Source organism: Muntiacus reevesi, chromosome 2 (genome assembly GCF_963930625.1).
Source record: "Muntiacus reevesi chromosome 2, mMunRee1.1, whole genome shotgun sequence".
NCBI classification, from domain to species: domain Eukaryota; kingdom Metazoa; phylum Chordata; class Mammalia; order Artiodactyla; family Cervidae; genus Muntiacus; species Muntiacus reevesi.
Genome location: NC_089250.1, coordinates 14,138,900 through 14,210,988, shown reverse-complemented (window position 1 = coordinate 14,210,988; position 72,089 = coordinate 14,138,900).

The following is a 72,089-nucleotide window of genomic DNA, read 5'->3' as shown; positions in this document are numbered from 1 at the left end:
GTCTTTTCCACTTTCTGATGCAGTCAGCAAAAGTTATCCTCAGCCTGAGAAACTGGAAGTATCCGTGTGGTCCTAAGAGACAGGCTTCCTCCAGAGTCACTTACGTGAAGCCAAGACTGTAGTTTCAGCATCCCCACAGTCTGATCATTATGTTTTATTTCCAGATATTTTTTCTTCTCCAATACGGTACACCAGAAGATGAAAGAGGGAGGCTAGATGAAATATATGGAAACGAGGTAAAAATTGACTCTCCTTTGACCAAATAAGCAACTCCATATTAAAATACTTTCATTTCAACATAATTTATATCCCTGTGTCAGATATTACCTTTCTCTTTTCACTCTTTTCTGTTTTCTACAAAGTACATATCATTGTCATTGTTTAGTCACTCAGTCGTGTCCAGTTCTTTTGCCAGCCCCTGGACTGTAGCCCGCCAGACTCCTCTGTCCATGGGATTTCCCAGGCAAGAATACTGGACTGGATTGCCATTTCCTTCTCCAGAGGATTTTCCCGACCCAGGGACCGAACCCATGTCCTACTTGACAGGAGGATTCTTTACCACTGAGCTACCTGGAAAGCCTGCATATCATCATAGCTGGAGTTAAATAGAGACTGATTTTCAAAAGCAAGATCTAAAGCTAATTTATTTGAGTGTGGTAGTAAATGTAAGTATTTAGCCATAAATTTGACCCTAAGGCTGGCCAAGGTTATCAGAAAAAGTATGAAATTTAAAAAAAAAACAAAAATTGGCGGGAAATGAGAAAGGAGATATAACCCACAAATTCCAAATTATGAGTAAGTATTACCCAAAGCTAGGTAGAATCTGGCAGAAGCAATGATGGGAAGTAGCCACTGGAGTGACAAGGAAGAAAGAGAATTACAGAAAATTTTCAGGCATAGCAGTGCTCAACAATTGTCATCAAATTTGTACTAGTACTGGGAAGAAAATGAACTGAGAAAGAACAGAAGTCCTGGCGTGAAAGTGGAATCCAGTGGCCACAAGTGACAAATCTAAAAAACTATCATACATTTGTTTTTGTTCAGTCACCAAATTGTGTCCAACTCTGCAACCCCATGGACTACAGCACACCAGGGTTCCTTATTCTTCCCCTTTTCCCAGAGTTTGCTCAAATTCATGTCCAGTGAGTCAGTGATGCTGTCCAATCATCTTATCCACTGTTGCCCCTTTCTCCTTCTGCCCTCCATCTTTCCCAGCATTAGTGTCTTTTCCAACAAGTCTGCTCTTCACATCAGGTGGCAAAAATACTGGTGTTTCGCCTTCAACATCAGTCCTTTGAAAGAATATTCAGGGCTGATTTTCTTTTTTTTTTTTTTTTTTCATTTATTTTTATTAGCTGGAGGCTAATTACTTTACAATATTGTAGTGGTTTTTGCCATACATTGACTTTAGGACTGACTGATTTGATCTTGCAGTCCAAGGGACTCTCAAGAGTCTTCTCCAGCACCACAATTCGAAAGCATCAATTTTTCGAAGCTCGTCAAACATTTGAACACCTTCAAAAAATAGGTTAATTGGGTCATTCACCTTGATGACTGCACCTGAAAAGAAACTAGGCAGAACTCGTGGGTGGTAGAAGGCATCCCTCAGGAGCAGGGTAGATTCTGAAAGGCAGATGTAGAGGGCTCTGCATACCCATATTAAGTGGACAGGAGGAAAACTTAGAGCTTGGAGGCATGGAAAGCCAATCTGGCTCACTTCCACCAGAAACCTCCTGAAAAAGAGCACATCCAGGAAAACTACACTCACTCAGAGACAGACTCTTTCATTGTGTTCTGTCTTATTTTCTTGGAGTCCTAATCCCCCTGTTTTGTGTCACTACCTTATGGCACATCATTTCTTCATGCAGCTTGCAATTGTTACTCTTGATTTTAAATAATTTTATTTATGTATTCATTTTTGGCTGTGCTGGGTCTTTGTTGCTGGGCAGGCATTTCTCTAGCAGCAGTGAATGGGGCTACTCTCTAGTTGCAGCGTGCAAGCTTCTTACTACAGTGGCCTCTCTTGTTATGGAACATGGACTGTAGGGCGTGTGGGCTTCAGTAGTTGCAGCTCCTGGGCTCTAGAGTTCTGGCTCAGTAGTTGGGGTACACGGGCTTAGTTGCTCCCCGACATGTGGGATCGTCCAGGATCAGGGTTGAAACTGGTTTTTCCTGCATTGGCAGGCAGATTCTTTACCACTGACCCACCTGGGAAGCCCTGAAATTAGTATTCTTGATTGAATCCTTAGTTCATTTTTTTCCTATGTAGGAGTTGTATTGTGAGAAGTCCTAAAGGAACAGTTCTGTTCCTACGTTCCCATTAGCTTCCTGCAGGGGGTTACCTGGTCTGGAACCAGTTTCTACACTAGTTTCTCAAGTTGAAATTCCCACGCCATTCAGTCGGTAGAGATGCAGGTGCCATGCTTGTGATTAGTACTCCCTTTGGTTCTTCTAATGGGAATTCTTTTTTTTTTCCATTTAGTAGTAGTAGTAGTTTAGTCACAAAGTCATGTCTGACTCTTGCGACCCCGTGGACTGTAGCCCGCCAGGCTCCTCCGTCCATGGGATTCTCCAGGCAAGAATACCAGAGCGGGCTGCCATTTCCTTCTCCATTTAGAGCCCTTGACAGAGAACGTCTCCTTTATCACATCACTGGATCAGTGGGCAGCGCTGTTTTCATCCTCTGCCAGGAAATGGCCAGTTCTTTCAAAACCCAGTCTGCTCGCCTATTCAGCCACTCAGTCATGTCCAACTCTTTGCAGCCCCATGGACTGCAGCCTGCCAGGCTCCCTGGCCCATGAGATTTCCCAAGAACACTGGATTGGGTTGCCATTCCCTCCTCCAGGCCAGTCTCCATGAGTTGGTCCCAAATCTATCTTATTGCCTCACAGTTGTTGAAAGCCACATTTTCTGTCCCTATAAAGCATTGAAATTTCATTCTTCTACAGACTAGGATGCAAATATTAGTCTTATAAATTACCCCAGCTTCAGCATTTACATTTAATGCTCAAGGCCTAAATTCTCTCTTTATTTCTGACATTTAATACCTTCCTCCACCCACGCATTTTACTTCATTCCATTAATCTCAGCTATATTTAAATAATGGTATTTTATACACATTTTTATAGGATTATATCAGGAGAATGATTCAGATTAGCTTGGTCAATAAACTTCAAATACATTTTTGAAAGTTAGAATCAGGAAAAAAAAAAACTTACAGAAACTCTATAAAGCAATAACTTCTTCAGAGTAGCTTTGGGATAATGGAAAGCTGTGATGATCAGTTAAAAACACAAATAAGACTACCCAGAGAGTGACATCATTGAAATGGGAGAATAGGACTTTTTGTTGGTTGGTTGGTTGATTTCTGCCATCTTTCTAAAACCACCATTTCGGCAATCACACATGGATGAGAATATCTAATTTGAAAGTACAGGCGTCCAGCAGAGAAATTCTAGCACACCATTATAGCAAAGAAAAAAAAAAAAAAAAAAAAATTGAGACTGTACATCCTGAAAAGGTTAATAACAATGCTTTCATTTAACCTTATCACCCGTCCCCCGGGACAGCCTAGTTCAGCAGCAAGAAAGCCCTGCTCAGCCTCAGATCCCCCTGCAAGGCAAAGAGAGAGCATGGGTGTGAGTGCTTGCTTTCTTCAGCTTTCAGGTTGCCTCTTTCTCTCAACTCGTCCAGAAGCCTGAGCCATGCGCTGTGCAACAGGAAGGCAGCCCACAGCCGGGGCTCAGGAGAGCAGAACAGCAGGATGGCGATTGTCAGGGGCTGGAGGAGAGGGAAATAGATGTTGGTCAAAGGGTAAAATCTTCCAATTTTAAAGTCAGTAAGTTCAGAGGATCTAATGAGCACCATGGTGACTGCAGTTAACAATACTATATTTTATACACCTGAAAGTTGCCAAGATAGTAGATCTTAAATGTTCTCAACACACTGTTGTTTACACTGTTGTTTTTCAGTCACTAAGTCGTGTCTGATTCTTTGCGACCCCATGGACTGCACCATGCCAGGCCTCCCTGTCCATCACCACCATCTCCCAGAGTTTAAGTACGTGTTCATTACATTGGTGACGCTATTCAACCATCTCATCTTCTGTCACTGTCTTCTCCTTTCGCCTTCAGTCTTTCCCAGCATCAGGGTCTTTTCCAATGAGTCGGCACTTTGCATCAGGTGGCCAAAGTATTGGAGCCGCATCAGGCCTTCCAATGAGTATTCAGGATTGATTTCTTTTTGGATTGACTACTTTGATCTCCTTGCTGTCCAAGGGACTCTCAAGAATCTTCTCCAGCACCACAATTCAAAAGCAACAATTCTTAAGGGCCTTCAGCCTTCTTTATGGTCCAAATCTCAATGTATACATAAACACAAATGGTGATTATGTGAAGGGATGAAGGTGTTAATTAACCCTATTTTGTTGATTAATTTTAAAACATTTTCCTCCTGTAAAATAACTGAGTGCATAGAAGACATCTGGATGTTTGTATGTATTGGGTCCCATCTATTTAGTCATAGGTGAGGTGGTTCTATGCCACTTGCTGATAGAACTACAGATAATGTTTTATGGGGAAATTATACACAATAACCATGATCATTAAATAAGCAAGCTTTCAAGCATTTGTCACATGAAAAGCATTCTTAGAACTGTTGTATATATCTTTGGAAATGTATCACATTATGTATACATTGAATGCTATTTTAAGTGCTATGTTCATTGACTATGCATGCTTTAGCAATCTAAGTCAAAAAAGCTGCACCATTTCCAAAGTAACTGTGAACATACTAGTTAAGAAAGGGATATAAATGTTCTGTGGTGTTTGCAACATTGCTTATTTATACTATCAATATGCATTGGATGCTGTTGAAAGATACTTTCAGCTGTACACACTTTTAAATTTAAGGGTATGGCATGTGAAAGTGAAAGCTAAAGTCACTCAGTTGTGTCCGACTCTTTGTGACCCCATGGACTGTACAGTCCAAGGGGATCGTATATTGGAATTCTCCAAGCCAGAATACTGGAGTGGGTAGCCTTTCCCATCTCCAGGGAATCATCCCAACCCAGGGATTGAACCCAGGTTTCTTACATTGCCAAAGAAGGCAATGGCACCCCACTCCAGTACTCTTGCCTGGAAAATCCCATGGACGGAGGAGTCTGGTAGGCTGCAGTCCATGGGGTCGCTAAAAGTCAGACACGGCTGAGCGACTTCACTTTCACTTTTCCCTTTCATGCATTGGAGAAGGAAATGGCAACCCACTCCAGCGTTCTTGCCTGGAGAATCCCGGGGACAGGGGAGCCTGGTGGGCTGCCGTCTATGGGGTCGCACAGAGTCGGACACGACTGACGCGACTTAGCAGCTCTCGCACTGCAGGTGGATTTTTTACCAGCTGAGCCACAAGGGAAGCCCAAGAATACTGAAGTGGGTAGCCTATCCCTTCTCCAGTGGATCTTCCTGACCCAGGAATTGAACCGGGGTCTTCTGCACTGCAGGCTGATTCTTTACCAACTGGGCTATAAGGGAAGCATGGAAAGTATTAAAACACTGTATACTTTCTCTTCAGTTATCAAGGACACTCCCCAGAGGGTCTTAGCAAATACAAAGAGTTTTAAGTCCTCGATCTGAAATGTCAAACCCGATTCTCTGTGTATGAGTGCATCTCGTACTTCTCTGAGAAACTTAGGAACATTAGGTCGGCACTCTGTTTTCGAACCCCACCTCTCATCCTGCTATGGCCCATGTCCACGTTCTCTAGTTATTTCCAGGGCAAACCATGTGTGTGTTCTTAAAACCACCATTCTCTCTGGTCCTCACTCCTCTGCCCTGACCTACTATCATCTCCGTGTCAAGCAACATCTCTGTGCTACTCCTATTGCACCATGCCCCATCATGCTCTCAAACTCTTGAATGCAACAAAATAGTGTTCATTTTAGGTCTCTACCCATGTTTTTCTTCCCAGCCTAGAATGTTCTCTCACCTACTTTCTACCTAATTGTTTCCTTCTTGAAAGTTCACATTTAGTTTCAATTAACAAAGGCGCAGAAGGGGCATATTTTGATAATTCATCCTAAGCAAATATCATACTCTTATTTTCTGATACTGAGTGCATTTTTAACAGCATTTATCATAATTTATAATTTTAGCCCAGTTTTGCACCTGATAGACTATATGCAGTTTGAGGACAGCTTATTCAACATATGTAGAAGGTCTTTAATATTTATCTGATGAATAAAGAGATGAGAATAGAGAATAGACACACCTCCCCGAACAGAATGTAAAATCAGAATTCATTTAGCAGAACTTGGCCTATATATTCTTCATAATTGTGTAGGTTGCAGGTGGTAAAACATCAAATCAAATTAACAATGAAAAAGACAAGTTACCTGTGGCTGATTTATGTTGATGTATGGCAAAAACCACCACAATTTTGTAAAGTAACTAGCCTTCAATTTAAATTAATTAATTAATTTAATTAAGTTAATTTATTGATTCTTTTAGCTGAAAAACCCAAAGATATATCTGACTATGGGTATAGCAAGATCCAGAGGGTCTCATGATACCATTATGGCTTTGGCTCACACTTGACTTGTCTTTGACCAGTTTTGTTCTATAATCAAGCCCTCCTCACATAAGCACAAACTTCCCATCTCAGATTCTCATTCTCGTTCAACCTTGGTTATATTTTTTAAAACAACTGTTTATTTATTATATCTTTAATGGTACTTGTTATGGGCAGACATTATTTAAAGTGCCTTACTGATGTAAACTCATTTGCCCCTTATGATCTGTGTCCTCATTTTATACTTAATTTGTAGGACCCCACCCTTGTTGAGCTACATTACATTCTAATGGGGGGAAGTAGCCTATAAAAAATTGGTATGATAGTTTGTTATATCATGTTAAAGGTTTTAAATGCCATAGAAAAAAAATAAAACTGGGAGAACTGGGCATATTAGGGGAGCAACGCAACCAGTCTAGCATCTGGTTGACTAGGTTGGAGTATTTTTTTTTTTTTTTTTTTGCATGTTCAGCTGAACGATTCTCAAGTTCTCTATCTACCCATGTTTTTCCCAACTCCATCAAAGGCTAATATCCAGGGAAAAATTATCCAGTGTCATAAGAAAATGTGTCATAGCCTCAGTAAGTAGCGAAGCCCTCCTAGGTGGTTCACTGGTCAAGAATCCACCTCAGTAAGTTGGCTTAAAGGTGTTAGATGTCCCAAGTCAGGGAAAAAAAAAAAAAAAACTCACACACAGAAATCAGTTTCCCAGTCAGTTTACATGGAGAGAAGATATTTAGTTCTGTCTAAAACATCCATAAGACATTTAGTCTATGCCAGAAGATCCTTGATGTTTGGTCATATTTGGCACTGTTCAAATTGTCCATGAGTGGATTTGGTCCATGCCAGATGGTTTTGTAGAGGACCAGACATCAAGGATCTTTTGATGTGGATCAAATGTCTTATGAACATTTTGGATGGGACCAAATATTAAAAGCATTTTGGTATGGACCCAATTTTTTCTGGACATTTTAGACAGGACTAAATATTCTGCAAAGGGTTATGTAGCATCTGAAATTCTATTATACATTCATTCAATTAGTAAGAATTAATAACTCCTCTTCCATGAATGACTTTCCTCGATGAATATCTTTAATGCATGTTTCAGTAGATTTCTCTCATGAGTGTCAAATTCTATATATTGACACTTCTGTACTGAATAACACATAAAATTAACCACTTTAAAGTGTTAATGGCTTACAGGGCTATTTCTTTCTTTGTTGGAGGTTTTACTGTGTCCTTCATCTCCTCTTTCATCCCCCCAACCAAAAAAAAAAAAAAAAAACCACATTTTTTTTTCTTCAAAATGTTTCTTCCTATAAGCCAGCTATGTAGATTACCAATGACATTTCCCCAAATACTGTCAATGAAAAAATTAGCAGACTTTGAATGTTCTGAGACAACTAAAGTTCATGGGGATGGAGCAAAACGTTGAGGTGAAAAATACCAGGAGTGATAACGTAAAGGTTATTTTTCTCTCAAAACCACTCATCTTTTAGCGTGCCATGAAAATGTTAACTGATTCTATGCATCTATATCTTCATTCTTTCTTGTTATTCAGTTGCTGAGTTGTGTCCGACTCCTTTGTGAACCCATGGACTGTAGCCTGCCAGGCTCCTCTGTCCATGGGATTCCCAAGCAAGAATACTGGAATGGGTTGTCACTTCCTTCTCCAGAGGATCTTCCCTCCTGACCCAGGGATTGAACCCACATCTCCTGTATTGGCAGGCAGATTCCTTACCATTGAGTTGCAGTAATAACACATTTAACTGTGATTTTATTAACTAGCCAATGTACTAAAATTGGATCAAATGGTTCATGATGTAGTTTTGTTAATCAGCTGCCAGTTAACATATGAAATACCTGCAGAGAATTTGTTTTACAATGTAAGGGAGAGTAAGCCACCAACAAAACATGTGTTATTGGCTTCAGTGACTGTCTTGTTTTCCTTTATCAACTAACAAATCAATAACCACACAAAAACGAGTTCAATAGAACAATGAGAAAAATGGTGAAAGGTTTGAGGATAAAGAAAGAAAATCTAAAAGCCACTGTGTACGAATTTGATGCAAAGAAATGAAATTTAAAAATAAAACATATCCACCACAATGTGACAGGTGTATGGGTAACACTATATGTTTGCCCTTTGGAGTGAGATCTTTGCCCTATTTCATGGTGTACCTTCTACCCTGGGGATTTTTCTAAGTGTACTGCTTCTGGGCAGTCTCATTTATCTCAGTGGTTACAAGTTTATGTCTCATTCAAGTCCAATTTTTGAGATTTAGACTAGAATATCTGACTCATTAAGGCTTCCCAGGTGGCGCTAGTGGTAAAGAACCCACTCGCCAATGCAGGAGACATGGGTTCAACCCCTGGGTGGGGAAGATCCCCTGGAGGAGGGCATGGCCACCCACTCCAGTATTTTTGTCTGGAGAGCCCCATGGACAGAGCAGTCTGGTGGTCACAGAGAGTTGGACACAAATTAAATGACTGAGCACACATGTATCTGACTCATTTGGGGCAAAATCACTTGATCTTCACACTTTCAGTAAAATCATCCATTGAGTCTGATCAGTTCCACCTCTAAACAACTCCTTGATCTGGTGGGTCTCCCCTTCTCTGCATCAGCCCCTGGGGCCTCATCTTTCCTAAGCTGGATTGCTCACCACCATGCTGAGTTCTCAGTAGGCTGTGGTCATGTCATGTAAAATCTCACCCCTGCGTTGCTAATCAAGTCCATTAATTTGTCAAATCTTAGATCAGCTGCCATTGCTTGCATGAAGCTTTTTCAGTCCCTGACATGAACTAAGTCTTTGCTATCTCTGAGACTCTAGAATGCTTATCTGTGACTTTAGTGTGGATGGCATTCTGTGTTCATGATGTTTATTTTTATATTATCTGTCTTTCCAACTAGGTCATATGCTTCTAAAGGGCAGAAATGCATTTCTTCTTTGTGTCCTTCAGAGTTCATAATACCCTGTGTTATCTATTACAAGCCAGACATAAGTGGTGTTGAATAGACAGATTGACCACTCAAGTAATACTCCAAAAGTTAGCGCCGTTCTTTCTGTAGACATGGCCCAGTGCTAAAGTCCTTCTAAAGACTCCACTTGACTCTCAGTTCTAATATATTTTGTGTAAAAAAGAACTACTTTGATTGTATATTATTTCTTCTTTTTGAGTCTCTCTGGCTTGTTTATCTCTTCTCAATAAGGGGAGGATTACTCAAGTCTCAGAAGCAAAGGAAGCATCATTCCAAGTCATTGATAATTCTTCACGGAAAATCTGGTCCAGTTTTTTTCATTTCATGAGGTCACTTAAGTCTTTCAATTCTAGAACATTTTTCTAAATGATAAAATTATAAAGGTACATATTGTTTTCACCAGGCCGAGAATCATTAGGGAAATCAAATAATTTAGAAAGTTACATCCAGAGATTACAGACTTATATGATATTTTCCAGTACCTTAAAATCACCTGTGATGCCAAGGTCAGTGGTAAAAAGACATTGAAAAACTGACCTGAACTTTTAGATACGTTTCTTTTCCCTCATTTCCTATAACCCTCAGTGCGCCTAACTTTCCTCCATTAAATAAAACAAAACTGTAAGCAGTATCTTTAAAGCACGTGGAAACAAAAGGAATTGGCTTCCCTGGGGCTGAGGTGGTAAAGACTCTGCCTGCAATGCGGGAGACCTGTGTCCGATCCCTGGGTGGGGAAGATCCCCTAGAGGAGGGCAAAGCAACCCACTCCAGTATTCTTGCCTAGAAAATCCCCACCGACAGAGGAGCCTGGCGGGCTACAATTCATGGTGTTACAAAGAGTCAGACACGACTGAGCGTCTCAGCGCAGCCCAGCACATGGCAAAAATTGAAGAATTAAGAATCAATGCGTATAAGGGTGTGAGGTGGGAGGAAAAGGTAAGATAATCTTCAGTGAACTTTTTAAATATTCTTAAAGGTTGCTTGTAATTTTTATTTTATTCTCTATTTCTAGATCAAACGCATGACACGAAAAAGCTATACTCATAACCATAAATGGGAGAGGCAATTAACTTTGTTGATGGCCCACAGACAAATGTGGGGTCACCAACTTTATTAACTACATGATTTTCTTTTGTCAATAAAAGAGCTTAGGATTTGAAAAAAATTCTTCTAAATATGTATTTATATATAGACATATACCACATATATAATTATCTGTATGTAGATATTTATACTTACGGGGGCTTCCCAGGTGGCACAGCGGTAAGGAATGTGCCTGCCAGTGCAGGAAATGCAAGAAACACGGGTTCAATCCCTGGGCTGGCAAGATCCCCTGGAGTAGGAAATGGCAACCCACTCCAGTATCCTGGCATGGAAAATTCCATGGACAGAGGAGCCTGGTGAACTACAGTCCAGGAGGTCACAAAGAGTTGGACATGACTGAGTGACTGAGCGTGCACAATCTTATACACGTGTGTATGTATACACACACACATGCATACATCACTCAGGCTGACATCTGAAACTAGGAGCACTAGCTTCAGGGACCACACCATGCCATCTGGCTTCTCCCATTTCTTTTAGCATTTCTAGTGCTCAGAACACAATGAAAGTGAAAGGAGAAGTCACTCAGTCGTGTCCGACTCTTTGCGATCCCATGGACTAGAGAGACCATGGAATTCTCCAGGCCAGAACACTGGAGTGGGTAGCCGTGTCCTTCTCCAGGGGAATCTTCCCAACCCAGGGGATCGAACCCAGGTCTCCTGCACTGCAGGTGGATTCTTTACCAGCTAAGCCACAAGGGAAGCCCCAGAACACTATAGATCTCCAAAAATATTTGTGAAGGGTTGGAGAAATGGAGGTGCAGAGGCACTATGGCACAAGATTTTAGAAATGAGAATTTGAATGTCACTCTATGAATCTTAAGTTGCCGTAAAAGATTGTATAACCGTATATAAACCAGTACCTTCTGCTGCCTTTCAATAGTACAAGGAATTTAAATCAACAATCTACCTGTTACTAACATAGTCATTCAAAATGAGAGTTTATTCAGTGATACATATAGAAGGAGCCAAATCAAAAGTATATTTGAAACCCCAGATCTGTGGCAAAGTGTGGAGAGTTAAGAAGTATGTAGAGGATAGCTGGAGAAGGAAATGGCAACCCACTCATGTATTCTTGCCTGGGAAATCCCACGGACAGAGGAACCTGGTGGGCTACAATCCACAGGGTTGCAAATAGTCAGATACAACTTGGCAACTGAACAACAGCAAAGAGGAACATCCAAAACTTTTTTTTCTTAATCTCAGAATCCAAGTTGGGTTATTTTTTTTTTAAAGTTTATGCCCAACTAGAATCTATTAATATGAAGAAATTACTCCTAAAAGCCCCCTTTTGGAAATATCCAAGATACAATTCCGACATAAATATCCAGTCTATAAAATTGATAGAGTACCAGTCTGTAATTCTCTCTTGCATATTTTTTTGGTATTTAATCATATTTGTCCATTGTTGATATAGAATTTCTGAATCAGCAAGTTTATATCCTCTTTTAATGCACTCAATATCCACACCTTTGTTGTTCAGGCTCTTCTGTATAATTAAAATACTTTTATATCTTGGCCCGTTTATCCATGTCAAAGCCATCTACTAGTTTGTATACAGTTATCAATTTTATGAATTCCTATTTCATGCATTTGTACTGTCTTTTACTACAAAATTTAGGACAGGACCAAGCAAAAACACTAGTATATATGTACTTATTGGTAGATATTAATTTATATCACATATACATTTTGGTTAGAGAATGTACAATTCAATGATTATTATTATATTATTATTATGTATTTTGAAGAAATGTAGAGGTTTCTTCTGTTCACTGAGGAAGGCTTTCTTATCTCTCCTTGCTATTCTTTGGAACTCTGCGTTCAGATGGGTATATCATTCCTCTTCTCCTTTGCCTTTCGCTTCTCTTCTTTTCTTAGCTATTTGTAAGGCCTCCTCAGACAATCATTTTGCCTTTTTGCATTTCTTTTTTTTGGGGATGGTTTTGATCACCATCTCCTGTACAATGTTATGAACCTCCGTCCGTAGTTCTTCACGCACTCTGCCTGTCAGATCTAATTCCTTGAATCTACTTGTCACTTCCACTGTATAATCTGTGGAATTCCACTGTATAAGTGATTTGATTTAGGTCGCACCTGGATGACCTAGAGTTTTCCCTACTTTCTTCAATTTAAGTCTGAATTTGGCTATAAGGAGCTCATGATCTGAGCCACAGTCAGCTCCCGGTCTTGTTTTTGTAGTCTCTTGTGTTGTTGGAAGAGGGTGTGTGCTGTGACCAGTGTGTTCATTTTGTAATGCAAGCCAAACTTGCCTGCTACTCCAGGTATCTCTTAACTTCCTACTTTTGCATTCCAGTCCCCTATGATGAAAAGGGCATCTTTCTTGGGTGTTAGATCTAGAAGGTCTTGTAGGTCTTCATAGAACCGTTCAGCTTCTTCAGCATTTCTAGTTGTGTGACATAGACTTGGATTACTGTGATATTGAATGGTTTGCCTTGGAACTGACAGAGATCATTCTGTCATTTTCTGGGATTTCACTCAAGTACTGCATTTTGGACTCCTTTCTTTACTGTGAGTGCTACTTCATTTCTTCTAAGTGATTCTTGCCCACAGTAATAGATGTAATTATCTGAATTATATAATAAATAATATAAAAATATAATATGTAATATATCATAACATATAATATAATTATAATCATATAATCATCTGAGTTAAATTTGCCAATTCTTGTCCATTTTAGTTCACTGATTCCAAAAATATCAAAGTTCGCTCTTGCCATCTCCTGTTTGACCACTTCCAATTTCCCTTGATTCACGGACCTGACATTCCAGGTTCCTCTGCAGTATTGTTCTTTACAGCATCGGACTGTACTTTCATCACCAGACTCAATAACAGCTGTGCATAATTTCTGCTTTGACTCAGCCTCTTCATTCCTTCTGGAGCTATTTCTCTGCTCTTCTTCAGTAGCATATTGGGTACCTACCAACCTGGGGAGTTCATCTTTTAGTGTCATATCTTTTTGCCTTTTCATACTATTCATGGGGTTCTCAAGGCCAAAATGCTGAAGTGGTTTGCCATCCCCTTCTCCACTGGACCACATTTTGTCAGAACTCTCCACCATGACCTGTCTGTCTTGGGTGGCCTGACATGGTATTGCCCATAGTTTCATTGAGTTAGACAAGGCTGTGATCCATGTGAAAAAATAAGCCTATATACCAGCTTTGGAAGGCAAGATACTATGTACTCATATACCTCCAGAGAAAGGTATTGATATTCTCCTCCAGCAAAGGTATTGCTGCTGCTGAAAAGCTAATCACTTATATCAAAGTTAAACCACAGTAAAAAAGCAGATCAATTTAATCTCCAAATGAGAGGCAAAGAATGAATTTGTGTTTATCTTTCAGTGTTTTGTGGGAATAAAATGATTGATGTTTTCTTATAAGAACTGGGTTGTATTTTCACAATTACTAACCCCTACCCGAGTGAAGAAAAACTTTACCAACTGTAGTACTATCTTGTATATTTCTTTTTTTTTTTAATCTTGTATATTTCTAAGTCATTTTTTCCAATTAAAATTTTTGCTTAAGATATAATCCTTCAAGATATGGTTGTCCAGTAAGTCATTATACCTGTTCTGTCTCTTAATCCTCAATTCAATCTTTGGGTTCCTAAGAAAACAAAGACTTCCTATCAAAGACTAAGATAATAATCAGCAGCTGTGGCTTAATTTAAAAATTATTTATAGGTAGTGAGATATGTCTTTTCCTAAAAATAAATTTCAAGGATCTAAGGAGGGTAAGCAGCTGAGATCTTTGGCTAAATGACATTTTGCTCAAGCAGAGAGACTCTTTGGATAAAATAGCTTTAGGATCATCTCTGCTGAAGAGATAATGGATAACACATTCATATGATATCCTGGCATCTCAGATATGGGATTCTGTTGATTGTCTTAAGATATATGGTAATTTTCCCATATAACTTAGGCAGTGGCAAATTATTTGCGGGATTAATTTGACATTCCTTTAAAAAGCAAGAGTTTATGCTCTCAGCCCAGGAAGGAATCAAGATGGGACTAAAAGAAAAAAAAGTGTAGTCTATATTTTTTTAGTAGCTGCAACCTAACACTTTTAAAATTATGGAAATTCACAAGCCAGGTAATTATATTATTTTAGATAGCTTCTCTCATCATGGCAGAATAACAATTGAGCAGATACAATTTTAGCTCACCAGCTGGCACTGTCACTAACATGCTGACAGATACCTGTTTTGAATGAATTGACAGATTGCTTAAATGTTGTTTTATGGGGTTATTTGTTAATTTAACTTTGAAAATGGATGTAAAATTCAGTGATAAAGAGTACTTTAAAAAAAACAGGAAAGAAACTTCTCTGCTGAAAAAAAAAAGATGTATGGTAATTAACCCTTTGTTGTAATCTATTTTTAGATACTACTGGTAACTTCAAATGGCACAGTTTGTTTCATATCCATCTTTGCTTCATAAAACGTTACCATATACTACACAGGTGCTTAAAAACCACTGAATTAAATGCATAATATTATAGCTGCAAATCTTTGAAGGTTTGATATGTGTACTTAACATAGAGAGATTCTGAAGGCCCTAAGTTCTTTAATGACTATTGGACTCTATGCAGATTTAGTTTGTTTTTAGAGATACTCATTTTTTTTTCTTCACTAACAATTGTTGGATATGCATACATGTTTCTAATACCTAATAGTACATTTTCTTGTATTCCACCTTTATTTCTTGATTCCTAGAAACATGCCAAGACCTGAAATTTTCCTCTTGAACTTAAAATCTTGAAAAGCACAAATTCCAGTATAGCAGGAAGTAAAGAACAATGAATGTCTTTACTGACAAGTACTCCTCAATCTGCATAGAGTCCAATAGTCATAGTAAAACTTGGGATCATCAGGAACCTTATATATGATTATATCTCCCAAACCTCTTAAACAATCCAGAGATTTGATTTAATTCAATTGTGCTTATATTCAGTTTGGGCATAAACACATGAGAATGGCTTTCTTGATATTTTTCACACTCTCATTTGATGGAATATGGTGCCCACACTTGCTTACTTACCTATGATCATTTCTGTTCCATAACATAATTTTTCAATCACAAGCATATTAGTTTTGTCTTTTCACTGCAGATAAATTGCCCTACTCAAATAGTAAGCAAAGCAAGTCCTCTTCAGATTTTACCTGTATGCTGACACTGAAATTTCTGGAGGTGTGGGATAAGACAAAAGAGAAGAGGGCAGAGAACCCAGAAAAAAGTTGAGATGGCAACTTTACCTAAAAATTATTCAGCGGCATATGCAGCTGAGAAGTTTGCTTTGTGTCTTATGCCATACTGTTGAGTTAGTGGTAAGCTCCAAGAAGTCACTAGCGATCCACAGTCTAGGAAATGACACATCTGTGCTAGCTTCTGACTAGCATTTATTAAAGCACTAACTGTGGAAAAGGCAACAAGGTATGACATTGAAAGAAAACTCCCCAGGTCGGTAGGTGCCCAATATGCTAATGGAGAAGAGTGGAGAAACAGCTCCAGAAAGAATGAAGAGACAGAGCCGAAGCAAAAACAACACCCAGCTGTGGATGTGACTAGTGATGGAAGCAAGGTCTGCTGCTGTAAAGAGCAATATTGCATAGGAACCTGGAATATTAGGCCCATGAATCAAGGTAAATTGGAAGTGGTCCAACAGGAGATGGCAAGAGTGAACATCGACATTTTAGGAATCAGTGAATGAAAATGAACTGGAATGGGTGAATTTAACTCAGATGACCATTATATCTACTACTGTGGGTAAGAATTCCTTAGAAGAAATAAAGTAGCCATCATACTTACCAAAAGAGTCCAAAATGCAGTACTTGAGTGCAATCTCAAAAATGACAGAATGATCTCTATTCATTTCCAAGGCTAGCCATTCAATATCACAGTAATCCAAGTCTATGCCCTGACCAGTAATGCTGAAGAAGCTGAAGTTGAACAGTTCTATGAAGATTTACAAGACCTTCTAGAACTAACACCCAAAAAAGATGTCCTCTTCATTACAGGGAACTGGAATGCAAAAGTAGGAAGTCAAGAGATACCTGGAGTAGCAGACAACTTTGTCCTTGGACTACAAAACAAAGCAGGTCAAAGGCTAACAGTTTTGCCAAGAGAACGCACTGGTTATAGCAAATACCCTCTTCCAACAACACAAGAGAAGACTCTACACATAGACATCACCAGATGGTCGATACCAAAATCAGATTGATTATATTCTTTGCAGCCAAAGATGGAGAAACTTTATATAGTCAGCATAAACAAGACTGGGAGCTGACTGTGGCTCAGATCATGAACTCCTTATTGCCAAATTCAGACCTAAATTGAAGAAAGTAGGGAAAACCACTAGACCATTCAGGTATGACCTAAATCAAATCCCTTATGATTATACAGTAGAAGTGACAAGTAGATTCAAGGAATTAGATCTGATAGGCAGAGTGCCTGAAGAACTATGGACAGAGGTTTGTGACATTGTACAGAAGGCAGTGATCAAGACCATCCCTAAGAAAAAGATGCAAAAAGGCAAAATGGTTGTCTGAGGAGGCCTTGCAAATAGCTTAAAAAAGAAGAGAAGCAAAAGGCAATGGAGAAAAGGAAAGATATACCCGTTTGAATGCAGAGTTCCAAAAAATAGCAAAGAGAGATAAGAAAGCCTTCCTCAGAAATCAATGCAAAGAAATAGAGGAAAACAATAGAATGGGAAAGACTAGAGATGTCTTCAAGAAAATTAGAGATACCAAGGGAACATATCATGCAAATATGGGCTCAATAAAGGACAGAAATTGTATGGACCTAACAGAAGCAGAAGATATTAAGAAGATGTGGCAAAAATACACAGAAGAACTATACAAAAAGGATCTTCATGACCCGGATAACCATGATGGTGTGATCACTCACCTAGAACCAGCCATCCTGGAATGCAAAGTCAAGTGGGCCTTAGGAAGCATCAGTACAAACATAGCTAGTAGAGATGATGGAATTCCAGTTGAGATATTTCAAATCCTAAAAGATGATGCTGTGAAAGTGCTGCTCTCAATTTGCCAGGAAAACTGGCAGCAAGGAAAACAGCCAGGAAATCTGGAAAACTCAGCAATGGCCGCAGGACTTGAAAAGGTCAGTTTTCATTTCAATCCCAAAGAAAGGTAATGCCAAAAAATGCACAAACTACCACACAGTTACACTCATCTCACACACTAGCAAAGTAATGCTCAAAATTCTCCAAGCCAGGCTTCAACAGTATGTGTACCATGAACTTCCAGATGTTCAAGCTGGATTTTGAAAAGGCAGAGGAACCAGAGATAAAATTGCCAACATCCGTTGAATCATCAAAAAGCAAGAAATGTTTCAGAAAAACATCTATTTCTGCTTTATTGACTATGACAAGGCCTTTGACTGTGTGGATCACAGCAAACTGTGGAAAATTCTGAAAGAGATGGGGATAGCAGACCACCTGACCTGCCTCCTGAGAAATCTGTATGCAGGTCAGGAAGCAATAGTTAGAACTGGACATGGAACAACAGACTGGTTGCAAATCAGGAAAGGAGTACATCTAGGCCGTATTAGATGTCACCCTGCTTATTTAACTTATATGCAGAGTACATCATGAGAAATGCTTGGCTGGAAGAAGCACAAGCTGGAATCAAGATTGCTGGGAAAAATATCAATAACCTCAGATATGCAGATGACACCACCCTTATGGCAGAAAGTGAAGAACTAAAGAGCCTCTTGATGAAAGTGAAAGAGGAAAGTGAAAAAGTTGCCTTAAAACTCAGTGTTCAGAAAACTAAGATCATAGCATCTGGTTGCAGTACTTCATGGCAAATAGATGGGAAAACAATGGAAACAGTAACAGACTTTATTCTTGGACTTCAAAATCACTGCAGATGGTGACTGCAGCCATAAAATTAAAAGACGCTTACTCCTTGGAAGAAAAGCTATGACCAACCTAGACAGCATATTAAGAAGCAGAGATGTTACTTTGCCAACAAAGGTCCATCTAGTCAAAGCTATGATTTTTCCAGTAGTCATGTATAGAGGTGAGAGTTGGACTATAAAGAAAGTTGAATGCCAAATAATTGATGGTTTTGAAGTGTGTTGATAGGGAAAACTCTTGAGCATTCTTCAGACTGCAAGGAGATCCAGCCAGTCTATCCTAAAAGAAATCAGTCCTGAATATTCATTGGAAGGACTGATGCTGAAGTTGAAACTCCAATACTTTGGCCACCTGATGAGAAGAACTGACTCACTGGAAAAGACCCTAATGCTGGGAAAGATTGAAGGCAGGAGGAGAATGGGATGACAGAGGATGGGATGGTTGGATGGCATTACAGATGCGATGGACATGAGTTTGAGTAGGTTCTTGGAGTTGGTGATGGACAGGGAAGCCTGGCATGCTGCAGTCTATGGAGTCACAAAGAGTCAGACACGAATGAGCGACTGAACTGAACTGAACTGTGGACCAGGTGATATTCCAAGTTCTTTGTATGCATAAGTTTAATTTTTATTGCAACCCTATAAGATAAATACTAGCATTATCTCCACTCTGCAGATGTGAAAGTGAAGGCATAAAGAGTTTATATAATCTACTCTCGAACACAACTGTGATATAGAGATGCCGGGATGATAGTGCCATTTACAGGTGATGCCACTGTGTTCTACTGCCTACAAAATGAGAAAGTCAGTATTGCAGCAAATTTCCCAAGATGTGTTCAACGTTCTGTCTGAAATATCCCATTTGCAACCTTAACATTTTGCTTTGATTGTATTCAACTTGTGTTGCTCTGAATTTCCCCTGATCCACCCAAACAAAGCTACTATTCATACTTTACCCTTTATGTTTATATTGAGCCAACCATATGTCCCCAGTATAAAATTTAAGGCTCTGTTCAGCAATTTTTATTTATAGGCTTAGCTTTTTTCTCACCTGACTTTAAGTTTTGAAGGTAGAGTACATATTTCATTTGGTTTCTAAAAACCAGTATCTTGCAAAGTTCCGCGTGAAACACTTTAATGAATGAATGGCAAGTGATCCCAGGCTGTCCAGTCTTTCCCTAAGAACAGGGGTGCCAGTGATTTTAGCAAACTCCTCTTAAAAAGTGTAGCTGCTATCTTGAATTTCACATATTCTGTTAAAGCTCAGAAGGAGCATTAACATTCTGAGGAAGTTTTGTAAATTTTGGCCAACAGCCTGTCTGGTTTATCTGATACTTCCAAAAGTAAAATAAAATGTTTAGTATGGATAAATGATTCTTTAGCTAAAGAAATTTTTCAGAGACCCTGGGGACCCACATTTGCTATCATACCACATGCTATAAGGTGGATGTTTCCCCTCAAGATGCACCTAGTACAAAAATATTATCAAATTTTCCATTTTAGTTAATTTATTTTTATTTAAAAAGCAGCGTATTGAGATATAATGCACGTACTGTAGCATTCATTCTATGACATACACAATTCAGTGTTTTTAATATATTTAGAGTTATGCAAATATCAGTATTATCTATTTTAGAAAAATTTTATTACCCTCCAAAAAAATTTCATACCTATAAGTAGTCACTCCTTCTTCCCTGAGCACTGGGAACCACTAATCTATTTTCTATCTCCTAGAACTGACCAGACTAACCACTTCATATAAATCAAATCCTAAAATATGCAGCTTTTTGTGATAGTATTTTTTCATTCAGCATAATATTTTCATTGTTCCTTTATGGTATAGAATGTAATTCATTCCTTTCTAATGTCAAATAATATTCTATTATACAGATATACTACATCTGACTTCTCCATCTATCATTGGTTAATTACTTGGGTTGTCCCCACTTTTAACCTATTACAAGTAATGCTGCTCTGAACATGCATGTGCAAGTTTCTCTGTGGCTTGCATATATATCTACAAGCATATCAAATGATAATTCTGTGTTTAACTTTTTGAGAGATTGTCAACTTTACATTATCTCCATATCTCTATCAACACTTGTTTTGTTTCATTTTATTTTAGCCATCTCAGTGGGTATGAAGTGTTACCTCATGGGAAACCTAACTTGTATTTCCCAGATGACTAGTGAGGTTGAGCATTTTGTGTTGTTTGTTAGCCATTTGTTAATTGTTTTTGGAGAAACATCTAGTCAAATCTTTGCCTGTTTTTAATTGGATTATTTGTCTTTATATGGTTGAGTTGTAATTCCTTTTTTTATATTCCAGATGCAAACACCTTATCAAACATGATTTGCAAAGACTTTCTCCTATTCTATGAGTTATAGCTCCACTTTTTTTTTTTTTTACTATATTGCTTTTTTGATAGCAGAAACTATTGCATAATTCAAGTTCATGAATATTTACCTCTATGAGTTTTTTCTAAGAAGTTTATAGTTATATATCTTACATTTAGGTCTCTGATACTTTTTAAATGGAATTTTTGTATATGATGTGAAGTACAGGTCCAGATTCATTCATATGCATGTGAATGCCCTGTTGTTTCAGGACGATTTGTTGAAAACACTATTCTCCCCACTGAATTTTTCGTTATCATTGTATAACTTACTTGAACATGAATGAATACATATATTTCTGGGCTCAAGTATGCTCCCTTGATTTATGGGTCTACATGTCATAATCACACTGTCTTGATTAGTGTAGCTTAGTAGTAACTTCTGAAATAAGAAAGTAGAAGACCTGTCATTTTTTTTCTCCTTTTTCAAAATCGTTTTAGGTTCAGAGTCCCATGCATTTCCATAAGAATGTTAGAAAGAACTAACCAATTTTTGAATAAGAGCTGGCTGAGATTTTGAGACAGATTGCAATGAATTCATAGATCAATTTTGAGAATGTTGTAGTCTTGTCAACAAACTTTCTGATTTATAAACATGGGATGTCTTTATTTCCTTTTAACAGTATTACATGGTATTCAGTAAATGTCTTGGTCTTCCTTTATTATTCTTTCAGCAATTTTGATATATCATCCCATTACTTCCTGACATCCATAATTTCTGATGAGATGCCAACTGTTAATCTTAAGATCACTTTTACACAGTGAATCACTTTTATTTCACGGCTTTCAATAATTTATGCTTGACTTTTGGCATTTTGACTACGATGTGCTCAGGTGTGGATCTCTTAGATTTAATTCTACTTGATGAGTGTTGAAATGCTTGGTTATATATGACAGGCTGTTGTTTTTTTATCAAATTGAAGTTAGACCATTATTTTCTCAAATAGTCTGACCTTTCTCTCTTTCCTAATTTCTAGATACTTCCCCTATGCTTATGTTCATACACTGTATTGTGTCTAGTAAATCTCCGAGGGTGAGTATTCATGGTTTAACTTTGTTCTTTTTTTTCTTCTTTTTGTTACTTACCCTGGATAATCTTAATGATTTTGCCACTCTAATGGTTTTGTAAAAATTGTATTTCATGTACTTTTGAACTCCAGTACTTTTATTTTTCTCTTTCTCACAGTTTCTCTGTCTTTATTGATATTTTCTACTTAGGAACACATCATTCTCATACTTTCCTTTGATTCTGTAAACATGAGTCCCTTAGTTATTTGAATATGTTTATAATGACTGTTTTAAAGTCTTTATTGAATAAATCCAATGCCTAAGCTTCCTTAAGAATGGCTTCTATTTACTGTTTGCTTTTTTTTGTTTCGCTTTTTGGTGTATGGGCTATAGCTGTTTGGTATGTCTTGTAGATTTGTTTTTTAATGAAACCTGGAAATTTAATAATATAGGCAACCCACTCCAGTATTCCTGCCTAGAGAATCCCATGGACAGAGCATGGGTTGGCAAAGCGTCAGACACAATTGAGGAGCTAACATTTTCCCTTTCATTTTCCTTAGATGCCGGGAAGCAGAAGTAAATACTTATAACTCATTTTCAACCTATTAGGAATATATTTGATTTTTTGTTAGCTATTGTTGGTTCTGGTGTTGAGTAATAAGAAAAGGAAGGAGGTAGGTCAGAGGTCCTGGGATTAAATAAATTTCTGACCATCCCCTAGTACCATGTAACTGTAGGTATTGCTTCTGGTGCGCAAGTAATCAGGTATTACTTTAATGAAATATTTTAATGTCTTTTGTTGAAGTTGCTTTCTGTTGTGTAAGAGAATGAAATTTTCAGAAGCATTCAGTGCAAAAATCCAGTTCAGATCCATAAGTAGCTTTTCAAGTATTCTGGTTAATATTCTCTCTGCCCCTCAGTAATACACATAAAAATGTACATAATGATAAATAATAGATAAAATTAATAAATGTGCTTAATAAAAAAAAGTGTAACCCAGCCAAAAGAGCAGCATCATACATTTAATCTCATAGATTTAAGAACTCAAAATTAGAATTTAAAAAAATTATGGTATTTTTATTTAATGTGCAAGATGTGTTAATTTCAGTATTTTTAAAGAATTTTATAGACAATTCCAGATAAATAGCTTGTATACACACAAGGGAGAATGCTTTTTAAATGACTTGAGAAATTTTTAAAGTGACTTTTTGATGCCTTTCCTGTCTCCTTTTGGAACACCTCTCTGAAATACATAATGCAGTCAGTGCAAATCTACAGGAAAGGGAAGTCAGCTATAATGATTTCCATTTTCTTTTTCATTTAATTGGAAAAGTCTTAGTCAAAAATATGTACATATTGTTATAATGCTAAGTCAGTAAGAAGAAACCTGGGAGTAGTCCTATTTGATCGTATCGTAGATGCTTCCTATAGTGAAGAATTTCCTATAGAGATAATGCATGCATTTTCAAAGGCCACGTGCTTCTCTTTGCTTTTTCGTATTTTATATGTAATTAATTTCAAACATGCAAATAGCCCTTTCATAACTCAATGTGCTACAATAAACTGGAGAACAATTTTTGGAGAAAGGAGGTGGTTTGGACTGAACAGATTCCATGGATTTCTGTGCTAATTTGGGTTGACAGCTCCATGATTGTTCTGTACACAAAGTTAAAACAGCAGAAACAAAGAGAGCTGGGCAGCCAGCACCAGGAGAAGTTCTCTGCTGCCCTCTGCTGGCTATTGTGGGATATGCACGCGTTCTGTAGGCTTTGATCCACGGGAAAGACGCGAAGGCTGGGGAAAATGTTTGCTTTCTACTCATAATTCCTATCTGTGTTTCAGCTGATGGAATGATACCAGGAATAAATTCATTTCATTACAGAACTTTTTTTAATGTGCACTGTGAATTATTTTTAGATTTCTGAGTTTCCAAAGACAATAATTTAAGAAATGCTCCCTATTTAGTGTGATGTTTTTGGGGAAATAGGAATAATTTCTTCCCTTTTATAATTTTACTTGCATGATATTTGAAAGTAAGTCCACTTTACTTATTTCTAAGCAGCTAGTAACATTTCTGGACTTGTATTCCTTTTCATTGTTTTTCATTAAACAACTAGAGGTTTACTGTTGGTCATCTTCATATGCTTTTGGAAACATTCCCAACAGGAGGAAAGAAAAAAGATAAAAAGAAGCGGGCTTGCCACAAAATTTGCTATGATTTGTTGGCAAGGTGAAACCAGAAATGTGAGCTCCATCAGTAAGAGAAAATCCAATCAAATCAATAAGTATTTAATGAATTCTCTCTAGATAAAGTTTCTTTAGTGTGAAATCAGAAGTTAGCATCTAAACATAGACGCAACAGAACCAGACATGGAACAACTGATCAAAGGAATACGGCAAGGCTGTATGTTGTCACCTTGCTTATGCAGACTACATCATGCGGAACGCAGGGTGGAATGAATCACAAACTGAAATCAAGATTGCTGGGAGAAATATCAATAACCTCAGATATGCAGATAATACCACTCTAATGGAAGAAAGTGAAGAGGAACTAAAGAGCCTAGTGATGACAGTGAAAGAGGAGAGTGAAAAAGCTGGCTTGAAACCCAGCATTCAAAAAACTAAGATCATGGCATCTGGTCCCATCACTTCATGGCAAATGAAAGGGGAAAAAGTAGAAACAGTGACAGGTTTTATTTTCTTGGGATCCAAAAGTCATTGTGGATGGTGACTGCAGCCATGAAATTAAAAGATGTTTGCCCCTAGGAAGGAAAACTATGATGAACCTAGACAGAATATTAAAGAGTAGAGACATTACTTTGTTGACAAAGTTTGTATAGTCAAAGCTGTGGTTTTTCCGTGTACAGATGGGAGAGTTGGTTTATAAGAACAGCTGAGTGCCAAAGAACAGTTGCTTTAAAATTGTGATGCTGGACTAGACTCTGGAGAGTCCCTTGAACCACAAGGAGATCAAACCAGTCAATCCTAAAGGAAATCAACCCTGAATATTCATTGGAAGGACTGATGCTGAAGCTCCAGTATTTTGGCCACCTGGTGTGAAGAGCTGGCTCATTGGAAAAGACCTTGATGCTGGGAAAAGTTGAAGGCAAAAGGAGAAGGGGGCAGCAGAAGATGAGATGGTTAGACAGCTTTACCAACTGAATGGACATGAATTTGAGCAAACTCCAGGAGAGAATAGACAAGAGAGGAGCCTGGCATGCTGCGGTCCATGGGATCGTGAAAAATGGGACACAACTCGGTGACAAACAACAAAGAATAGAAGAAAATGGTTTCTCTCTTTCTCTTGTTTGCGTTGTTTCTCTGTCTTCTCTCTTTTCCTCTTTCTCTTCCCATTTCCTAACAACAGAAAAGAGTAAGAATAAAAGTGTAGACCTAGTGTAGGAAAGGGACGAAATAGTGTAAAAAGTTGTAATGAGAATTATGTGTTTATTGTTTGACAGTTATAAAAGTTAAGCATACGTGGCCCAGAAAATAAACAGAATTCTGCTAGGTAGCGTTTTCAAGTCTCACCTTTTGGGAGGAGTCAGGTAATTAACTGCTACTAAGAAAGCCCTTAGAATGGAAACAAGCAGCCTTGGAATGCTATTCTGAATATGAGAAGATGATGTCATGAGAAATGAGAGGATACAAGGATGGAAGTGTTAAGTGTAGGTGGAATTAGTCTTCGTGTTTAGCAGAAAAAGACGGAAAGCTGAATGGAGGGTGGAATCTTCCAGCTGTCGTGTATGGGCATGGTACTCAGGTGTAAGGGAGTAGGATAAATATTAGCCCCAGTCTATCGTCAGAGGGATCTCATATCAGCCAGGTAAACAGAAGCTGCCTTTAGTAGTAGAAGGAAATAACTTGATGGAGAGAATTAAAGCCTTGCAAAACCATTAGAACTATGCAGCACAGATCTCTAAAGCCAAAACGTTCAGGAAACAAGAAAAGAACTGGGCTCACCGGACACTACTACTGGTGTTCTTAGCTGATTCCCCAAGTGAATCAGCAGTGCGGATCAGTGGGAAGCCAGCTCTTTACATATTATGTAGCCAGCACTTCTGCCTACAGATTTTCCGACTCCACAAAGTCTTTATTCCTGTAGAAGTTTCATGTTTTCATGGTGATGATGGTTTAGTTGCTAAGTCATGTCCTGTTCTTGTGACTCCATGGACTGTAGCTGACCAGGTTCCTCTGTCCATGCAATTTTCCAGGCAGGAATACTGGAGTGAGTTGCCATTTCCTTCTCCAGGGGATCTTTCTGACCCAGCGATCGAATCTGCATCTCCTGAAAATGTTTACAACTCTGTTAAACAGTTCCTGATAGGAGAATATATTTGCTTTACAATTTTTGTTTATACAAAAAGATGTTCTCTACTGTATGTGCTATTTTCTATATTATTTTTTCACTTAGCAAGAGATTTTGAACATGCTAAATATCTTTTGCATAATATGTGTATTTGCATAATATGAGTTTTAAATGGTTGTGTTTTATATCAGGCCAAGCAAAGTCAGTATTGCCTATTGACTGAATTTGAAAATGTGGGATGGTTCCTCTAGAGATTAAACAATCTTGTGACTTTGGATGTCATTTCACTTTCCAGAAATTTAGCCACCCTCTTTATAAATGTGAATAATGATAATATATCCACCAAATAGCATATGATGAGACTGAATAACATAATAACTGAAAATATAAGGGCTATAATTTCACCTTCACATAGTCATTCAATACATTAGCATTGAGACTTTTTCAACTTCTTCATGTAGTATGCAATAATACAATAAAAATTCTATTTAAAAACTTTGAACCATATATCTAATTTCTGAAAACTAACAGATAAAAGTGGAATTTCTGCATTAAAGAATGTACATAGCTTTAAGTAGCATACTACAAAAATGCCTGCCAGAAAATAAACGCCATTTTCCAGTTCTACCTTCATTGTGTGAAAATAGCGTTTACCCCAGTTCTTATCAGTTTTGAGCATTATCACTTTCAAAATGAAACAATACACATACCAAAACATATCCCCACATTGCTATAAACTGGGTGTTTGTTTTTATTGTGCTGCCCATTTCCCGTTCACTTTGATGAATTATATTTTTTTTAACATTTCTGCCTGGGCTGCTGATTTTTTTTTTTTGGTGTATTTAAAATATATTAATTCCTTGCTTCTCAAATATGTTCCAAGTTTCCTTGTTTGACTTTTAAATCTTATCTTTAGAATTTTAAAATGTCAAATCTATAAATGTGCATTTCATTATTGGCTTTAATTTTTTTGTTTTTGAAATCATATAGTCACCTATTTTTCTTTCATATTTTGAAATTTTTTTTAAATTGATCTAACAGTTATTTTGACATCTGTCTTAGCATAGATTCTCTGGAAGCAAAGTCTAGGGCAGAGTTGTATTTGGGTTTTTGTTGTTGCTGATTTTGGCTTTTTGGTCTGTTTGTTTGCTAGGTTTTTCTTTTGGAGGGATTATTTGTGAGTGTTTTACAGAGGAAATGCTATCAGGAGAAACTTGGAGAGGGTCAGGAAAGTGGGGTAGAGAAGGAGAATATAAGCAGGAATGAGGTTCCAAAAGTTTAGCTTCAGTGTCCTTTTTTGTGATTGTCTGTAACTGAAATAGAACTGCAGAGCCTCTCCCGCCCTGTGGCAAGGAAATGGGATTTTGCACAACTCTCCCCACTTCAACCTGCGTTTTCTGGGGACTCAAGTACGACTCAGTCATAGCTCTGAGTGGAGAGGTGCCCCAGATCACCCGAAAGCGGTCCTCTGGAGAGGTTTGCAGATGGAGTCTTTGGGAACAGAACCACAACTTGTGACGGATGGGTACCCCAAACCAGTTAGAGTGTCCTGTGGTAATGACCTCATGAAAACATTTTAAAATATGACAGTAATAGTTAAACAGTGACCAGCACATCCGTTGCTGGGTTTTAGCTCCTCCCACTTCTGCTCAGTTATTTTTTGCAGCTTTTCTTAAGTCCATCTCCAGCCGATACTGGCTGAGCAGAGATAATTTAAGTGACAGATAACACATGGTATTCTTTGTTTCTCTTCTCAGACACTGGCCTGAGTCTCCTCAATTCTCTCTTCCTTCCAAGTTATTTCCCAGAGCATTTTCCAGTGTTCATGTAACTAGACCCCTCTTAGATACAACCACTGTCCAGGAAATGTGCGCTAGTCCAAGAGAAATCTTAAGTTCATGCCTAGACTCCCATGATATATGGGAGGGGTTTTCTTTGTTTTTAATAGTAGACATTTTATTTTTTAAAAATCTGGTGAATATGAAGAGAAAAATCACAAGATGGTGTATTAAACATTAGCATTTCTCCTACTTTGTTTTCCTGTGTATGAGAATTTACTTAAATTTCTTAATTTGAGTACAATTTCATTTTTCAGTGAAAATTTTCACAGATAAACTCTTCATGAGTGGTAGCACTAAGGACTAAAACCCAGAATTCTAAACAGGAAAGCAAGGAAACGCTAAATCTTGCCTATATGAAGAATAGCAGAAATGAGATATAAGTTATGTAAGAAGAGATTCTGAGTGTTAAATTTAGCCAAATACAATACTTTATAATATATTTTCCACCCGAGTCCAGCACCTCTTACCCAGACTTTGCTCTGGCCATATTAAGCTGCTAGAAGTTCCTCAGTAGCATACTGTTCCCTTCACAAATCAGGCTTTTCCTTGTCAAATTTTTTTTTGTTTGTTTGTCCAAATATATTTTATACCAGCTATGCCCAGAAGCCTAGACTCCTGTCCAACTTCATTTTCTATTCTCAGTGTTTTCATGGCATCACAGGCTGTGCCTCTCACCACATTCTGTTATAATTTTTGAGCTCTTGCTATATTCTTATTGGAGGATAAGTTTCTTGAGGATACACATTGTGTCTAATTATCCTTGTCCCCTAAATGACTAGCACAGCACCCGCACCTATTAAGTTACATTCAGTCGTTCAATTTTGGGGCCTTTTTCTTTGAATGGTGATGTTTCACTAATAATCTTTCCACTGTATTAGTGATAAAATCAGAAGAGATCATTGCTTGGCTCCATTTCCCTATCAATGTGAGCTTCCCAAAAACTCATGCTGTATTCCTGAAGAGCAGCCTTTACATGTTTGAAGAGCTTTCTCTTTTTCCACATGTTCTCCTACCTTAGTTATTTTTGGTCTTTGACCTTGGTTTCTCTGACCAACCCAGTTTGCAGGCAGTCCTCTGTCCTTCGGACCTTTATGCGCCAGTGGAATGTTCCGCTGTAAGTGTTAGCTTAGCCAGCCTGCAGTCCTCAGGTGACCATTCCAACATGAATCTAGGTCCTGTTGTGAAGGTATTTTGTAGATGTGATTAACATAACAACCAGTCTATTTTTAAATAAGGAGACATAATCCTTGCTAATCTGATCCAATAAGCTGACAGGCTTTCATTACAAAACTGAGGCTTCTGTGAGGTAGAAATTTCACCTGTGGACAGCACCTCTTTCCTAAGAGTTTCCAGCTTCTCCTTTCTGACAGCCTGTCCTGTGGATTTTGGATGTACCCAGCTAACCTTTGCAATCATGGAAGTCAGTTTTTTCCCCCAATATCTGTCTGTCCATCTATCCATCTGTCTCTCTATCCATCCACCTTATTAGATACTTTTCTCTGCTGAACCACTGACTGATGTATTGAGTCTTAGGTGAGAGGAACCGTAGAGGTCACTCGAGTCTGCAGACCTGAGTGCTGGCTCTTCCTCATGTACCCTCCGGATGCCATGTCTAGCCTCCTTCACCTGGCCTGGCCTGCGACGCTTGTCTCTGTGGCCTGCATCAGGGAGGCTCCATCCTCCTCTGTATTCAGGGTGCACCCAGTACTTCTGGCAGCAGACTAGAGGGCCAAAGGAGAGTGAAGTTCAGGCAGTCACTTGCCCAGCTTCTTGGCCGTTGGGTGTTTCTCCATGTGAGGCAGCCTTTGACAGCCCCTATTCCCTCCACTTGTACCTCCATGTTTAGTGATCATCATGGCTTCCCGATGTTACTACAACAGAGCAATGCCCCATCTGGGACTGGTTGCCTTCAACCCTGCCCCACACCCTTGCAAATCAATTTTCATTGTGGTCCCTTCAGTTATCATATTTGAGCAGTCTTCCCGCTGCCTTCCCGGCTTTGTACTGGTACATCAGAGATGCCGAGGAGATTTGTGCATTATTCCTGATCTCCCAGCCTCTGCTAATCAGCTACCTAGACAAATATCAAGAACAGATGAGGTGGAGTGACTTGAAAGCATGAGCCTGGCTGCAAATTGAGAGACTATGCAGAAGCCCCGTCATCAGCAGATCTGTGCACTACTGCTGTGTTAGCAATACCGAAAAAGGAAGCAAGTGATGAAAGTAAGCTTGATATGCTACCTATCCTAAGAGGACAAGGGAAAACATGCAACTAAAATGCAAATTATCTGGGTGACTTTAAAGGACCATTGCTAAAATAAATAGTTCCTCAGATGTGAAATATTCTAAATTTATAACTTGAACATTTTCATCTAAGAATTTCAAAGCAGCCCTTCACCGCAAACGACAAGAGCATCAGATATATCTGGGCATCCGGGCTCACAGCACACTGCTTATGTAACCGAAGAGACTACCTTTTGCTTTAACAGAACTTTTAAATAATTCTTCTCATGTTCATTGTGTTAAATATCACAGTTGTCAGCTCACTTCATAATCACTAGTCTTTCTTAATAACACAGATAAAAAATGATCAAGTTTCTCCGTTCCTTATTAAAATTGCATCAATTGCATCTAGTTTATCCCATCTTCTTGCAGCAACCAAAGTAAGGAAAAGCAGTTAATATATCATGATGTATCCTAAATGCTATATTTCTGGGCCAGCTGTCAGCATTTTAAGAACTTAGTTTATTACAAAGATTTCTCAATGGGAAGATATAATAATGAATAATGATCTAAGTTATGGTACTAACAGCATTTAGAGTTGCTGAAAACATTCCTTGAGATTGCCTTCGTGGCTCACAATAAACTGAATGTAAAAGGTCAAGCAAGCAAATACAATTGTTGTACCTAAAATTCTTCATTAAACATTTAAAAACATCTGATTTCCTTTAACCATTTAGAAATCTAAGGATTTTAGGCCCTACTGACTTTAAAGCAAAACATTTCACACCAGAATTGTGGCACCATACAAGTTCATGCACCAAAGTCTAGAATATGGACTTTGTCTTTTACAGTGTTATATTTTAAACTCCCAATAAAGATTTGAAAATTCTTTAGAGTTTTTGTTCAGGAAGATTAGTTCTGATATATTTCTGAGCCTTCATTGAGTGTGTGTGTGCTCAGTCACATCTGACTCTTTGTGACCCTTTGGACTGTAGCCCACCAGGCTCCTCTGTCCATGGGATTTTCCAGGCAAGAATATTGGAGTGGGCTGCCATTTCCTCTTCCAATGGATCTTCCAAACCCAGGGATCAAACTTGCTTTCCTGGGTCTCCTTCATTGGCAGGCAGATTCTTTACCACTGAGCTGCCTGGGATGCTAAACTTGAGAAGATTTGGTAATAAAACTATAAAAACTTCAACACCTAGACATGCAAACAAACAGTTTCAAGTTGGTGGCTGCTCTGATGAGCAAATCGAATTAATGAATGCCATGTACTTTTACGTACTTTTAGACTTGTGCCTGCCTGAAAGGTACAGGCAAGTCTTTACAGAAAAGAGAGCAACAAAACCAAGACTTAGAGAATGATCAGAAGTTTTCCAGGAAGATGAGTGGGAAAAGGTATTCAAATAGAATTTATCTGCTCTTATTACGTCAACTATAATCTATATGCTAACATCTCTAAGGTGTTTATCTTTAGCTCAGATTTTTTTCTGCCTCAACATCCTAATCTCAAATTTCTAATAGGATATCTCCATTCATATAACCTAGTGGAACGTTAGATTAACTATACCTAGTCTTATCTCTATCCAGTCTATCTGTAATGTGTTCTTTCTCTTGTATTCTCCATATCAGAAAATGCTATTACCTCCTGCCTAGTTGATCAAGTAGAACTCTTTGGTATCATCTTTGAATCCCGTTTCCTTTCATATCCTGTATTGAATGAGTCATCAAGCTTAGCCAATCCTACTTGTTTCATTTCTCCTAACACATTCATATTCCCTCTTATATGTCTGTTTTTGTTCAAATCTTCACATTTTCTTCCTTGAAATATTATTACAATATCCTGATGGACCATCTTGCCTCCATCAATTTCCTTCAATTTTGTTCTCCCAAACCACCACTAAAGCTGCCTTTCTGAAAAGTACATTTGATTACATTTCTCCCCTGTTTGAAGTCTTCAGAGGGATTCTCTTTATGGCTGAAATCATAGCAGAAAAATCCCTCCCTGACCTGGATTCTACTGTATGTCCGGCCTCACTTCTCTCGCTAGACCTCACAATAACCCACTCTCTGACGGGCACTGTGCTTCAGCTATCCTTGAGTCTTCATAAATGTTCTGAGTGGCCTTGAAGTCTCTTTTGATCCTTTAAATTCTATTGGTCCTTCAAAATTCTGTCCAGGTGCCACTTTTTCCAGGAAGATTTTCCCAATTCATATCCTATAATTCCCACTCTCCTTCCCACTTAGCTCTTCCCTCTCTATAGTTTGCACATAATTGGAGGCTGACTTCCTGCATTTTAGTTGAAGGTTGGCCTACTGCATTTTACTGTCTTCCAATCTCTTTCCTTGCACTAAGGTACATCTTGAGTATTTCAGAAGTCAATATATTGGCTATAACAACTGGTAAATTGTCTTCTTTTTTGCAATAAAACTTTTTCACATTGAAAAGTCTATTTTTGTTTTCTCAATGAATTTAAATGTGGGATACATTCTTGAAATTTTTCATTTAAGGCAGACATACTCTTCTTCACCCACTGCCAGATAGTTCTTAAAAGAGTCCTGTGAGAAATAAGAGAGATAAAAAGTGGATAAATGACAGCATTCTCCAAATTGAATTTTTTATAAAACAAAATATAAGTTAATTCTAAAAATAGGTATTGGATGTCTATTATATTTTGATTAATGTACCCGGACTGAAATTACAACAGCTAATAAAAAAGACATTCCATACACTCAATGAGTTTCCATGAGTTTTTATTGCCACATTCAGGGCTTGCAAATAAGTTACCTGAGTATGAATTGGGACTCATATACGTCCTATGTCAGCTGGTATATCAGTTTTCTCATCTCTAAAGTTATGGTAGGAATATGCATAACAAATTTAGAGTAATATTATAATGTACCATAGTTTATTAGGGCTTTTAACAGTAATTCACATTCTTTATCTTATTCAAAGATGCATTCTTCGATTAATATTTTAATTGTATTAAAATCTGCTTCCATGTTAAAATATATTAATATTTGCAAAGTTCTTAGAACACTGCCAAGTACACAGTATGATTTCCATAAATGTTGATCACTATCAATGTTGTTATTTGAAGCATGAATTAAGTCTACCTGTCTGGAACACATAGCCAATGAGAATCTAAATCCAGCTCTTTGGTTTCCTCTCCTTACAACTCTTGGGAACCCATCCTGAACTTCCAGTGAGGCACAGACCCTACTGTTTTGGGAAAGAATCAGTACAATAACACATGTATTACAGGTGCACAGAATGAATAAGTGAGTGAGTGATGAGCAAGTGAAAACACTAGCACATCAATGGCATCATTCAGTCGGTAAAAACCAGGCACATGTCTAGAACAGGAAGTCTATAGAGAACAAAGTCAATTATTTGCCCAGGGCTGGCAGGCCAGGGGAGGAGCATCAGTCAGTAGTGAGATGTGACTGCTAATTGGTGAAGAATTCTTTGGAGGAGTGAGGAAAATATTATAAAATTATATTAACGATGGTGATTGCACAACTCCAACTACACTAAAGATCATAGAACTGTACACTTTAAATCGGTGAACTTCATCCTATGTAGATTATAAATCAAGAATGCTAGTTTTTTTTTTTAATCAAGAATGCTAGTTTTTTAAGTAAACAAGAAAAATTCAGACATCTAGCAAAATGCTTTTGAAAGAGTGAATGAATGAATCTGAGAAAATAAAACTGAGAAACATTATGTTATTTTCCAGAGACAGGTAAACCTGTCTTTAAATTGTTTTACATTTTGCATTCTGGTTCCTTCAGGCCACTTAAAAAAATACTGACTGAGTTTTAGGCTTATTTTTAGTAACTGTATAAAGGCAGCCTCTTTATAAGCTAATTATACTTTACCATCATCTTGTGGTAACAAAAGGTAATTGCTATATTTTAAATACATGTAAGATCCCTGGGTCTGGAATCTCTGAAGAAGGGAATGGCTACCTGCTCCAATATTTCTGCCTGGAGAATTCCATGGACAGAGGAGCCTGGTGGGCTATAGTCCATTGGGTTGCAAAGAGTCAGACATGACTGAGCAAGTTAACACTTTTACTTTTCACTTTCAATCATATCAGAATAACAATCTCATGCATCATGCTGCATTACAAATTTCAAAAACCCATCCCATTGTTAATCACACTCAGCTTTGCCAGAAGTGCTATGAGGTTCATGTTATCATCATACCTATGGTGAAAAGTAATAATAATATATAACGTAGCCATCTGTCCATTGTGTTGACTCCACAGAGTCCGTCCATCTCACCTTCCTCCCCTGCAGATGAGTATAGTGAACACAGAATGCTGCCCTTCTTGTCATGAGGGTCAGCCTATGACCCCGAATGTCCTGACCGGCTTGCCTTGGGTAACAAACAAGAACAGTTGCTCCTGGGCAGGGCTTGTGGCCCAAACAGACCTTGCGGGCAAGCTCCTTGGAGACTTTCAAACATAGATAATTAAAAGAAGGTGTTTTTCTCTTTGATCATGAGCTGTACTTGTATGTCAGTACAGAGCGGTCCAAGAACATGTGTCCTTTCATACAGTAAAGCTAAAGTCAGAGAAGAAAACCTCCTGCAGAGAGTATCTGAGCAGAGATACAGAGTACAAACACTCCCAAAGTCCAGTTTTAGGATCTTGCAGCTCTCCTCTGCCCTTCCTAATAGAAGTGCTGTATTTTAGGTACCTGGGCCAATACATTGTTTCCTTAACATTCAACAACCTGGATTTCTGTGGCTTGCAATCAAACAGTTCCTTCAAATACAAGTAAACAAAACAATGGCTTGTGTAAGTTGGCACATTAATGAGTGAGATTGAAGGTAAAGCCTGCACGCAGCTCTTCTGACGACAAGTAGCTTTAAAATAAAATATAGGATTGCTGCCTCCTGCTGAAGAAGAACCTGAGGAAAATACAGTTCACATTTGTTGAGCTCTTCATCTGTACCATCAGAGACCAAGATGTTTCTTTGTGTCTCAGCATCCTTAGGATGTTGGATTACATCCTCTGCTGCTTGTGCTTCCATTTTGTTCCTTTAATTTATTTTTGGCGGTGCTGGATGGTCATTGCTGTGATTGGGCTTCCTCCGGTTGTGGCGAGCAGGGGCGATTACCTAGTTTCAGGGTGCAGCCTCCTCAGGGCGGTGGCTTCTGTTATTGCGGAGCATGGGCTTGGTTTCCCCGAGGCGTGTGGGATCTTTGTTCCTGGACCAGGGATCAAAACTATGTCTCCTGCTTTGGCGGTGGATTCTTAACCACTGGACCACCAGGGAAGCCGCCTGTGCTTTTACCTGTAGGGACTGCCAGATGATAGGAGAGAGAAAGAAAATGCAGTGGAGGAAGGGGGCAGAAAAGCTAAGTGGCTTTCAGCCAACCCTCCCACCCAAGATTTCTGCTACATCTCACTGTCCAGAACTAAGTCAAGAGCCACTGCACGGGAGACACAGTTCTCTCGTTTCTAGATCATGTTCACTTCTTTAATGGAAAATGACAGAGGAGAAGGGGGTTGTCATTGAAAGTTGGTCCAGCTAATCCTGCTTGGTCAGATTCTGCCAAACTTTCTCTTCAACATATAGACTAAGCATAAGTGTCTACTTCCCCTTTTAAGATCCTCATTAAAAAAATATATATATATGTGTGTGTATAATAAAGCATGTAAATCAATAATGGAACTGTAAGAAGAAGAAAAATAATAAGATCCATTCACACATCCTAAGATGGGCAATAGAAAGCAGATGAGATAGACCTGAGTGAGAAACAAGAGAACTATAAGCAACAGAGGAGGAAAGAACTGCTGTAGTGAAAGCAAGTACCGGGAATCAGAGTGGTCACTGGGTAGTTATGGGGTAATTAATGAAAAGCCTGTTAGCCAGGGCTATAGACAAAAGCACTGAAAATTAACTCTGAGCAGAGTAGGAGACCTGTAGAAGGGTGAAGCCCTGGAAAGTAGGGCTGGGCATGGGAGATAAAAAGAAATAACCCATGAGAAAACTCTAAAACGCTGAAACAGTAAAGAGAGGGGGAAAAGTGAAGACAACCCTTGCTATTAATGAAATACACTAAAATTCTCCACAATGAATGTGAAGTTTCTTTATACTGATAATTATGCACATTCCAAATTCAATTTTTGCCTCTCACTCAAACACCATCAAGGAGAAACAGTCAAGAAAATCAGTCCAGGAGTCGCAGAGGCAGCAGTCAGTTCTCTGTCAAAGGGCACAGTTAAAGAAGGAAGAAGATAGAATTAGCATTCTGCAAGGTAGCATCCCTTATGGCAGAAAGTGAAGAGGATCTGAAAGGCCTCTTGATGAAAGTGCAAGAGGAGAGAGAAGAAGCTGGCGTAAAACTCAACATTCAAAAAACTAAGATCATGGCATCCGGTCCCTTCACTTCATGGCAAATATATGGGGAAACAATGGAATCAGTGACAGACTTTATTCTTGGACTTCAAAATCACTGCAGATGGTGACTGCAGCCATGAAATTAAAAGAATCTTACTCCTTGGAAGAAAAGCTATCACCAACCTAGACAGCATATTAAGAAGCAGAGATGTTACTTTGCCAACAAAGGTCCATCTAGTCAAAGCTATGGTTTTTCCAGTAGTCATGTATGGATGTGAGAGTTGGACTATAAAGAAAGTTGAGTGCCAAAGAATTGATGGTTTTGAAGTGTGGTGATAGGGAAGACTCTTGAGTGTCCCTCAGACTGCAAGGAGATCCAACTAGTCAATCCTATAGGAAATCAGCCCTGAATATTCATTGGAAGGACTGATGCTGAAGCTGAAGCGCCAATACTTTGGCTACTTGATGGGAAGAGCTGACTCATTGGAAAAGACCCTGATTCTGGGAAAGATTGAAAGCAGGAGGAGGAGGGGATGACAGAGGAAGAGATGGTTGGACGGCATCACGGACTCGATGGACATGAGTTTGAGTAAGCTCTGGGAGTTGGTGATGAGCAGTGAAGCCTGGCTTGTAGCAGTCCACGGGGTCACAAAGAGTCAGACACAATTGAGTGATTGTACTGAACTGAAGGTAGCATCAAAGAAATTTCCCAGAACATAGGAAAAAAGAGAGAGAGAGAGAGAGAAGCAACTAATGAGGGAAAAGAGTTGTGGAGCAAAGGTAGAGCAGATTCAACATCTGTGTAGCAAATCTGCCAGGAAAAGAAGAATTATAAAAGATTATATGGGAGGTATGGAATTGGGAGAGAAGTAATAATTGTGACCAAATCAGTAATTCATTGAAAAAGAATTTCTACAAACTGTAAAACAGAACAAGTCTTGAGATTAAAGTGGCCCTTTGAGCAGCAGTGAAGAAAAAGTTAGTGAAAAGGCACTGACCTAAGCATATATTACTGTAACTTATGAACTCAGAACTGGGGGAAAAAAATCAGAGCAGGTAGCAGAAAATTTGTCATTGAGAATCTACCTGACAAAATGTTATTCACTTTTTTTTAAATTTGACAGAAAAATTATTTGAAGTTAGAAACAGTCTCTCTCCAAATCATCAAGGAAACATGAGGGCAAAGATATCATAGAACATGTAAAGATTTAAAAATGACACCAATAAAGCTATCTTAGGAAAATAAAAGTATCAAAGAGCCACAGCAGCAAAATAAAATATAAGAAAGGAGAAGAATTAGGGTTTAAGACACATGAGAGTCAATACATAGTAAAGTCAATCATTAAATCTTAAAATGTATTTGTAATATAAAAGTGAAAATTACTGATAGCATTCAGAAAGAATTGGCTTCTGATTCAAAAATTAGCCTGCCACTAGATTTTCATGTATTTAAATAACAGTTAATGAAAGTTGAAGCAAATGATATTCAAATATTGTGACTTGTTCAAATAAGGAAGTTTGTATATACTCATTATTTCATTATGGTCCTTGAAAAACATGTTGAAATATGTTTGGTTAAGCTTTAATTGTGACCATTATAACAATAAAAATAAGATTTGATATTAATACGCCCACACACTGAAGGAGAGTGAGGGGGGAAATTTCTTTTTTATCTGACAGGTATATGTTCTTTGCTGTTGTTTGTGTCCTTTATTTATGTCTATTCATTTAATGCTCATAATATTGCTATGAACTATTTGCTATTATGGAGGAGGAAATGGCAACTCACTCTAGTATTCTTTCCTGGAAAATCCCATGGACCGAGGAGCCTATTGAGCTACAATCCATGGGGTCACAAAGAGTCAGACATGACTAAGCAACTAAGGACATTTGCTATTAATGTTCTGTTTCATATTTGAAGGTTTATAAATTATGTTAAGTAAAAAATTTAATTGACAAGGAATAAGTATAAACATGGGCTTCCAAGGTGGCACTGGTGGTAAAGAACCCGCTTGCCAATGCAGGAGACAAAAGAGACGCATGTTCGATCCCTGGATTGGGAGGATCCCTTGGAGGAGGGCATGGCAACCCACTCCAATATTCTTGCCTGGGAATCCCATGGATAGAGGAGCCTGGCAGGCTACAGTCCAGGGGATGGCAAGAGTCAGACTTGACTGAAGACTTAGGAAGCACGCAAGTATAGACATAAGATTATTCAAAACATTTGTGAAGGGTTAAATTTCCTACATTAAGGAAAAGATATTCTCAGACTGAGTAAAGTAAATCTAGCTATATTCTTTTTGTATGATAAAGCATTTAAGTGATGATACTAGAATACTGAAAGTGAACAAAACGAGATTACTTAGTGGGAGACCAGTACCCTTAGCCTTTAAAAAATCACCAAAGGGTCAAGAGTATAAATGCAACTCTTGCTTTAAGAGTATCATATCGGGACTTTCGTGACAATTCTGTAAACATAAACAGCCACCTCTCCAAGATCCTCTGAGAAGTGTGCTCATTGATTATTAGGTAGTTTTATTTACTGTACTCAGGGAAGGAGGCTATTTGCTTCTATTATTTGAAACCATGCACTTGGAACCGGGGCCAAGGTAATAAAATAAAAGAGACCCTGCTACTTGTTGACGTTCTTTGTGAAGACCTGCTGTCTCAGGTCCACGCTCCAAGACCTGGGTGGTTCACAGAAGAAAGTAGAATGTTCAGTGAAGCCGCACTTGCAAAAGCCGGTGTTAGTTTTCTTTGTATTTTAACTTGCTCTGTAAGCGACCTAGGTCGTATAGGCTCCAAGGCACAAAAGGCTTAATTTACAAACTCATCTAAGTAACTGATTGCTTTTACACTGTGGGTTCCTGAGCTGTATGATCAGTCACAAACGCACTCGCTGGGGAGAAAAAAGTCATTCATTTTCTCTCTTTGCAAGAAATGTAGAGAAATAAGGACATTCATTGGAAATAAGGAATTTCATGATCTTAGGAAGCTATCAGATCATTATTTTTGTGACATGCTGTTTAATAAGCACATAATGTTGCCATCCCATAACACGTCAAGCTTCCTCTTTTGTTCCTAATGAGGGGATTTCTCTGATTTGTCAGATGTCTATGTCGGAATGAAGCAGGAAGGCAGTATATCCAGACCCTCCAGAAGTACTGTCCTCATTCTCTTGATTATACTCAAGAAGAAGAGATTGTATCCTTCCTCAGTGGGGGAAAAAAAATTATTAAACTGAATGCTGTGTGAGCATGCAGCATGTGAAACAATAAGTCAATTATTATGGAAAGAAAAATATTCTTTAATGTAAAGTTTTGTTCTTAATGGGAAAAATCTCTCTCTTTTTAATGAAAAGCATAAGACCGTATTATTTTAGATCTAAGATAGCTCATTTGTCATACTAATTTTCCGTCTTGGGCTTTATTATAATTTTCAGAAATTCTACTTGCCCTTACATGCACACACACGTGTGCATGCACACACACACACACACACACTCTCTCTCTCTCTCCTGATTTTTTTCTGTTCTTGTTTTTTCGCCATGTCTCCCACAATAAGCCCAAGTTTCCAAGAATCTACTTTTAGAACTGTGCCCCTGACTTGCAGTCTGATGCTTGGCTTTTCTCTGTGTGTCCTGGGTTCTGGTCAGGAAACAGGTTTTGATATCTTCTCACAGAACCATGGTGCTGTTCTGATTACGTGCATCATCTTGTCCCTAGAGGACTGGCCTTTTCAAAAAGCAGGGTACTTCTGACTCCCGTATTGCCATTTCTCATCTTTTCTCCCACCTCCAGCCCCTTACAGAGGTTTAAATGTAAATCACAACAGTGCTCTCAAAACTTTTGTCACCTGTGATATTTTCCTTTGGTTGAGTTTCTTCATTTCTTCTGGGTTCTGAATTATCCATGAAGGTTGATACTAAACAGTATTTTTAACTGGTCCTCATATCTTTTTTTAGGTTTCTATTGGTTGTGACATTTTCTTAGATTTGTTTAAATTTTGATGACTCTGATATTTGAGGGGTATTGGTCATATGTTGTACAAATTGCCCCTCCAATGCAAATGCATCTGATGTTTTTCTCATGATTAGACTGGTGGTGTAGGTTTGAGGAAGGAGGACCACAGAGGTAAAATGCCATTTTCATAACATAATATCAAATGTACAGTTCTATCATTCTAAATAAGCAAGAATTTATTAAAATCCTATGTTTACACATGACTCCAGATTTAGATTTAGGATTTTGACCAGAACGTGCTAAGACAATTCAAATTTGACTAGTTAATCATGGTTTCCTAAATCTTGAACATAAATATAAAATAAATAAATATATTTAGATAAATATAGTGAAGATATATAATAAGATAAATAAAGTGAAGATGCCAGAACTTCCTGAGCATAGTATTTCATGGGAAGGGATCAAAGAGTTCAGGAAAGTGGACATGTAGGAATGATTTTCACCTTAGACCTTAGACACACTGTGTGATTATGGTCCCTTAGAGGACCTAGACTACATTCTTTTCACCGTCTTCAAGTGTTGGAGTTGATGGTTGAAATGTTGCATAGAGTTGGGCTTCATCATCTAAATGCGGATGATAAGATGCTAGCATGCAGGGATAAGACAGCAATTGACTACAGAGGCAAAGCAGGCATAGGTATCATGATGATCAGAAAGACATGATTTGTAGCCAGGGAATCTTGATCTATAAAGACCTGCTAGTCCTCAGCTGAGTCTGACTCTGGGATCATGGGACTTGTAGCCAACCAGACTCCTCTGTCCATAGACTTTTCCAGGCAAGTATATTGGAGTGGGTTGCCATTTCCTCCTCCAGAGGATACTCCTGACCAAGGGATTGAATTTGCATCTCTTGTGTCTCCTGCATTGGCAGGCAAGTTCTTTACTCACTGTGCCATCTGGGAAGACTTGATGAAGACCTATGGTGAATGCTAAATACATCAAGATGGGGTTAGGCATGAAATAAATGGACAATACAGAGCCTCTTAATGTGTACAATTTTAAAACTCAAGACTTGGTGAGGAAAAGGCTTATATCAGCTGTTGCAATGGAAAGTTGGCATTTTTCAACCAATACCCATATCTAATTTATTCACAGATCTATATGGCTCATTGATTAAAGAGCAGTCCAGTTACCATGATGAAGGTCACTACAATATCATTGTTAAATACCCTTTGGATCTTTCACAAATAGGGTCTGAGCCATTTGCAAAATAACCATGCCATGAGAAAATGAAAATACTCCAACTTTTGAGGAATATTAAACATATGATCTGAGATGAACTGAAAAAAGTCACCAAAAATATTTTCATGGTTTTCTAGGACTAGCTTAGGGAGATGATAAATAGAACTTGGCCAAAATCTCTCTCACAAGAAGTCCACTAATTCCATAGACCTATGTATGGTTATTTCCTCCTGACTCAAACATTTAATTGGGACAGACAAACAGCATCTGGAAGAACCCATATTATGATTCTGTAGCCAATGGAATAAGAGCCATAATTTTAATATGGCCAAGTGAAATCCCATGAAAAAGTCTTCCACTCACCCCATTCAAAATAGAAGCAATATTATAACTCAGAAGACTCAGTTATAGGCACCAGTGATATCAGCACTACCAGGAAAGAATTTACAGAAGTTGGGGTGGTAATGCTCATAATATCCCCATTTAATATACCTGTTTAGACCCTGGGGATAATGTCAGAATGTGGCAAATGATGGTGAGCTACTGAAGCCGGTACAGGCAATTGCTCTCATTGTGGTTCATTACTAATGCTGATCAATACAGCCTGTGTTGTATCACATGCTATTGATCTGGTGAATGAGTTATTTATTCATACCTGCAGAAAAGAGCAAAACTTCCTTTACAGAGAAATGTGAATTAACTCTCTTCCCTCGTAGCTGTGTTAACTCTTGCACACTCTGTCATAATGTATCAGTAGGCTTGAGGACTTTGAGCGTTTTAACGTTTTGAAGAATATTACACTGATCCACTCTGCCCATAACATCATATTGGACTTGATGAGTAGAAATTGATGAGTATAATATAGCAGGTGTATACCAGAAAGTAGTAGGTAAACATCACAGAAATGCAAACTCTAGTCAGTTAATGAAATGTTTAAGAATCCAGTGGTTTGGTTTTGGTCAGGAAATCACTTCTAAGATAATTGACATTTAAATAATAGCCACTCATATCCCCTGCCACTAAGAAAAATACATGGCACTTTGTGAATCTCTGTATATTTTGGAGACAGAACATACCACACATCAAATATTGTTTATATTGATCCTTTTTCTGAGTAACTCAGAGGTTGATAGGTTTGAAGGGGGCACAAAACAAGAGAAGGTTTTGCCTCAGTTCCAGGTTTAGTTATCCCTTATTCTTCTTGGTGGTGAAATAGAAAGTTAAAACAGTCAAAATGCTATATTTGATAAAATACACACAGTGCATTTATGTGAAGAAGCCATATATGCAAAAATTTGGGGGTGGAGGATTTTACATGCTCTAGTATTGCCAAGTGACACTGATCACAAAATGCATAGTCATTTAATTAATAAATTAAGGAGCAGTAGTTATTAGCTTTCTGAATTTCAGCATATAACTTGGGGAACAATAAGTGTGTATTTTCAAACAGGCAAAATTTTACTTAGATTTAAACATCCAAGAACAATATTTTTCAAGAGCAAGTACTAATATAGTCTCTCTAAAGAATAAAATACATGCATTGAATTTGGAGTAAATGACACACATTAAACATATACATGCAACCATGACCCACAATAGGGAGTGTTGATTCTCAGCAAAGAATTATTGTGACCAATTTATAAAAATGTGAAGGGAAGATCCAAAGCCCCTTTCTTCTGATAAGGCACACTTTAGATTTTGACAAAGAAAATTGCAAGCATTTGAAGGGACCAAGATTTATTCCTAGTAGTTTCTTTCTATCTCTCCTAACCTCAGCCATGCCTGACAATCGAAATGCATAGGCTCATAGGGAAAGTAAGAAAGGAGATAAAAAAGAATGATTATTAGGTTCAACTAAGAAAGAAGATCTTTTCAATGGTAAATGGCTGCTTGAAAAATAATTCATTGATTTCATTGGAATATGATTTTTATAACTTTCTTTATTCCATAAAAGTCAGGGAAAGATATAGTTATAAAAAGGTCTTCTGCAGGATTGCATTAGTGCCTCCAAATGATTCACATGCAAATTCTTTTAGTTCCGACTCAGAAAGAAGCCTGAGACATTTTCAATCAAGAATATGCTCTTGGTTACATGTGGAAGCCTCTGCCAAAAGCATCAGAAAGAATATTAGGGGGAAAAATTGACCCAAGAGTGTTTTTTTTTTTAACTTTGAATACACTTTTATTCATTGCTATCAAAATTAAATGAAAGGAAATTTTCAGCAGATAAGAAGTTTTTATTTGGTTTTCTTTTTCTTTTTACCTTTATTTCTTATTTACTATCTTATGTGGGGGCTTCCCTTGTAGCTTAGTTGGGAAGGAATCTGCCTGCAATGCAGGAGACTCGGGTTCATTTCCTGGGTCGGACAGATCCCCTGGAGAAGGAAATGGCAACCCACTCAGTATTCTTGCCTGGAAAATCTCATGGACAGAGGAGCCTGGTGGGCTACAGTCTATGGGTCGCAAGAGTCAGACACGACTTAGCAACTAAACCACCACCACCATCTTATATGGAGTGATCCATATATTCACACTGAATATATATTTTACTTTATCCAGCATGTTTTGTGTTTGCAAGAGAAACTTTGTTGAAATGTTTACGTTACCAGAGAGTCAGGTAAAATTCAGAAAACAACTACTACGTACATGGTGCATGATGCTACTTTGAATATTGGCAGAATCAGTCAACAGGCCAGATTTTTCTTGAAATTATCATTCTGAATTCTAGGGCATCTATCAATGTTCTTTAGAATGACTCCTTAGATTGCATGGAGTTTAATTAAGATTTTTATAACAAATTTCAGCAAATAAAATATATATATATTTTATACACATTATATTTATACACATATATATATATTTGAAAGAACTTAAAACACTGTTAAATGCATTGGATTTTCTCTTCTTTCAAGCTCCAACTGTTTCCCATCTCTGCATATATTGAATTTTTTTTCACATTAAGGGTCTATTAAATTTCTCTGATTTATATGTCAGGATTTCAAAATTTATTGGGCTGCACTAGAAACCCAAGTCATTAATAGTGTTTCTCTAACTGCTGCTTTAATACTGAGTCCGTGATGTGTGGTCTGCCTTCATTTTTCCTAGCACTGTTTTCAGTGCCTTTGTTCTCTGCATATACTCAGCTCTTCTCTGCTTCCCAGGTTCATAATGTGCTGTTTTGTCTATGAGGTTAAGAGCTCTGGCCTCTTAGACTGACTGACTTGATCAGTGAGTTTGGGATAAGGAATGGTGACATCTAACCTGATGTCCTCTTTTCCTTTTCTCTACTCTCAGAAAGCACAGCTGTAGTCTCCTCACTACCTGGCAGTGAGAAGCTGGCAAGTCTTAGGGCGCCAGTCCAGTATATGACTGGGTGGGGAAAACCCACCTCTTTGGTGTGTTACCATATTCAGAAGCCCACTGTTGTCACATAACAAGCCACATTCTTAAATACTTTGTCAATAATAAAGGTGACATCTTAATTTCCACTTGCCAAACATCCCTGTTCCTCAAAGGTGGTCCAGAATTTGAGCTTGGAAAAGATATTTATTAGCCTTCTAGCATACAAATAACTAGTGTATTATATTTATATCTTTTTTCCATATTCCACATACTCACAAATACCACACACACACACACACACACACACACACACACACCTGTTTACATTATATTTATTACTTTTATCTATCTATATAATAAAAACCATAAGATCATACTGTTATTCCAAATCCTGGACAAACTCCCAGATTTATTTTCATTTTCCTGTTTTCTACATTTATAACCCCCTCTATTGTCAGTAAGTTACCTGGTATCATTATCCTTGGTATATTTATATATTTAATCAATCTCTCTTTTCATATGATCTTGAACTATTAGGATGGAATTTTTTCTATAAGCTATCAGTAAAAAGACTGCCACTGAAAAAGCAGCCATTATAGAGTATGAATGAACAGATTTATTAAATTATATCTCACGATGTTATTTGAAACAAATACTATCATGCCTATTTTATAGATGAAGAAATTGAAAAAAATAGAAAGTTTAGGTTCTTACTGGGTAACTTTGAAAAAGAGATAGCCACACCAGCATAAGATTCTTCCTCCCCCATAAACTAACTCCTAAAATAGTATGACATCTGAATTTTTTAAAGTTAACTAATATTAAAATGTAATAGTATCTCTAAAATTTACTATATTTTGAGGAAGTGAGAAAATTAATTTAGATGGCTTTTAAATCTGTTTCTCTCACCGTATCTTTCTACTGACAACTGGACCTTTAAAATACTCACAGTGGTTTAGTCTTTTCTTCATAAATGCAGTGTGGGACTATTGAGATTTATGATAGTGGCATTTACTTCAGTTTACAGATACTTAAGCTGAGGTTCTGGAAAAGGAAATGGCAACCCACTCCAGCGTTCTTGCCTGGGAAATCCCATGAACAGAGAAGCCTGGTGGGCTATAGTGGGATCGCAAACAGTTGGACACACTTAGCGACTAAACAATAGCAACAAGCTGAGGCTCAGAGGTCATATATGTAATAAATAACAGAGACCAAACAAGATCCAAATACTTTTGATCTCGAGCCTATCACAGCTATATCATGTTAATAATAGCTTAATATTCTCTTGGTATATACTGGTGAAGTGCACCTGTTTTCACGATTCATCAGTTTAAGTCCTGGCTCTGGAGGAGCCCAGGATCCACAAATCAGAGACCTTGACCGTATTCTGTCCTAATTTTCCAAAGTCTTGTGACCAATTAGGGTTGTGTGGAGTCTTCTTCAGTATGTTAACATCCAGCCTTGAAGGGGTTACTCATGTCGAAGTGTGACAGTCCACTCTGTTTCCCAGGATTGCGATGTTTAAACAGTAAATACCTCAATACTAGAGAACGTTGATGTCTTCAAATAATCTTTTGAGTTTCCCTTGCAGGTTATGTCTCAACTGCCAAAAATGAGACAGCGTAAAGAACAGAAACCAACGCCATGAGCAGCCCTGGATGTGTCCTGTGATGGCTTGTCTGCGAGCAGAAAGATGAAAGTTACTCTCCTGAGCCCTGCAAGTACAAGGCTGGCCCAAATCCTTCACGATAAGCATCAAACGGAGACAACTAGCTACAAGAAATTCCTCCAGCAACAGAATAAATATTGGCACGCCAGGAAATAATCTACCGATGGGAATAGAGGCGCTGAAAATCATCCAGTGACTAGTCAATCCCAAGTTCAGCGGCAAATCCTCGTCCTGACACAATCAGGAAGATGTCAAAGTAAGTATATTTCCAGTCAATATAGAAGCAATTATCCCTGGTTTTGCCTCCTGTTGGCAGTTCTATGCTTTCCCGTTTATAGCTTAAGAGCTGTTGCTACACGTGTACCCTGGTCCTTGCATGCTCAGTCATGTGCAGCTCTCTGCGACCCCATGGACTGTAGCCCCCCAGGCTCCTCTGCGCATGGGACTTTCTAGGCAAGAATACTGGAGTGGATTGCCATTTCCTTATCCAGATGATCTTCCCGACCCAAGGATCAAACCCTCATTTCTTTCGTCTTCTACATTGGGAGGTACATTCTTTACCCCTGGGGCCACCTGGAAAGCCCTTACTCTGATACTGATACTAGCGTAAATTTAACCAAGAGAGCCACTGGGTGTTTGCTGATCAGCCTATGGAGTAGTATGTACAATCCTACCCAGATAGACTGGAGGAACTGTTTTACAGGGGCCATGGTCCTCTATCTGATAGCAATACATGACTGTTTTTCTGTGGAATGAAGCATTGTAGTGTGGCAAAAAGAGACACAGTAGAAGTTAGTAAACTCCAGTCCTACTTACAGTGTTTTCACTGTGTTGTGTGGGAAGGAGTCTTGCTTTGGAAAACTCATAGACTTTTGTGTGGATAGAGTATGATATTTCTGGTGGGACTGCTTTCAAGATGATAAAATTACATGAAAATGGATGCTGTTATTAATATATTTGCTTTATGAAAACTATTCTCATGAGATTTTTGCCATCATTTCTCTTTGAAACAGACCAGTAGTATCACTTAAATTGTTCCATATTTATGAAGAAAAAAAAAGTGAAATTATTAGTCTCTCAGTCATGTCCAAATCTTTGGGACCCTATGGATTGTAGCCCACCAGGCTCCTCTGTCCATGGGATTCTCCAGGCAAGAATACTAGAGTGGGTTGCCATGCCCTCCTCCAGGGGATCCTCCTGACCAAGGCATTGAACTGGGTCTCCAGTTCTGAGGGCAGATTCTTTATGGCCTGAGCCACCAAGAAGACACGTGGGTAAAGAGCATGATAGACACTCAAAAGAGCTCCTTTGATACTTATCATTATTTAGTACTGTAACTTTTAGCCATTTCCCTTTACTTTGTAGGCCTCACCATACTTTTGGACCAATTTTACTTTTACTGTCAGTACAATTTAAAAACTAGCTTTAAAAAATAAAAAATAAATAAAAACTAGCTTTAGATTTTTGCTCCAAACAGCAATGCAACATGAACAACTCTGATCTTATATTTTAATTTTAAAAGATAGTTTTTTAGTTTAGTTATTTATTTGGCCGTGCCAGGTCTTCATTGCAGCGCTCGGAATCTTCAGTCTTCGCTGTGGCACACGGGATCTTTTTTAGTTGCAGCATGGGATCTCTTGGTTGTGGCATGTGGGATCTAGTTCCCGGACCAGGGATCAAATCTGGGCCCCCTGCATCGGGAGCACAGAGTCTTAGCCACTGGGCCGTTAAGGAAGCCCCTGGTCTTATCTTTAAAATCATAGCTGTTATTCAGGTAAATAAAACATTTTTATGTCTTGGCCAAAACAAAAGTGACATTTGTGCCTCCCCATCTTATATTAAATCCAACTGATTTGTGGTAAGTGTTCCCATATATTATTTTATCAGCTGTGGATAAATACTCCTCTTATTTCCATGCCCCACTAACCTTGTGTCATTTAATATCCATAATTCCTAAGTTACACTAAAATTAGCACTACTATTAGCCTACCACCCAGAAAGTAAGAGATGGAGCTGGGATACTATCTACCCCTTGATAAAAATGCTTTTTAGAATCATGCTAATACCAACCGTTATGATAGTAGTGACAGGCCCTGAAAAGCAAGTCTTTCTCTTAGCACATGTCATTCTGAATCATATTCCATTATACAGTAAACACTGGTCATGTGCAGTGATGGAGTGGCTTAATTCATGTAATTTCTGCTCAGATGTTAATTTTGTCACTAACCAGCTAGTAATGAAATAGGGCTTTACATTTTCAGTAAGTTATATGTAGACAGACTAAATAGAAACACATATCAGCGGTAGATTAAGATTCAGGAACAGCTGTTCTCTAATTCAAGGCATCCATAAGGACCCATAAAGAAGCCTTTTAAGAAGTAATTTGCCAGAAATGAGCTATTAAGAAGAGAAAGCTGACTGAGATTACTCAAGGTTTAGTATGGAATAGTACGTGAAATAATCAATCATAGGCAAAATCTTCCCACAAAAATTTTGAAAATTTAGACTTCAAACTAACCAGCTGTCAATTCACTATGAATCTTTAAGATGTCACTCAGCGTGTTTTAAGTACTCTCCACTCTTTGAGTTTTGGAAACACAACTCTCTCTCTCTCTTTCTTCCAGTTTCTATTGAAGTCAGATTTATCCAAGGATCCAAGAAACATTTTCTACCTATTTCAACTCTCAAATAACTCAGCTTACTAGAATATCCAAGCAGTTTTATTAGCAGAAAAATGTTTTGCTCATGAAATTTTTATTAACTATGCATAATGACCTTCCATGCATCAAAAGATTCATTGATAATAAACATTATTCATAGTTCAAACTTTGTTGCATCAAAAATAGGGAAATCAGATAAGCATTCATGATATTCAAGGGTAAATCCACTTTTCCACTTGATGGCACCTTATGCTGGAATCATCTCCCCTTCGTGAATTATCCATACGGAGTTATGCTGGCTTCGCCTGTGTTATTTGGAAACTGTCAGTTTATCTGTGATCTGCCCATTCTTTAATTTCCTCTGCTTTCCTGTGGATAGTCATTCCTGCAGCTCAGTACTCTGAGTCAAATCTTTTGTTCCCCTACGATATACATAAATCTAGGCTTGCATTCACTATGGCCTCAATCATAATAACCACCATTGCCAACCAACAGAGAAGTAGAGAAAGTCAACATTTAATATTAACTGAGCATTTGGGGATGTTGACCTGAATAGCCAGCAGAGGTCTCTGCTGCTCTATGTAAATGTCCTTTGTGTTAGTTGCTCGGTCTTGTCTAATTGTTGTGACCCCATGGACTGCGGCCTCTGTGCACGGAATTCTCCCAGCCAGAATACTGCTATGGGTAGCCACTGCCTTCTTCAGGGGATCTTCCTGACTTAGGGATCAAACCCAGGTCTCCTGCATTGCAGGCAAATTCTTCACTGTCTGAGCAACGAGCGAAGCCATAAGGGCAAAGCAAAATGCATGGGGGGAGAAAGGCCTTTAAAAGAAGGGCAGGGGCCAAAGTGTGGTGTAGTCACCTGGAGTGTATTAGGGGAAGAACATGTCTTCTTTTTAATGGTGGGAAGAAAAGAGTGAAATAGTGAAGGGAGAGCTGATTCCAGATTTTCAGGGTCTGGCAGGGTCTGATGAAGGAAGCAACTGTAAGCAAATTTCATAGGAGGATTTCAGTCAGCCTCCAAGTTAGGAATATCATTAACTCCAGGAAGTCCAGCTGGGTTTGCTTCAGGGCAAAGGGGACTCAGAGCTGGAGATACACAATAACAAATTCTCCAGAGAGTCAGCAGTGACAATGTCTGCTGCCAGGTTGTGTGGTTCAGTTACTGTGATTCTATCCCAAGGAACAGCAACAAGAAACAATTCTAGCAATTCTAAAGCAACTGGGTATCAGAGTGTGTCAAGGCAGGGATTAGTCACAGAGGAAGAAATCATGGGGCTTAAATATAGCCCTTGTTCAGTAAGGTCAGAATATTGTCATAGAATGGATTCCCTGGTGAATCAGATGGTAAAAAAAAATCTGCCTTCTCTGCAGGAGACCCATATCCATCCCTGGGTAGGGAAGATCCCCTGGAGAAGGGGATGGCTACCCACTCCAATATTCTTGCCTGAAGAATTCTATGGACCGAGGAGAAAGAAAAGCAAATGTGCTTATTAGGAATTGGTGTAAAGATCAGAGCTGTACTGAGTAAGTAGTAAGATGGACCAGAAGCTAAATCACTTGAATGATGTATGTAAACTCCCTCCCCATGGGAGTCAGACTGAATTCCGAGCACATGGGGAGTCTAACCCTGCAGAGGTGAGTGTGGCTGCTACAGGCGTACGGGATCAGGTCCCTAGGCGAACGGGTACAGGACAGACTTCAGTCTGGTGGTAATGGTTCCTCTATGTTTTTTCCTTGTTCCCAACTGTGAATTGAAATAATCCACAAAGTATTTGGATTAGCACCCATGAGAAGGAGAGGAGAAGTAGGATTGGGCAAAGTGGACAGGTGAACCAAAATGTAGAGTCAACAGAGTCCTGGATAACCCAGTGGCGTGGCACCCCTCAGAGCTGTCACACAATAGTCTGGGCTTTGCCTCTCCCCCAGCCCCCATTCCATCACTGAATGTGGATTGCCTAAGAGGGGCACAGCCCTAGGACATCTTTCAGGTAGAAAACTACAAGCCATTCTACAAGTCATCCAATGAAAGTCATTGTTAGTTTAAGAATCTCTTTTTGTTAGAATTGGGTTGTTCTCTCTCGAGAACAAGACTGCAAAGGGATTCAGCCCCTGAGTTTGACAAGTAAGATGACATTGTTCTAGATTGATGAAGTTCAAGTCAGGATAAAACCTCACTTGTTGAAGGTTTTGCAAATGCTATCTGGGGAAAAAAGAGATTTGTTAACATGAGGGTGCAGTCTTTTTGGCATCCAAGGACTTGTTAGAATGTGTGGATATTTTCTGATTCTCCTTGAGCCAGCAAAGAAATGTCAGTATCTGTTTATAACGTTTCCAAGTGTTCTAATGGAGCAGTCGATAATCAGTGGACCAGTTCCTTTGGAATATCGTTTTGTTTCTATTGGTGGGGTAGGCAGTGGCTGTTGTGTGTGTGTGCGCACGTGTACGCTCAGTCAGCTCAGTTGCATCCAACTCTTTGCTACCCCATGGCCTGTAGCCCACCAGGCTCCTCTGTCCATGTAATTCTCCAGGCAAGAATACTGGAGTGGGTTGCCATTTTCTTCTCCAGGGGATCTTCCCAGTCCAGGGATAGAACCTGCATCTCCTGTGTTGGCAGATGGATACTTGACCACTGCATCACCTGGGAAGCCCAGGGAGTGAGTGTTATTGGAGAATAAATGGGCAAGCAGCAAAAGCAATCTCTGTGCATTCTAATTAGATGAAGCCTCAGTTAAAAACCTCTTCACTAAAAATTCATGCAATTCAGTCTTTCCTTTTAAATTCCTCCAATCTCCACTCTTATTCGCCACCAATGAATAAGAAGTAGAAGTTTTTATCAGCTGTAGTAAAAGCGGTCAGAAATCTTTGATCTCTCTACTCAAGATGCAAAATCAGAGAAGACTAAGGACCCATATTCTTAACATTATACTTGGAAATTTTGATGTCTGAAAAAGCGCTGCTATCTGTGCGGTTTTGACTCTATAATTACAGAGTACTTCAGGATGTACTATTCATCAGGTTGTAGCACATGACCAAAAGAATCTGAACTATTTAATCTAGCCTTAAATGATCATTATGCAGCCCTGACTGTTGTGGAGTTATCTAATCTCTTGGGACCTCAGTTTCCTTATCTGTAACATGGTGGGTTAGGAATAGTTCTGTCAAATGCCATTTAGCTCTAAGACTCTATAATTAAGGTTTTTGAAAGTAAATCACATTTCATAATCTCTTTGCAAGATAGGTTGAATTTTGTGAGGTTGCTTTGGAATTTAAACTCCAGAAACATTACTTATGTGTACACAAAATAGTCCCAATCCCAAATAACTAACTTAAAAAAAAAAAAAAGTGTTAACCTAATACATTTATATTATAAACTTTGCTTGTACTTTAAGCATGTTTAAGAAAACCTTGTTAAATATGTGATCATTGTATCCACAAGATGTCACTGTCTGCCACAATTTGTTTTATAATAGGCATGCTTACTTACTTTTCCCCTAGGGCCAGCTTGCTCAGTGGTAAAGAATCCACCTGCCAATTCAGGAGGCACAGGAGACACGGGTTCAATTCCTGAGTTGGAAGGTTCCCCTGGAGTAAGAAATGGCAACCCACACCAGTATTCTTGCCTAAAGAATTCCATAGACTGAGGAATCTATGGGCTCCAATCCATTGGGTTCCAGTCAGACACAACTGAGCAACTGAGGACGAGTGTGCACCCTGTTTTAGAGTCAAACACTTTGGGATCTAAACCTTTTGTGATAATTTCTGTGTTCAGTAAATGCCTATGTATGATTAGTAGATTTCAAAGGCAAATATACAGCACTCACAGTAGTCTGTTCTGGGAAAAAAAAATGCTTTTAACCTTATCTACTGATTTTTAATATACAATGTTTCTGATATGTAATTTTATGAAAGAATCATAGAAAACTTATCATTTCAAACACAGAAGAATATTTAAAAGGCTGAAAATAATTCCTGTACTGAAACACAGTATCTTCTAGGAAAAATAGAAGGGTTGTTTGCTTTATGTTGTGATTGGTCTAAAAGGACAAGGAAAATGTCTTGGCTAAATCCAGAATGTACTTTGCAGCAGAGTCTGATATCACCTGGGTGTACAGAAGGACCTGGCATTTCTGTTTAAATACGACTTGGCTCTTCCCCCGGCCTTTATGCAATGCCTATGCTTTTGTTTCCAAAGCTTTTCTCATGTCTTTGCCTGATTAGCAATACCTGAATTCAATTGCACCATCCCTTCTGGTGGAGGAACCTGAATGACAATCCCGAAATCTCATTAGAATCATCCATGTCACCTTGCACCACAGAATGGAACGTGTGAACATGGAGTTTAGTAACTGATTAAGTGTTTCACTGTGTGACAGCTGAACCTATAAAGCACACCCTCATCTGAAACTTTGAGGATATTGTTGGTAAAGGACCTTACTGTTAACTTCCTAGTTAAACCCAGATCACAATTATCAAGATAATCTGACTCCTGAAATAAAGATGCAACGTGTTAATCCTTACATTTGTTAACAACTGTGATCATATTTTTTGAAATGTCTCCTAATCATATGTGGAGAATTGGTCGTGCAAGCATAACAATCAAAAACATCTCCATTTTCAAATAAGCATGTAGTATTTGGGGAGGCCACCGGATGTCAGGCTTCACTCTCAAACCATTAAATGAGTTCAAAGCCACACTTATTTACCTCACATTTCCCTGGATGTGAGGTTATAATAGGTAGTTTTTATAATTCTATTATCTTTTGGAGGGCTATTGATTTCATCTGAGTCTATAATTATATTTTTCAATGAATGTATAGATTTTTTTAAAAAAGGCATAGATTTTGTTTTCTTGTTTAATATGCCCACATGTTTACTTGTTTTTAGATGACTTTCCTACTAATGTTAATATTTCTACATTAAAAAGAATGAATGAAGTAAACAGCCCCTCCTCCCTCTTCTCATGTGAAGTTTGTTACTTGTCTTGTTTGTCTCACTCATAGCATCACATAAAGAGAACAGATTTTCTATACTGTTCTCAGGTTCTTTCTGTGGTTCGTGTTCTATCAGCCTTGCTAATTCTATGTCCAGTAGTTCATCTTGGCTGAATTCTAGGAAGTCTGACAGAAGCAGTAACAGTAGGATACACTGGAAACAGCAAGGAACCAGACAAAATACCAGGGTTCAAATCCTTATTTTGCCACTTTCTAGATGAGTGACTTTGAGATAAGTTGTACATTCTCCTTTGGCTTCAAATCTAAACTTGACAAAATTAGCATAATATGAACTGCTTTCACAGAAGTTTCATGAGGACAGTAGGCTCTATTTTATTACTATCAGTTGATAACCAGCATCTCAGAGTTGTGTGGAATTTTAGGAACAGCAGTTTCATTTTTCCGTGAGTTATATCCCCAAATACAGCCCTGAGAAGCTTTATCCACTGACCATAGCCTTTACCAACAGGATGTTTTCGCTGCTTAATGAGGGACAGAGATGAAACTGCATGAAAAGCTGGAAGCAATCCACTTGCTAGGCCAAACTCACTCAACCAGCTAGAAAGCTGGGCATTAGCACAGTACCCTAGAGCATGAGTCTGGCAGGAAGCTTGTTGCCTCCTTGGCCCAGAGTCATCTTTCAACTTGCTTCAGCTTGTGCGGGCTTTATTGTTTCATTCTTCTTCCCCATGGACATTCGGAATGTCTTTGGTTAAGGCGCTGCCAGGCTAACAGAAGGCAACACTGTTCCGTCTGTGGCCACCACTGGTGCCCACCGTTGCTGCCCTGCAGGGTTTGCACTGGAGGCAGCTGGCTGTGTGCCCATGGTCATCTTGGCCCTCAGCATTAGTCTGTAAACAGGTAATGCCTGTGGGAAGTAGTGGCATCCCTGGTTCATGCATCCGTAAAGAATTTAGACACCAGCAGTTAACAACTGCTGCATTGCTTTAAGCTTCCCAGAAACCTTAGGACATAGTATTAACACTGACGTTGAGCTCTCTTTCCTTCTCATTATCTAATCTCGCTTCAGAAATTAACTCAAAATGAATCCTGCTCCACTGTATTGGTGAGGCAGACAGATTTAACTTTAAAGCACTTATCAGCTAACCAAATCTTACCAACTGATGGTGGAGAATAAGAGGGATGCAGTGGCCGTTTCCTCATGGCCCAACTCGCTTGGCCGGGAGCAGTTCAGGCCCCTCTACGTGGTAAACCTCACTTCCCTTTTAAGTGTAGTTCTTTCTCTGGGCCTTCTGATCTCTTGTACCTAAAAACCCCATTTGCCTCTGCACCCCTGTCAACCTGGGTGCATCCAGCGATGAGCAAACTGACACTGCTGACAGGCTTTGCAGAGTCTGTAGGGAGATTTTTGGAGGGCCAAAAATGTGGCTGTAACTCAAGTTATTGTGAAAAGAGATGGAGAGGCGTGTTGTAAATATTGCTCTCTGTCATTAACAGAGATAGTCATCTTTATTGAGAGATGGAGATGTGTGTTATAAAGATTGCTGTCCATCATCCAAAAAATATATTGTAAAAAGATTATTTAGGAGAGCATGAGCAGGCATGTTACTTTAATTATTTTACCAAGCAGTCATTAACCCTGTTTAGAGTATAAATATAACTTTGCACTATTACAGTAGTATAATCTCTTCAGTATATTTCAACCGAACATTTGATTGGAAAGATATATATATTTAATTGTTAAAGTTTGCTGGCGAGGACAATATTTTTCTCCTACTTGTACCTCATTAACATGTGCTTTATGGCCAGACTGGGATTAATTTATTCATTTGGGTTCACAATACCAGTTTTAATTCATTGCAGTTCACTTCTTTATTTGTTGAGCTAATAATCTACAAACTCTAAAAAAATTAAAAGGAAAAAAATCTGTGAGGCTGCAGTACCAAGTATCAAAGAAAAAAATCTTCCTCCCCATTATGATTGTTCAAGGCAGTGTTTACTTATCTGCTCAGAGGATTGATTTTGTACTTTCCCTGTGCCTATTCACCAGGGGCAGATTCCACCTGTGGTATTTCTATTTGTCTGATGAGCTAAAGAAAATCGTGGAATTAATTTACAAGGATAAAGGAACACAGTGATGAAATAGGAAAATGTTTCACGCTATTCAAAACTCAAACCAAAACCTTTACTTTCAAAAATATTCAAGTCTTCAAGTCATTATGGAAGAAAAAAAAAAAAAAAGTGGCTTTTTTCACCTGAAATTTTCATAAAAATATATTCAGTCAATCTATAATTTTCTGGCAAACGTCTGGCAAGTATTGTCATTTAAATATAAATCAAGCCTCCTTTAATATTACAAACTTGAGTTTGTGAGCAGTTGTCATCAACCTACTAGTTTACCTCTTGCCATCAACCCAGGGCAGTTTTTATCATGTTAAAAGATCATAAATTAACTCTTTGCATGCAAATTTTATCCTTATTTTGTAGTTGAAGGGTGGAGTTTTACTTGTATAAGGATTGCAGAAATTAACCTTTTGACAGTTGAAGATGAAATGAGAATAATCTTTGGCCAATAAACAGTGAACGGTGACTTAAGGCATCAAGCTAAAATTAAATTCATGGTACTGTAAAATAGTAACCTCATTGAGGATCAAAGTCATGCTTTTTTACCCAGCGCTTCTTTGTGACAAACACATTATGTCAGCTCCACTAGCTCATTTGTCTGGCAGTTCCACTTTATCAGGCTGGAGTAAAAAGAATTGATGTGTCTGGATAGATAAAGTAAATGGAAACTCAGGACTCATTCCAATATGCTGTACTTTGATATATTTTGCAAACCTGAGAGCAGCTGGTGTAACACTAGTTACTGTTTGTATTTAAATATTGTACATTAGAAGACCTTTGAAAAGGTGTTTTATAATGTTCTTTTTTTCCCTCCCTTTTTAGCACCTATTGGCTTTCAGATTGTTCTTTTTTCTTTCGTTTCCTTATTGTGTCCACAAATATTTTCAGAGCCTGGTCTTTCAAAAACTTTTGTCTCATTACCAAGTCAAGTATAACAAGATTCTTTACAAAGTGCTAGTGGAAATATAATTTCAAATTGTAATTGTCACTCACCTTTGCCATATATCCTCATTCTTTATTAGATCAGGTCTTTCTTGAATTAGTAAGATTTATCTTCCAAAATTTCCTGTCTTCCAATTTCAATCCTTCGAGTGAATTCCAAAATGCTACCAAATTCAGCATAACAGATGTATCTTCTTTAACTTTAGATCAAGAATTGATAATGAATACGATAAATTTATTTTCATATAAAGTTTCCTTTGACATGAATTATTTCATCAAAATAAAAATGTTTAATACATTTTAGTAAAACCAAAGGAGTGCCCAAAACTTACAAATACTAGAACCATAATTTATCTCAGATCAAAAGACTCAAGCAAGTATTAAAATATGGATACTGGCACTAAAATTGCTGGTGTTTTATAGGTTTGGATGGCAAATAGTTTTAAGATTGTAGCTCAAGATGCAATGGGGAAAAAGAATAAATTATAATAATGAATAAATTCCTAGAAATTAATTATTCCTATACTTTGTCCTTTCTTTCCTTTAAAACATTTTTATACCATCAAATCACAGTAAATTATTGGGAATACCACTTAGATAATTGAAACCCAAATATTCCTGTTTCATTATTTGGATACTTTAAGTTGTGTGGGATTTTGTGGGTGTGGGGTTGTTTTAATTTTTAATAAATACTCTGCTTTTTCATTCAGTACTCTGTTACACTTGATTAAATCTTGATTTAGAATTAGAGGGTAGGAGTACGATTGTGAAGCCTCTGAACGACGTTAAACTGGTACCAGATATTATGCATACTAAGTACATTAGTAGAAAGAGACGTCGATGGGGTTGGGGGTGGGCCTGTGGAGACAGGGAGCATCAGGAATGAGTGGCTACAATGACCCACAGATCTGTCTTTTACCAATACATTTAGGGGGAGCTAAATCAGCTACTGATAACTCTGCCGATTATGGGCTTTCTCAAGCTGCCTTTATGAAGAACAGGGAGACACGATGATCAGCTCTTATCCCTGAAGAGGAACTTGATCCTGATGGAAACATCCTAATGGAAAATGTGCTGCTGGGATGAGAGCCTGTGATGGAGTGGCAGCTTGGCCATGCCACAAGTCACTTAACATCATGTGTGCCTCCTCAGTTGAAATTTTCAGACAGATTTTTACACGTCGTAAAAAATGCAGTGATATAAAATGGCTAACATAGGGTCTACACTCCTCATGATTCCTCAGTCACGTGTCAGATAACATATGTCTTCAGAATACAGTAGACTCTTTGAAAACATAAGTGAGAGAGAAAGCAAAGGTAAATTCATTGCTCTCCTTAAAAATATACGTGGTTTTTATGTTTGATTTTTATTGCAGATATAATTGCCAGAATATTTTAATCCAAAGGGGAGGGGGGAAAACAGTATGAAAGAAAACAGAAAAAGCAAATTGGTATATAAAATATATCCATGTAAAAATAAGTGTATTTTAAAAGTGTCCTTTAACATCAGTCATTTCAAACATGGATGCTGAAGTCTATGAGTTTAGTTCAACTGAGCTTTTTTCAATAATGTACAGACTCAACCATTTTAAAATTATACTTTTAAAACCTCTTATTTACAGAGACGGCCTTTGGTATGTGCATGATATATAATCAGCATTTAGGATACACTGACAAGGACAAAAATGTCATATGTGTCCAATACGTACATATCTGTACCCTCTTACACTCAAACAAAACGGTAAAGCTTCCAATCCTAACAACCAAGGAGGTTTTTCTTTGTTTGGAAGATTATTTGAAGAGCATCTTGATTCCTATATGTCTGTTACTATGAAAAGTTATAATGAAAAAGAGAACCAAGACAAAAAGAGAGTATCCAAAGGCTTTAAAGAGCATGAGGATTTCATGTTAATGAAGCTCCAGTCAAGTTGAGCTGATGAAGGGGCAAAATATAGAACTAGGCCAGTAATAGGAGTAAGGATGATTGAGAGCAAAGAGAAGAGGGAAGGGCAGAACCAGACAGGGGTGTTATTTAGGATGTGTGTGGTGTAGACTCTGTGTGGCTTGTCTCAGTGGCTTAAAATGCCATGCCATTGTTTAGTGTCTTCAAAATGCCACATGGGCCACACAGTTTGTGCGGTGACATTTTCTAAGTTCTATCAGCGGGAAAGAACACCGTGTCGAGTGTCGTGGGGCCTTCTATGGAATGCCTGTGCACGCCTTCAGTGATGTCACTGAAACCCTATCTCAAGCAATAGATGTCAACCAGTCTACCGTCTAAATGCCTCACTTGATGTGGTGGAAATGCAGTGGGACTCCTCCCCGTTCATTGCACTTTCTTCTTTGCAGTTGGCCAGAGCCAATTCCTTTGCAATATAAAAGACTTAAATAACCCTGCATTTGCCAGTTCTGACTTGGGTAACCAGATGACCCAAAGAGTGCAGAACCTGCCCTGAGCCTCACTTGGAGTGACAGCCACTAAGCTGGAGTGACTGCATGTTACAGTATGAAAATTTGGACGTGAGAGTCCTGAGCGTGGAGTCCTGGTCTGACCCTGTCCCCGAGTCGCTGAGGGACTGGGCATGTCATCTAATCTCTAGGAGGCTCAGTTTCTTTACCTGTAAAGTGAGAATGATGGGCTAATCTTGACACTTGGGATTTTAGTTATAAAGTTCCTTGAGATGTGAGGAAGAGGCATCCTAATTTCTCTCTCATGGAACCTGATTTCTAGTAAAAAAAAAAAAAAAAAAAAAAAAACAGTTGGGAATTTCAAAATCTGCTCCTGTTGATGAGAAATAATAACGGCGATTTATCTGCCTTTGGGATATAAAGATTTCAGACAGGACTTTGAAATGGAAATCCTCAGAGAGAGTTTGAAGCAGCTATTTAAAAAAAATCATTTCTCTGAGCAGAAATTGTGCATACGCTGTCATATTTAAGTTTCCTAAGAGTCCTGTAAGTGATTAAAAGCTGGTCCCATTTTACAGATGAGAAACCTGAACCTCAGAGAAGTGCATTGCTAATTGGTGCCAGAACTTGCACAGCCTGCTGGTCCAAGCTCATGTGATTTCCTGTATGTTACAGCTGCTGGGAAGGGACGAGAGGAATGTCTTGCAGGCCTACAGTATGTCAGGTACCATGTTATGTCATTATTTAATCCTTGTTTTGGTGGCTCAGCCGTAAAGAATCTGCCTGCAATGCGGGAGACCTGGGTTCGATCCCTGGGTTGGGAAGATCCCCTGGAAAAGGGAAAGGTTAACCACTCCAGTATTCTGGCCTAGAGAATTCCATGGACTATACAGTCCATGGGGTTGCAAAAAGTCGGACATGACTGAGTGACTTTCACTTTCGCTGAATGAAAGGCAGATTATTCTCATCAGTATTTGAGATGATAAAATTCCATCCCACTGCCTGCTTTTGTAAATAAAGTTTTATTAGAAATACCTGTTCATTTATTAATACATATAATCCCTGACTGCTTTCAGGCTACACCAGTTGAGTAACTGTGACAATCAGGCTGACCCACAAAAATTAAAATATTTATTATCTGGACATGTACAGAAAGAAAGTTGTTTGAGCATTGAGTTAAATAAATTCTTTGGGAAGAAAAGAGATCATTGATCACAAGAGAAAAGACATTTGGTTGTTAGCCTTAACACAAACATAGAAAACTTTAAAAAAGGTAAACCAACTGATGAAAAAAATGCAATGAAATAATAATGTAGCTATTAAGCTAATATGACTGATTTCTTCCTGTAGCTGAAAACTGACTCTGAATGTGATTTGAGAAAAAAAGTTCTAAAAATATTTTGAGCAATTGCAGCATTACTGGAACAACTGATTAAGTTATTTATTATGCTTTTATATTTATCATGTTTATAAAGATAAGGTTTATTTCATTATTATAATTGAATGAAGATGTTTACTTTGAAGAAAAATGTACATTTATTTGTGCAATTTCCAGTAGTTTTTTTTTTTTCTTTAAGTGTGTGTCATTTTCAGGCTTCTTTTATCAGAATTACTCCTGGTAGGATGAGGTAAGCTAAAATGTGACATGAGAAGATAAATATACATGTAAGGTGTTGAAATTCTTTTTTTATCTCTAAAAACTTTCTCATTATGCCCTGATGCATTTTCCATTGCATAGGAGAAAGCAGGGAATAGAATGTGAGCCAACTCTAAATTGTTATGTGGATGCCTTCTGTCAATCTTCTCTGATTGCCACCGTGCTTCAAATCTGCTTCCTCTTTTCTGAATTATTTCTTATTGCTTTTGGGGACCCAGAACTCCCCACTGTAAAACGTTATCCAGATCTGCTTCTCATCCCTTAGATCTACTTTCTTCAAACTTGCTCCATCAGACTTACGAGGATTGTTTCCTCTTCACAGGGCTCTGTGGATCTCCAGCAGCTAAGGTCTTCTATATGGTTGCTACATTTTCAGCTCCCAAAGCGTTCTCCCTTAGCGAGACCCAGAAGCTTGGTTGTGATTTTCTATGTGCTTTGGCGCTGCCCCAAGTGGCGCACACACATGAACATATGTACCTCTCACAATCACGTATCCATAGGCAGTTACTCTTGCTAGTTCCATTTTCCTGACGAGGTAACTGAACGAGAGAGGTTGTCCAGTCAGCATTTCGTGCCGTGGTGGAATTGGAACCCAGGGGCTCTCCTCTAGCACGTGTGCTCTTTTTCACCACATGATACTGCTTGATTCCTGCAGCTGTCCTAATTGATTTAATCCGTACAACTGCCCCATGGGGAAGGCAGATGGAACAAGCAGGTCTATTATCCCTTGACTTACAGATGGATAGCATGAGTCCACCTGTGCAATAGCTAGAACATAGCAGATCCAGAATGAGAATCGAAACCTTTTTCTAAAAACATGTTTTTTTTTTTCACAAAATCATTCCTTCTAGGAAATAATGGAACAAACACATTATTCTTGAGATTATCAGACTTTATAAATTGCTAACATTTTGGAGTAATTGTGCTTTATTCAGTGACACCTGAAAAAATGGTTAACTCGTAGGAGTAAATTTCTAATAGTCATACTGGGAATCATGATGGGTTGGTGAAGACAGGGGTTTTTGCAGAAGGAGTTGAGTGAGTGAGTGAGTGAGTGAAGTCGCTCAGTCGTGTCCGACTCTTTGTGACCCCATGGACTGTAGGCTACCAGGCTCCTCCCTCCATGGGATTCTCCAGGCAAGAATACTGGAGTGGGTTGCCATTTCCTTCTCCAGGGGATCTTCCCGACTCAGGGATCAAACCCAGGTCTCCTGCATTGCAGGCAGATGCTTTAACCTCTGAGCCACCAGGGAAGCCCAAGGATCTCTCAAAACAAGGTTGAAGGAATGTGACTACCTGGACTTCCTTGTGCAAATTAGATAGTAGCTACAGATAATTCTACTAGCCTCACATCATCTACTAGCCTCAGAATGTGTGGAGTCATCTATTTAGCATCCTGAAAGGGAACGGACATCCATCAGCTCAACTCAGTCCCCAGACTGTACAGGCAGTAATTAACTGAATGAGTATACAAAGTTACTAGAGAACTGAATTGTTTAACAGATGCCAGCAGTGAGCACAAGCTGACATCTACAGAAGCTGTCCATGCCTAATCAAAAGACTTTATCAGTGGCTTGCTATCATGATTTAGCGACATGGGCATTGTATTGAGACCTAAATGATGTAGTAATTATGTCTGGCAATGAAATATAAGGGCAACTGGTGAGGTTGAGAGAAAGAGGACGAAATATCCTTTATTTCCTGTCTCACACTAACTTTTTAACTAGACATGCTTCATGTCAAGACACAAATGGATTCAGAACAAATGAGAATATGGTTAAAACAACAACAACTTTGCAGTCCAAAGGAACTAAAAAGAGAAAGAATACATTATGGATGGGAGAATTTGACCATGATATTCGAAACAGGCAGTTTCCCCAGAATTTGGCAAATTCTAGCAAAAGCAAAAAGCCCTGAGTAATCAGTTGTTGATGTTGATAAAGGTGACCAAAATAAAAGGTTAGAAGGGCAACTAATGTAGATGGTACCATAAAACCTTTCAAAACAACAGACACAACAAGACATATTTTGATACCAATACAGTGTGGTCTCTTTTTCCTCTGAGGGAAGAAAAGCCAAATTTATGCCTAGTTTCAAGCAAGAAATATATATTTCTGGTTTTAGAAAGATAGTGGAAGACTCTGTCATGTATGAAAAAAAGTCAGTGGAGAAATCACCTGCAGGAGCCATTTCAAAGAATACCAATTACCTTGTGGTTTCCACTATCATTGCAGACCTAGGAAGAGATCTTTACCAAGTGATTGACCTCCATGGCCCGTAGCACTAGTATTCTAACTATTTAGAAGAAAAATAATTCTTCCCTCTAATCACTCTCAATTATCAATGCCTAAATGAAGCGTTTTCCCAGCTATTCTGTTTCCCAAAATGAGAATATATATCCTCACTCAGCATACATAGCCACATTGTAAAATGTTTCATAAAACAAAACTTGTGCTTTCTCTGGGCAATGCAGTTGATATTTTTTACCTCTGTGCTATTTTATTCTGATGTTATCTTTCATTTGAAAAATAAATAATTTCACCTACAAAACTGATTTAACCACAATAATGATTCTGAATTACATTGTGAGAACTTGAGGCATATCTTAAGTCTATTAATGCATCTTCAGTTATAGAAATTGGGTGATATAAATGCCAATGTAAAAAACCAAGTTTGCTTTTCAGAAATAACAAAGCTTGCTTAAAATTTCTTAGATTACCAGATTCCATCTTCATCAAGCCCATTTGAAGAGAGATTTTAAGCAAGTTGCATATTTTATGACAAATAAGTCAGTTATATAAAGAGATAAAATGCTGGTATAGGAAGTATTATTTTACTAAAGCATCACAGATATTAAAGAAACTTCCTGTATGTTTAGGTCATGTGAAACTGTTCTTTTAAAATATCAATTATTCTTGCCACCATGTAAATACTGGATTAAAGCAATTAGAAAGAAAGGAAAGGGAGACCATTGCCAGCATTTGGCTTTAACGTACAAAAGATTTTTTTCCAAATTTTTCAAAAGCTGCCTCTTTTAAGAGATTAAAAGAAAAAAAGTAACAAAGTGATCTAGAACTTGCTAAATTGGCTCCAAGCTTTTGTATCATATTAGATCTTTCTAGACTGAAAGCTATCCATGCACTATGATTTGTACATGATTAACTCAGTAAGATTGTTACTAATGCAGTTGGGAGGCTGTCCTATACGGATGATGACTTCTCAGGTCAGAGACTGTATTTGATTTATCTTTGCATCCCCATTACTTAGCACTTGGCTACTCATGATGAGTAGCTATGTGAATAAGTGAATAGATGCTAAGTGACTTAAATCTGTTTCATTCACCCTCTTACCAACACCTATATCCTAAACATAACTGGGCAGCGAAATCATGAGTTGGTACTCAGGAGGATGATAAACCATAGCCATCCTAGCATAACCAATTCAGATATTCAGTTGAATTAGTTACAAAGTAAAAACAAAACAACAACAACAAAAAAAACCTGAGCATTTTATTTTCTGGGGTCATGCTCAACTATATCTATAGGATGGCCCTGGAAAACTCTTAGTGATTTTTAATCACTAACAAAGAAATATGCTAAATCACAGAGTTCCATCACCCCATACTATTGTCATCAGGAAGGATAAAGAATTTCTGGTAGCTTCAGTGGTCCCTCATATATAGTCATTCCCAGAATGGAAAACAAATAAGTAGCTTATCACAGATGATATAGGTACATCCAGTGTCACTGTTTGGGGAGCAATTAACACTTTTTGAGAGTACTTATTGTTCTCTGAATGTACTACCCTTGCATTTCCATTTCAGCATCTTCAAATATATTATCTTGTCTATCATTCATCAACTTCCTGTTAACTCTTGAACTTGGTGTGTTGGCATTCAATCTGCTCTGCAGTGTCTGGCTCACTTGTTACATCTTCAAAGAAAGCTGTTAGGAATTTCTCACATGGGTAGTGTCTCCATCTCTTGCCCTGAAGCCATTTATAATTTTCTTTTATATATTATTGCATACAATATTTTCCATTTTAGAGTCTAAGGCTTTATGACCTGAGACCTTACATAACTTGCTGCTCAAGGTTAAACACCTGGAGAATAGAATCCAGCAGTGTTTGGAACACAATCAATTTTCAACCATTAAGCACACAGTCATTCATTCAAAAGTGCTTTATTGAATGTTTAACCCTGTTGATGACGTTTAAAGCACTGAGAATATCATTGTAAACAGGATAGATAGGGTCTCTGCTCCCTAAGTGCTCCGCTGGTGGTTGAGCAGTAAAGAATCTGCCTGCAATGCAGGAGACACAGGTTCAATCCTTGGGTCAGAAAGATCCCCTGGAGAAGGGAATTGCTACCCACTCTGGAGTAGAGAATTCCCTGGGCAGAGGAGCCTGGCAGTCTACAGTCCATTGGGTTGGACACGACTCAGTGACTAAGCAATAGCAGCAGCTGCTGCTCCCTAAGTGCTTATATTTACACCTGAATGTCTAAATTTTAAAAAATAGGCAAACGAATGAATGCATTGTGCTATTATTTAGGATAATGTTGGGGTTTGGATTTGGGTTACCTTAAATTCAAATCTTGCGCTTACCTTCTATAAGCTGAGTGAAGATGGAAATGTTAAGATAAATAGAAATGTTAACAATAATACTTATAACTTTATTTGGAGAATTAACAAGTGTATGAACTATTGGCACACATCTGCCACTCATTTAGTGTCAGTTTCCTTCCAGTTACCAAAGGATAAGAAATCCTTTCTTTGCTATTGTTTGGAATACAGCAACAAAATAGCACAGGTGAAGGTCCTTCCCTTTGTGTCTTAATAGCTTTCATTCCAATGTGGAGATACAGTGAGCGGACAGGAGAGTAAATTAATAAGTTACAAGTGAAAGTGTTAGGCATGTAGTTGTGCCCAACTCTTTGTGACCCCATGGACTGCAGCCCACCAAGCTCCCCTGTCCATGGCATTTTCCAGGCAAGGATACTGGAGTTGTTTGCCATTTCCTTCTGCAGGGGATCTTCCCGACCCAGGGATTGAATCCAGGTCTCCTGCACTGCAGGCAGATTCTTTACCAGCTGAGGTACCAGAGAAGCCAATAAGTTACAAAGTATGATATAAAAAGAGAAGTATTATAGGAAGGAATGAAAGTAAAGCTAGGTAAGGGGAATGGAGAGTGCTATGGGGTCAGTAGCTTTATAGAGCTATTTCTGCAAAGTCTTCTCAAACCAACCACAATAGATAACAACTGTTAAACAGCTGATGCATACTGAAAGAGTCCTTCTTGTAGGTCATATTAAATATTTTTTATATGTAGGCATAACAGAAGGTGGCTATTTGGGAGGAAGAATTGACTATGTTCACTGATTTCTATCTAGTGTATGGTTGTCTGTGGTCAAATAATCTTTTTTTTGACTGCCAAAAATACATAAACAAATAAACAGGCACTTAATTTATATAAAGTCTCCCTTTATTGCAACTATATAAACATTTCTGAGAATGGTTCTTTGGGGTACTATTTGTAAGACCTCACCTCTTGATAGGTGATGAATATTTGGGTATTCACCACCAAAATATTTATGGACAAGGTAAGTCACAAATAGGGAAAGAAGTACGTCAAGGCTGTATATTGTCACCCTGCTTCTTTAACTTATATTCAGAGTTCATCATGAGAAACGCTGGACTGGATGAAGCACAAGCTGGAATCAAGATTGCCGGGAGGAATATCAATAACCTCAGATATGCATATGATACCACCCTTATGGCAGAAAGCAAAGAAGAACTAAAGAGCCTCTTGATGAAAGTGAAAGGGGAGAGTGAAAAAGTTGGCTTAATGTTCAATATTCATAAAACTAAGATCATGGCATCTGGTCCCATCACTTCATGGCAAATAGGTGGGAAAACAATGGAAACAGTGACAGACTTTATTTTGGGGGGCTCCAAAATCACAGGTGGTGTCTGCAGCCTTGAAATTTAAAGTTGCTTGCTCCTTGGAAGAAAAGCTATGACTGACCTAGACAGCATATTAAAAAGCAGAGACTACTTTGTTGACAAAAGTCCATGTAATCAAAGCTTTGGTTTTCCCAGTAGTCATGTATGGATGTGAGAGTTGGACAGTAAAGAAAGCTGAGCGCTGAAGAACTGATGCTTTTGAACTGTGGTGTTGGAGAAGACTCAGCAGAGTCCCTTGGATGGCAAGGAGATCCAACCAGTCCATCCTAAAGGAGATCAGTCCTGAATATTCATTGGAAGGACTGATGCTGAAGCTGAAACTCCGATACTTCAGCCACCTGATGCGGAGAACTGACTCATTTGAAAAGATCCTGATACTGGGAAAGATTGAAGGTGGGAGGAGAAGGGGACGACAGAGGATGAGATGGTTGGATGGCATTGCAAACTCACTGGACATGGGTTTGAGGAAGCTCCAGGAGTTGGTGATGAACAGGGAGGCCTGGCGTACTGCGGTCCATGGGGTCGCAAAGAGTTGGATACAACTGAGCAGCTGAACTGAACTGAAGTCATTCTCTAAAAGCTGTAATTCAGTCTCTGTTAGTTGCCATGTAGCCAACTATTTTAGGATAACAGCTAACCTGTGATGATCAAAGACACCCACAAATATAGTGTTTTGAATAATATAAATGTGTATTTTGCAGACAAATGCTAGTTCTGAGCTAGTAAGTCCAGCCCAGTCGGGCTGCTTGGCAATCGGGACCCAGATTTTGATCTGTACTCCATCTTTATATATGTAACTACTGCTACACTGATTTGTGTTTTAGGGTTAAGATTAGACATTAGCGTGCAGGATAGGGAGTCTTTCCTGTATGATTGATATCTACACTTTTGTGATTGCTGTCTGTTTGGAGTATCATTCCAGTTATAAATCTCTGTGCAATGAATGTGTCTGTCTTTTGAGCTTGATTTTGTGTAACCATTCTTCCCTCCAAGCACATGCTTCCTCTTCCTATATCGCCGTGCTTAATCACACCTGCTTTTTTTTCGACTTACAAACTCGCCTTACTCTTCCATGTGTATGCCTTTCTCTCTGTCTAGAATTACATCCTTGCAACCCAGCCTTTGCATATCTAACTCCTTCTCCTTCTCTGAACCTCACCTGAAAGGCCAGTTCCTGAGGGAAACCTTCTACGGTTCCAAAGAACCTCCACCTAACTAGGCTGAACTTTCCTTCTATGGATGCAGTGCCCTGAATTTCTCCTTTGTGATATTCATGATCATCAGCTCGATGTCAGTCTTTTCTGAGAGACTTTTCTAAGCTTCCTGAGGTCAGGAGATGTTTCTGTCTTGTTCACTGTTTCACTGGTTTATCCTTAACATGTTGACTTGAGCAAGTCATGCTGGAGACACTCAGCAGGAATTTGTTGATTGAATGAAGGAGTGATGAATGAATGAATGTATGAAGGACTGTCCCATTGTCAGAGAGGAAGTATTCTTGTAATATTTGCACCTGACTTCCGAGATAGTTGAGCTTATTTTGGCTTCATCATAACAACAACAAAAAATATTGCATCAATTGAATCAGCATTTGATGAATACCTGCCATTTACCAGGCATGGTGTGATATGTTGAAAAAGATACAATGATGAATAAAGTAGGATTCATTCCTTACAGAAACAACAATTTAGGCATTTTGGAGCTTTCCTGTCACTTGGACTTGACTTAATCATGAATTAATACACAGGAAAAAATGTGTTACAAAATTCATACAGTACACACTTAGTAAAATTTAAAATAGAAATATCTGAATGAATATTTGTTACCTTTATTTTTAAAAAGCAATATGTCTCAATAAAAGTTGAGTAGCTTGGACTAATTATCCACTTTTATTTGGTCTTCAGATAGCTTTGTTTTTAACAGAAACTGGCTGACTTTGGATTCCACCATAGGGATATTGGTAACAGAGAAAGATGCAACTTCACATGATAAACACAGAGCCCAAAGTAAATGGCCTGTTAGGAACATCTTTACCTCTTCAATAGTACTTTTCACATTGGCACAATTATTAGATGAGATTAAATGAGCTTTGAGGGCTCATGAAAGCAGTCTTGCTTTCTATGGTTTTTAGAGTCTAGTGCACAGAGAACTTGAATGTATAATAACTCTTGCAGTGGGTTCCAGATTGTTTATCTGAAAAGTAGGTTATCCATTTGATAATGTGTTGTATCTATTTGAACTGGAAGCCATGTGCAGGCTGTAAAATTTCCAATTAGAATCAGAACATTTCCATACCCACCCATATGTTTATCTGGATGAAGTCAAACTTCCACTAGTAATTGAATTCCATTAGCTTCTTTAGATATAGATTTATGTAAATAATAAATTATTGGATAAATACTTTTCTTAATTTTATCGAACCTTTATTTGTGCTTAAAACTTAGGCCCATCATTTTAAATAGTTGTTCCTATAATGCTGATCACAAACCTCAGCAGAAGCAGGAGTTAATTAAAATTAGCTGCACTAACAGTGTTTCTCATACCTTTCACTTAAAATATACATGAATCCCTAGCACGATGGAGCTTAAAGAAAATTCTTATTAAATTTTTTTTCCTTTAAAGTAGTGTTTTGAATGTTTATTTATTTATTTTTGCTTCTTCTCTCCCCTCCCTTTTGCTCTATGTGTTCTGTCTTGTTTTGTTTCAGCTTGCATCTGTTTTTCAGTTTATTGCTCTGGTGATAAATTTTAATTTATATTTATTTTTTATTTCCCGAGTATTTATTCTATTTGTACCCACTGACTTACAGGCCAGGATGGTGATTGTTATACAGTAGTTTACTTTTAAAAGAAATAGGACTGCTCAAGCAGCTAATACGGGAAGATGTATCACCAGCCTGAATAATTGTGACAACCATAGACCGTATCAGCGTCTGTTTGTTTGCACAATACCCTCCTGCATTAAGAAAGCCGTCCCAGCTGTCTTGGGCTCTGGAGTCGCCCATTTCATCACTTGACACTGCGGCAGATGTTATGGATTGATAAGAGACTTCACTTCATTCACTCCACATCTAAGATTACCTCTGGAAAAAAAATCTAATACATTATAACCCTCCTGGCCATTTGTTAAAAAAAAAAAAAAAAAGATCAGCAATTTATTCCCCTTTTTAGCATTAAATTGTGGGGTTTTTTTTTTCTCGCCTCTTTGAAAGCCCATACTATTTTAAAATGGCCATTTAACACATTCATAGCATGGTTTTCTGTAGGCAAGAAAATCAGTGCAAGGCAAGAATGTAATGATTTAATTGAATTAGGACCAGATCAGATTTAGAGTTGATGACTCATATTCCTATTATATAAGAAAGATGCTGTTTGCCTTTAATAATAGAGATACGTACTACATTCGCAGCTTCGTTAGAAATAAGTGCTTCTTGACTTCTGAAAACCTGAAAAAGAAGAGCTCAGTCTGGAATTTGAAAGGAAGTATAAAATCTGTATTAAGTTGAACAGATTTCTTAGCTAAACAGCAGACTCTCCCCTTTCGTTTAGAAAATTCTAGGATTCCTGTAAATGTACCACAAATAGGATTGACCATTGCTTACAGATTGTTCAGTAAAACAGTCTGAAGAGTGGGCATTTCCTACATACAAATAGATTTTATGGAAAAATGTGGATAAAATGACTCAAAATATACAATGGGCTTGTTTCTTAGATGTGCATATGCTCTGTGCACAGTGTGATTTTATTGTTCAGGCTGTAGGCTAGCATGTGATTGGAGTGTGTGTCAAAGTCGTGTGGCAGGAGAGGGGTGTGTGTATCACGGACACTGTTTTTAATCTCAGTCTTGAACTGGCACACAGAACCTTCATTTTTGCCCTCTCCATTTAGGCATTCTCACCATTTACTTCCACCTATTCCTAACTTAAAATTATTTCCTGGGGTGGGGGGGACTGTCAATCTGTGAATCCCCTGTTAGTCCAACCACTACCACCCATAGGCAAGGTCATCAGATCCCAAAGTGGCCAGGGCTACTCAGAGTATCAGGGCCAGGAGAGAAAAGAAAGGGTTAGGAAAAGTGCATCATGAGACTAGACAGCCCCCAGGAGAATGGTTGTTCATTTTCTCTTTCAGGCACTCAGCATTTTAAAGTTCACAGGGTCTTTCATATTTATTATGTCATTTTTTTGATCCTATGTTGCACTAGAATGATACAGTCAGGGCAGGTAACAGCCCTTGTTTACAAGGGGAAACTGTGTCTCAGAGAGAGATTTTTTTTTAGCTCTCACACCTGATCAGCAGCAATTATCAGTCTCAACCCAGGTGCATGCATTGCCTGTGTGTGCTAAATCGCTTCAGTCATAACCGACTCTTTGTAATTCCATGGACTATAGTCCACCAGGTTCCTCTGTTCATGGGGTTCTCCAGCCAAGAATGCTGGAGTGGGTTGCCATTCCTTTCTGCAGGGGATCTTCCCAAGCC